The 63,890-nt window shown below is 31.6% G+C and overlaps 2 protein-coding genes across 7 annotated transcripts; both read left to right on the top strand.

Annotated features, from left to right (window-relative positions):
* The first annotated feature begins 17,210 nt into the window (after positions 1 to 17,210).
* On the top strand, positions 17,211 to 32,820 carry LOC148605224 (plasminogen-like). The gene is made up of 4 exons (XM_088547563.1): positions 17,211 to 17,453; positions 26,272 to 26,320; positions 28,786 to 29,019; positions 32,561 to 32,820. The coding sequence occupies exons 1-4, from the start codon at positions 17,451 to 17,453 to the stop codon at positions 32,818 to 32,820; spliced, it is 546 nt and encodes a 181-aa protein (XP_088403689.1). The 5' UTR covers positions 17,211 to 17,450.
* A 1,385-nt stretch (positions 32,821 to 34,205) lies between these two features.
* On the top strand, positions 34,206 to 60,693 carry LOC148605223 (receptor-type tyrosine-protein phosphatase kappa-like). Of its 6 annotated transcripts, XM_088548010.1 has the most exons (24): positions 34,207 to 34,417; positions 36,378 to 36,575; positions 37,470 to 37,667; positions 41,907 to 42,104; positions 42,564 to 42,731; positions 48,122 to 48,322; positions 49,008 to 49,122; positions 49,929 to 50,029; positions 50,616 to 50,830; positions 51,966 to 52,053; positions 52,605 to 52,678; positions 53,200 to 53,236; positions 53,449 to 53,546; positions 53,918 to 54,043; positions 54,417 to 54,565; positions 54,731 to 54,866; positions 55,277 to 55,426; positions 56,246 to 56,345; positions 56,583 to 56,656; positions 57,613 to 57,744; positions 58,286 to 58,408; positions 58,898 to 59,049; positions 59,628 to 59,763; positions 60,324 to 60,693. In XM_088548010.1, exons 1-24 carry the CDS (start codon positions 34,327 to 34,329, stop codon positions 60,396 to 60,398), a joined length of 3,135 nt encoding a protein of 1,044 aa, XP_088404136.1. In that variant the 5' UTR covers positions 34,207 to 34,326; the 3' UTR covers positions 60,399 to 60,693. The 6 variants fall into 6 exon arrangements, with proteins under 6 accessions (XP_088404137.1, XP_088404138.1, XP_088404136.1 ...); XM_088548011.1 differs by lacking the exon at positions 53,918 to 54,043 and having other exon boundaries at positions 34,206 to 34,417; XM_088548012.1 differs by lacking the exon at positions 55,277 to 55,426 and having other exon boundaries at positions 34,206 to 34,417.
* The last annotated feature ends 3,197 nt before the right edge of the window (positions 60,694 to 63,890 follow it).

The raw sequence follows: 63,890 nt of genomic DNA, 5'->3' as shown, positions 1-63,890 counted from the left end.
ATTTTCGGTTCATATAGGATGGACATTTTTATACATATTGTAGTAATTTCGTTAATTAATAATTGTTGATAATCTACACAAGGGTAATATAAGGTCAGATCCTTACGTAGCGGATATACAGCTGTACTCGAAACAAGACGGGGCAAGTTCGCAGAGATAGCTTGGAGCACTGCCATTTTGTATTCCATAAAAATATGTGTAATTGTCTCTTATTTCGCTTTTCAGACATGTTTTTCCCAACCTGTTTTTTTTTTCGTATAAATAACTACATTTCGTAAATATTGGAAGATCTGTTACTTTCCCCAAATGTGTAAGTGTAGATGACACCGCAATTATTCCAGATCTCATCGGCATATTTTAAGATTGGGCTTAAAATACAAGATATAATTTGTCGAGTTTTTTACTTAACCAAAATTCAATTTGAAATTGTGTAGTACACACAAGTGTTTTGATGCACTTAGAGCAAGTTTACAATATGGATGATCATTTTACCATTATCTTGAATTTTACTCCAAGATGCTTATCAGAATCTGTATGTTGTATTTGCACCCCATTAAAAGAGACAGTAAATGACACCTGTAGTTCATTTTTTGAAAAGAGCATGATATCCTTTTTCTCTGGGTTGAATGACACAGCCATTTGGAGGACCGATCATTCAAGTCCCTAAAATCATAATTAATTACATTTTTTATGCTTGAAGACTGAAATTTGAGTAGCCCAAACACGTGTCATCTGCCAACAGTTTACGTAAAGAAGATAGTATATATATAATCCGATATATTTTTATTTAGCCTAGATCACCGAGTGGTTTAGGGCGCAGACGGTGTTGTCATAGATGTCACAGAGGTACGAGTTATTCGAGTCCCACAGAGGGAACGACCAAAAAAATATGATAGAAATTTGACAGTTCTAACATAGTTGAGGTCACAATACAAATCCCTGTAGAACTCCACCTACAGCAGAAAAGGAAGAAGACTACCTTTTGATTTTTACGAGAGAGATGGTTGTTGAACAGAGTTCAATCACTTTCCTTTAACTTTCACTAAATCAACAAAATGTATGTCGAAATACAAGGATTGAAGACCATTAATTGGTTAGAAATTTATGATATAAATAATTATCTAATCGTGGCTTTTTTTGCTAGCGTTGGTCTAGGTAGATGATTTACGTCTCTTGGTGTAGTAAATCATTGGATGGCAATGTGGAAGTTGATTTCGGAGACGATGACGAATGTTATCGATTAAGACACAGATATTGGATTCTGCGTTTTCTTGGTCTAAATCCCCGTAAGCTGAGGACTGCCTTATACCATTGATCGCAATGTACATTTTTTCTCGGACTGTGTTCTGATTAGAAACGTTTACTATATTTTCTCGGTTCCTAATTCTCCTCTAGACTGGACACCTGATCTTTGTTTACGTTTATCTATGCGTAAAATTTAATTTGTGATTAGTCAAATTTAACTCGCATAAACGATACCTTAATGTCATTGGAGTTCGTATCATCTGACCGGAATCCTGACATCTGATTGCTTTTACTTTAAAGCTATCATTAGCGAAATTAACGTTCTCAGAATTTTGTATAACGATTGGTGAGAACTTTTATTTGTAATTTAAATTTTCTAAACTAAAATTAAGGAGCGCTAATGAAATCACATCAATCACGTGCCAAATTTATCTGCCTTTCTTAAAAGTAAGTCTGACAGTGTATATTTCATTGGCGATGTTTAAATGTTAAATGATTATCTGAGAATGATTGTTTGCACTCAACCCTATAACTTGATCTTTCAATATTATCTAAGAATAAATACATATGAGAGTACTTATAAGCGTAGACCTTACCCAAGCGCCGATTATCTCTGCTCACTAATCTGTGTATTGATAGTTTCCTATAAAATACCAAAAGGTATTTATAAAAAAAAATCATAGTGTTGCTTACATGTTGACTTAAATGAATGTCAAAAATGTCGTAGATACGGTATGCATTCTACATGTAATACCCCCCTTTAATTTTAGAAAATAGATATTGTAAAATTGACTATGTTAAACTTATTTCAAAGATGATTTGAAAGGTGTTCAATAGTATTATAATGAAAATATCTAAGTATTTGACCATTAAATAAAAATGTTATATGATCTTAGTGAAATATTCAGGTATAATATTGTCCGTAAAATGATGAAACGTTTTGCAGCATATGCAGCCGTATATATAAAAATGTGGTTTTTTTTTTTTCATTTATTTCTTGTTTGAGATTATTCTTTGTAAATAAGTAATCAAGTGAACCAATATACTGGCGGAAATAAAAAAGAATTTAATTCATGGACAAAAAACAATCATCGCAAATAGACACACGCAACAAAGAAAATAAAAAAAAAATAAAATTATACATACACAGTAACAAAAGTAAATGAGCACATCGGTTTCTAAAATCCTGGAGCATGGACCAGGTCCGCCGATAGGATATGTGTCCTCTGCTTTTTTAGAAACACCCGCCCGGTTGCTCGTAAAAAGTCAAGTCCAAGGTAGACGAAAGAGGAAAGAAACATTATGACACGTTGAACAAATAAGTTTTTATAGGTCAAATGGGTACTGCGTTACGATCTATAAGTATATTTGATGACGATTATAAAACTTCTGTAGTGATTACCTTAATCTGGTAGTAACGTAACCCTGTTCCAGAAGCCTAATTGTAAGTAGTTTTGCGTGATACAAACAGTGTGCATAGTAACAAAGCTCTGTCATACCGTTTGAGTTGTAATAAGACAACTTAATACGCAGGTATTTGGGGTATATGCGATGTCAAAAATCCCCGTTACTAGGATTTATCAAATGATAATACACCATGTCTAAGGCGGAAACTGAGATTACATAATTCCGTCTCTTGGAGCAAATCAGCTATAAAATCAATTTGATATGAGTGAAGGAATATGTCAGCAAGTGCACAATTCGTTCTGATTGAATTGCGACCGTTTGTAAAAAAAAACATGCCCACAAGCATCGTATTCCGATACAATATGTAAACCAACACGGAGTACCCTGATAAAGTGAAGTTCAAGTCAAGTGGAGTACAGCAAAGCAAATCATTTACAATGGAAAACCAATCACATACCAATATATTTCTGGGTTAAACTCTACTTCGGATGACTCGAACTCTTTTTACCTGGTCTCTCTAATTTCGATTCAACGAGGTTTTACTGTATACAAAGAAAAGTAACATTATTGTAACATTTTTATCTCACACCATATATTTTTGGAAGAATTTCGGTGTTATCTACAAAGAAAAATATCTGAAAAGCCTTTACTTCCGTGTTTAACTGTAATGTGTATATAGAGTCTTGTTCGAACCGATTGCCTAAAGAAAAATGCAAACGTATTTCTTCGTACTTTTTTTGTATTGCATGCTGGAGTATTCATAGTAGCTCAAGGTAGGATTTAACTATTTTTTTCTATATAAAACTTCTGTTACTACTACGACAGAACTATTCAACACATAAAATTCCCACATATATGATTATTACAATAGTGTGCTTGATGACGTTTCTACTGATGTCGTTGTGAAGTGATAAAACATAAAAGTGTCTCAAACAATACAAAATATTGCAACTTTATACTCATATAAACCATAAACATGTTCATGCATTTTCAATGCTACCGTAAATAAATTGATTATAAAAAGTGGGGTCATTCATTCATTGTTTTTCATGTGTGTAATAACTGTTCAGCATAAAGTGCGAATAGTGTGGGAATATTGTTGTCAAAATGTATTCTTAAACATTAGTAGATTTTAATTTTTGTTTTGCAAGGATAGTTTTTTCGCATGCCATAGTTAGAAACGACGGCTATATAGAATATACCATCATTAGTAAGTTATACACAATATGTTGTTAAATGCACTATTGTATCAAGCCTTCTTTCAACATTCATATTGAACGCAGGAATTTGCAATTTACATTATCTGCTACCAATTACTACAATATAATATATTTTAACTACGTAGACAGTCGACATTTAACTTTTGAACCAATTTTGCAAAAATTTACAAAAATCTCAACCTGATAATTGATTAAAAAAAATGTTTAGTGAAACTTGTTTGGACCGAACTGCTTTCGGCCTTTAAAATACAATCGATTTCTACAAGTTTTCTCTTTATCAAGGTTCCAAAATGTATTTAATTTTGATGAGAAGGAACATACAACTAAACGGTTTTAATTCGAATTATTCAAGGTTTGGTTTAGAGAGGTTTAACTGTTAACTGTTTTGTTCCATACCTACCGGCACGACGAAATATTTCTTTTATTCCAATATTTAAACATTAGTGAAAATGGATTTTATTTTTTCTAAAAAAAAATTAATAAATAAAATGAAATTTGAAATGATAAAGAAGCCAATATTTATATTAGAACAATCTTTTTGATTAATTAGCTTAATGATATATTGAAGATATTTTAGAAATGCTTGAATTTTGTATTGACAACATATTTGTTCAGTTTGTTGGACGCGTTTTTCAAAAAACAGTCGGCATTTCAATGGGAAAAAATATGCTCCTCTACTTGCTGACCTATTTCTTCACTTTTTTTTAGGCTGACTTTATAGCAATCTTATCCGAAAGAAAGATCATAGTTAAGCTATATTTTCATTGCCCTCTATACAGAAGACGTACTATCATTAAGTTATCCAAGTTTCAGTGATTTGATACATCGTATCTACCCCAATGATTTTCGGATAAAGTATGCTACAGACACTTTGAGGTCAGCCTCATATAATGACCTACATCTAGTGATCGATGGAAAAAGAAAAATAATGACTAAAGTTTACGACAAACGCGATGAATTTTCATTCCGTATCGTCAACTTTCCTTTCATTTGTGGTAACATCCCTTCAGTACCCGCGTATGGAGTTTTTTTTATAACACAACTCATACGTTATGCCATTGCTTGTTGTAAATTCTTAGGCTGTTTGTATCATCGCAATTAGCAACATAACACTGTTCCAAAAGCCTATTTGTTAGAGTTCTAGCGCGATACAAACAGTCTGCGTAGTTTCGGCAAGCTCTGGCATAACATATGAATACATTTACATTTGCATTTTAAACTCGAAAAGCAATAAAAGGAAGACGAACATAGAGGAAAATCGATAAATATATTTACGATATAAACTGTGTTGTTTTAACACCTTTAATGTATTCAGATCATACAACACTTTATACCAAAACTAACCAAAACCTCTGATCCAAATCAGTACCATTTCAATAATCAAGCTTTAAAGTAAAGAAGTCCTGTTGTACGCTGTTAAGATCGCCGTTATCCATGTGGTTTAATCATAGAATTAATATGCCAGGACGTTTTATTGGTTTGTTTACTTACTTTGGCACACAACGGTTTCTAAATATATCGTTCATGCCAAATTTGAGACAACAAAACGAAAACGATAAAAAAAAAAAAGTCCGAAAAGCAATTCATATTCTGCATTTGTTCACTGTTCACTGCTTTATCTGTGTTAAAAAACCAAGACTGCATTGATTCTTATCCAACTAACTGGACAGGGAAGTACAATGGGACAAAGCGTACAACAGTAATTGGTAAAACATGCATGATGTGGCGTGATGTCAGAGATCGTTCTAGCTATGGAACAATGAACTATTGCCGTGCTCCATGGCAAAATGAAGAATCGTCAAAAGGACCTTGGTGCTATGTTAATGCTACCCCACGATGGGAATTTTGTTTTATACCTCTTTGCAGTGAGTATATTACATACTAATTTTTTTATTATTTGTTAAATATTTTTCCCCTCAACTTTATAATGAAAAATGATAATAAAGTAACAATATTTGATATAACTATATATGTGTAAACGTATTTAGGTATATAATCCCTTTATTTTTTGAAGTATGTGTGTATGTATGTATGTGTGTATGTATGTATAGGTGTACATGTATGTAAGCGTGTATGTATTTAACACGGTGTTGTCAAAACTGCTTTGAAAGTTTTTATTTCTAATGAGGCCAAAATATTTGGTTTTTTTTAGAGTTCAAACTTAAATCAAAAAGGCCTCCTTTCCTAGAAATACTTGCTTGTCAAGTGTAAAATACTTGTAATACACATTAAGTTTGTTGCGGGGTTAAACATGTTTGTGAGCGTACAATCCCCTAAGCCGGTACAGAAATGGAAAAGAATACAACAATAAAAATCTAACTATAAAAATAAGTCGATTTTTTATTTAACTTTTGAGATAAATACAGAATACACACACCTTAACAAATAGAAAAATGAAAATTTAATAATACATTCAAATAACATTTTAGACAGTAGGTTTGACAAGAATAAAAAGCCATTTTCAGCATAATTGATTTAGACTATATTCAGTTTTAAATAATACTTCCCGTTTCACTTTCAGTTTCAAAATCTATCAAAATCTACGGAATACCAAACAGTGTAACCAACCAAAGAAACGAAAATTATTTCCAGCCAAATCAGAGTTACATATCCTTCTACATAAAAAAATGGTTATATATGAGAAATAATTTAATCTTTTACACTAAATGTCCTTCGGAATACCACAAAAACTATCACTACAACATCTATGTGTAAATTGTGTTATCTTCTTTAAATTGTACATGCAATGTCTATGCACCACACCCCCCCCCCCCCCAAAAAAAAAAAAAAAAAATAAATAAATAAATAAATAAAAAAAAAAAAAAGCGGCAGACGTACTTTGGTAAGTGGTTGTCACTTTAACCTTAGATTCTTCATTGTAACATGAATAACTTAATATACATGATAGTTCAGTGTCAATTGATTGACCATTATAAAGATAAAAAAGTATATCTTACAATACAAGGATGGCTTTGTGTCATTTTGGGCTTACAACCTTAACACGTATCGGAATACAGGATCGCAAAGCAGAAACGGGTATTTTTAAGTCAGCACTATAAAATACTTCAATCGATAACTGGTAAATGTTTCCTGTCCCTTGGTCTTGGCATTCATTGTGGACATATATGTGGCCTTGTAAAATAACTTTATCCTCCATGGTTGAGTTATTGCATTTTGTACATTTCAACCGTTTTCATCCTTTTTCATAATATGTGGTAGCGCTTACTTGATAAATAACCTCTAGAAATTTAATCAACTGTCTGGGCACATGTTGTAGTTGCTCAACAGTCATATAGGATATTGTCTGTCAGCAGATTTGTTCATATTTCAAGACAAATAATATATATATATTTAGGTAATTTCAAATTTAAGCTATTATGGTCATAACATAGATGTATAAGAGTTATGTTATTTTCAATATATGTGAATTTAGTATTTTTTGCACTTTACATGTTGTTGAATGTTCTTCTTGTTTGTTATTTTAAGGCACGCTAAATAAACTTTACTTTTAGAACAAGTAAAATTTCAGCCAGGCTCGATAATTTTAATAAGAGTTATAGCCGTTTATTCTGGAAATATTATTATTCATGAGTTACTGATTTTAAGGCTTTCGTGTGAATGGGAAACCACACAATGTGATAGCAAGAAAAAGAATAATTTCAACTGATTGTATACTGAAAACATGAAAAATTCTAGAATCCATGAACATGTGTGTTTTTCTTTTTTTTCCAATATCTAATCGATTAAACCGGTGTCTTGCCAGTTTTTCAAATTGTATTTTACTTATTTGTTCAGGAAACCAGAAAGGTGTTTATTTCGCTTAACTTGTATCATTTAATTTAGGGGCAAACTGCAGCCTTCAACTGGGTGTGGTTATCCGGAACCATTCATCAAGACCCCAGGGGTGGACTTGAAGTGTTTTGACTAAATGATAGGGTTATTGTTATTTTTTACATATTTCTATTCATGACTAACACTTTTATTTGTGTAATATCCTATCCAGTTTATATTAAATAATTTACCAATGAAGCAATCTTTGTGAGCAGTATGGAGTTTTCCAGCATTTTTTGTTGGTCTTATCTGCTGGAGTCAAAGATATACAAGATCATTAGGTTGGTCAATTTACCTGATTGCAGCGTTACAGCGTTGCAAGGGTAGACTGAAATAAAACAAATATTATGCGGTAGTCGTGGGTGTCTATTATCACTATTTTGCTTCAAATTTCTTTGAGTTATCAAAGTCGTGATAGGTTTAAATCCAAAGTGAAATAGTAAACCTGAGTTGTTTCAATTGAAGAACAAACGAACGGACGGAACAAATACAGTCCCTGTATGTAATAAATTTCACACTTCCCCAATACCCTATTGCCCCATCCCTCATTTCCCATTGCCCCATACCCCATTCCCCATTACCCAATGCCCCAATGCCCCATTCCCCATTCACCCATCCCCTATTGCTCCATCCCCAATTGTATCGACTTATTTCGAAAAGCAAATCAATAAATGTTTTAAAATTGTGCATGAATTTAATTTCTAAAATGATTCTTAGAAATGGATATGATATTCTTATTAAGTGGGAAACACTTTTTCAAATGAATACATATTTTGTCCCACATCCACTAAATATCATATATATGTATATTATTTGGGTGCAAGCAAATTCAGTATAAATGATGGACTGATATTATTATTTCAAATGTAAAATTTGTCAAAATAAGCATCATATTTGTGGCTGCGACACATTATTTCAGTCCAATTTCTCAAAAATGACATATTTCTGCAGATTGCAAGGGTGTGAACAATTTTAATTTCAATAATGGTCCAAAATTATTGTTTAAAATATTTAATACGGAACTATTAGTATTTGGTTGGTGGTTGCTACACTCACATCTCAGTCAAAAATCTTCAAATGACATATTTTTGCAAAGTGTATGTGAGCGAACACTTTTAATATACCTATTAGTCTAACATTATTGTAAAAAATGTTAATATTGTCTATATCAGTATTATGTTGACGGTTGTAATACATACGTGTCAAACAAAATTCTTAAATACGAGAAATTTTCGCAAAGACAATGAGTGTGCTCACTTGCAATTACCTTTATTGTCGTATAATATTGTTTATAATGTCAAAATTGTCGGAATAAGCATCATTTGAGTGGTTGTGATACATTAATTTCATTCCAATTTCTCAAAAATTACATATTTCTGCAGATTGTAAGGGTGCGAACAATTTTGATTTCAATTATGTTCCAAAAGTTATTTTTTTAAATATAAAAATGTCAATATTATTATCCATTTCGAGATTGTGACAAATGATATATTTCTGCCAATTGAAATGGAATCAACATTTTATTTTTTTAATAGTTTTCTTGTTATTGCTAAATGTGTTTAATTTGTTAATATTAAAATCATGCGCGTGTCTCCGACACAATATTTTTTTAATCCAATTGACATGTTTAAAAATCGTTTGAGCGCGAATATTTTCGCAAACTTTTTAAATTGCTGTCATAGAACTGAAATAGGTACGATGCTTGCGGAAAAAGGCAGAGCAATTATTTTTGATTTACCAATCAGAATTATTCTCTCGCCCCATTCCCAATTGCCCTATTCATATATCCTATCCCAAATGCCCCATTCCCCATTCCCCATTGCCCCATACCCCATATGCCATAAAGGTACTGTATATACGAACAGCAACAAAGTTGTCTGGACATAAAAATAACCAGTCATGACGGGAACCTTGAAGACTATGTCAAATATACATATGTGAGTTTCCAAACACACATATTTATTATTTTAAACAATGCAAACATATGCTCCTGAAAAAGAATCTGGGTATAACTGCTTTGGTCTTTTTCTTCAAGTCAGGACATTATGAAAAAAAAAGTTAATGACATTTCAATGCGAATATGATGTTTGCGAAATTAATTAAACGTGTGTATTTTAGCTTTGTGCTTTATTGTTATCAGCTGTCTATACCATGAAAGGCATGTGAAGTATTCTATAATCACAATTTGATCACTGATGATACTCCATCCTTTCAATGGTCTACATGTAATGTTGAAATACTAAGACAATTGACAAAATATTACAGTATCTACGCCTCTTGAATTTTATGTGTGTGAACAATGACACGAAGGTTTTTGTGTGCGAAGATAAAGTTTCCATACGTTGCATTTTAATATAAGTTGAATACTGTAAGTTTGGAAATTCAATTGAGGTTACATGAACTAAAGTTTTGTACTAACTATAAGATACTATACCCAACATTTCGAACCGAATTCGATGATTGTGAATACAAACATCTATTTTCAATAAGATATTGGTAATAAGCACAAGCAAAGCAATTGCCAAACAATAAAAAAACTACGTTCTATAAATACATTTACCGGTTCATCACATTTTAAAAAATAAATCTAAAATGTTGGGATAGAATTATGAGGATTAAACAGCTATTTTCGGTCGTTAATGCATGTATGAACAGGTTGAAACAGTAAAAGAAAGGGCATCCATGTCACTAGTACGACCTACGCTCGAATCCAGCGCCTGCATTTGGGACTCAAATAGTCACCATGCATGAAGGACCGAAAATAGCTGCTAAATCCTATATTAAATATCCGTTCCTACACTGTGCACATGATACATCATGAATATATTACGAAAATAAACTAAAGGAATGTATAGGATGTGCCCTACTACACAAATATAGGATTGGGAGTGGAAGTAAGATGCCGCTGGCATCTCTGTACCTTATGCTGTTGAGATTTGGCTGGTGGAGGATAAAAAAATTAAAAAAAATAGCCCAGAGAGCCAAATCTCAACGAGGTTACTCAGTACCCAAAACATTGAATAACGCACTCTTCGTGTCACAATAACACCTAATTTGTTGTCGAACAAAACCTGAATATTGTACTTACTGCGCTTTTACTCCTCGACAACATCATTGGTCTAGGCAGATTTTACAAGTGAACTTTCCCGCGATGGAACTTAAAGCCATATTTCATAACGTAACCGCATGCTCAGAAATGCTATTGTGTAAAAATTAGAATCGCGGCCAATGATCAAAAATGGTCAACGTGCACCCACTCCCCCACTTAGACTGAAAATGAACGACAACCGATGAGGCCCCTTTTCATTTTTTTGAGTATTTATAATTTTCTAAGAAAAATGAACATTTCATTGAAATTAAAAAAAAAAAGAAATCAAAAGGCAAAACAACATACATTTGTATGTATACATGCATTTTAAACATGAAGTATAAATGTACATTTTATTGTACATTCAACATGTAACACATCAATTTTCCATTTTTTTTTTTGTTTGGGTTTTGTTTTGTTGTTTTTGTTTTTTTTTTTGTTTTGTTTGTTTGCTTTTCTGGTTTTTATTTTGGAATTCAAAATGTATTGTAACATATTTACTTTAAGAAGGTAACATTCTTTTATTTCTACATGTTCAAGTTTAATTCCATCCATCTTTTTTTCCCACTACAAATGTACATGTGTACATGTAACCATAGGCAAAGGTCAACTAATTAAAAGCAAGTTATTTCTGTGGTTCATACTAATTAAGAATGGGTATATATCATGCACAAATCAAACATAAAAAAAAACTATTCAGAAAAATAAGTAGCAAAATTGAGTCAGAAATCTGCTGGGCAAAAAGAGAAAAATGACGTCAATCTCTTCAAAAAGGGGCCGAAGTGGCTGGTCATTTATACGTGTTTGCAGTACACCTATGGATAGTTTTGGTAACCATTTGAAAGGTTGTTGTTTTAAGTATTTTTTTCTATTAATAAGTCCGTATAACCACAAGGATGCAAATGAGTCAATATTTTAGTGGGGTCCACCCGCCATATTGTCCTTTCCCTCGGAGGTTAAACGTAAAGCAAATTTAAATTACCATTTTCAACTTATGCGGATGGTTTGCAAACGATAAAATAACACAGAAACTTGCATAAATAATCTATCAAAGACACAGTGATATCAACAATTTAAAAACAACAATTGAAAACAGACAAAATCAAGGAATATTCATACGTGCCTTACGTAAACAAACTTCTACCTGACATGCGGTAGTGGCGACATCGTGGTAAAGCGAAGTTGCGTCCCCTGAAACTGTGGAAAATAAAATATACCGAGAAATGCGAGAACGGCGCGCTCGACTTCCCCACTGGTTACTGTACTTTTTACATGAGAAGTAATACGTGCTTAAACTGTAAAACACAATAACTTCTTATGATACAAGACTTTAGACATTTACAATCACTAAGTATTAAATTCACGCAGATGAAATTTCAAAACAATCATTTAACAGAGAACATAAAATTGATGCATTGCTGGTTACCATAGGAATTGTTGGGGTATTTGTATTTCTATTTACGACGCAGTCGGTTTAGTTTCCCTTTTTACCCTTTGACCTTAAGGATGCTCCTCTATGGAAACGCAAGTTCCCTGATCGCAATTCTGTTTCCCGGTTGACCAAATACTGAAAACTTAGTGGCATTCCACAAAAACTGTATCGAAAAATGAAATTGCATGCCATGTGTTATATTCTTGAGACGAAATGTAGAAACTAAGAAAAAAAACAACTTCACTGCGTCGGGTATCTTTTTTAAGACAGTACTTATTGTTATTACAATTCTTGTTTAAGAGAGTCAAAGAAACTTGTTCATGTTGATCTTGATAAAAAAAAATGGATTAAAGCGTGAATCATTAAAGCACGATCGGATTGAAAATATAATGCAACAACGCTAAATTATTGTTATTCATACTTAAATACAATAAATTTAATATATTTAGTCATTCTTTGCGTGTTTTGCTTGGGCCAGCTCTATGTCAATTGTTAGGAGAACTAGATATACGTGCACTGTTCAACGAGAACGGCAGGGCTTTACAAAATTACAAATCAGACTTTGTCAGAAATAACTAACATATTTCTTTAAAATAAATTCTAGAACTGTTCATCGCAGGTTTGTGAGCAGTAAGAACAAATCCAATATCTGGCTTTGCCTTCCACTATTCTTATATAAAATTTAAAGTTGCTGTGTTTATTAAGCAGTCTTAATTTATACTTATGTTATTAGATCTTGTGCAAGCAATATTCATTTTCAACGCTAATTTATTATTTTAAGCTGTACCATATGCCGATATAAACGGCTCTAATATGTTAATGGAACCATCGAACCTGACAGGATGCAGGTATGGTTCAGTGGTAACTTTAAAATATAAGAAAGGACACCATCAGGAACCTCCAGCAAAAGAGTGTACTATACACTCGAGAGAATTGATGTATGGTCATTGGAATGCATGACAACCAAAGTGTATTGGTGAGTTTTTCGTGCATAGTTATTTAACACATCTGCATTGACAAAAACTAATGATTTTTTTTTCTAACTGTTAAATAAAAACACAAGATGTTGAACCCACCTTCATGAAACTTAAGCCATGTGATAACTTTTACTTATCAGTACAATTTAAGAACAACATCGTCCGAGGTATTTTATGTACACCTATTTCTTCATTTCTAACGAGTGAGCCTAAAATAATTGCACTTTTTCGATATCAGTCTAATTGATACATATACATCTACATTCTGCCCAATTCGGTTTGATATCTATTCCTCTATTCCTTGCTTAAATAAGATTTTTTGTCCGAACCTGACAACAAATCGGTTACACTGTTGTCTTATAAGACTGTGGCGTACCCAGATGGGAATCGTAGCACGCTCACATCTGGTATATGGATATTGCCCCGACCATTCCAACCCGGTAGAAGATTTAAATATGTAATATTTCCCGTAAATGTTAAATAAAATACATATTATAATAAAAAAGAAATATAACAATTCGTAGTATGTTTGTAGTTCAGTTTTAATCAGCACAGCTGAAATGGAAGACGGAAGTTTGGCGCAATGTAAAACCTACATTTAACCCAACATTTTGTTTGAATGCCTGTACCAAGTCAGTACTATTGCGGTACAATCTGTTTCGGTGTTGTAATATCTATGTTGCTAGATTTGTTTTTGACTTGACATTATTATGGATCGGATTAGTGTTTGGCAATTTTGCTGTAACCTGTATTTTATGATTGCAAACACGTTAATGTTCAAACATCTAAGTGTAAAGATAACGAGTAGGTAAAACTGAATGCATATAGTTTTGTTACCTTTTGTTGTTGTGATTTCCTTAAACTGGAAAATTTTAAAAAAAAGAGGGGAGTAAGTATTCACTGTTTGTTTTATTATGTTTAAGAGCATTAGCAAACTTCTGATATAGAAAGTAATAATAAGTGCTTAAAACTTCTCAAGTTTCTCATTATAATACAAGATGTGAAAATATAACATTAAAATGCACTTAAAGAAATGTGCATAAAGACATTAAAGAGAACTTTAAATTGATTCACTGCTGGTTATTAAACATGTTACTTTCGGGAATACAAATGTATTTAGATCTTATCTGTTTTGTCTGACTTTTTTCGTCTATAAAATTTACAGCTATTGTGCATTTAGCAGTTTGAATTAACATGTTCCAAGTAAAACAATTCTCCAAGTTTAAGTAAGTTGTATCTTAAATTCTCTTTGTTTTGGTAAAAGACGGTTGTGATTATGTGCTGAACTGGCTGGGCCGTGGCTCATACGTCATTGACCTACTAACATACATCGAGCAATTGTCATGATCAGAGTTTCACAAATCTCCATCTGCGAAATGTGTATTGAAATGATAAATCGCAAATTTGTAGATTGATACTAGTAAATGTAGATTTATATAATCTTCTTTAAATAGTTTTAATCAACTTGTAAAATACTTCTTTTAAACAAACACTCTCTTACCAGGGATGCGTTTATTATTTTCCTTTCAATAATATTCGATGACATGTGAAATTGTTGTACAATGTAATATATAAAATTGATTATTTAATTCATTTTAACCCGTGTTGCCGTACGTGTGGCTTCTAAAATGACTGACCAGTAACTTATGTGCATAACAGATATACAAATTTAAAATTTACTGTCTTTACAGAGATATTTCCCAACTCTAAGCTTCAAACTCATAGACAGCAGGACAACCTTACTAATGGCTGATATTTTTATTACTTTGGTGACAGTATGGAATCTTGATTTTGAATATTACCGAACTTCAACAGTTTTCAACTGAGAATGACAAGAAGTTTGACTTTGTATTAGTGAATAAATATTCCATGGAACTTAAATGCAGGATTCAATTTGGATTTCAAGAACTGTTTGTAAAGTTAACAGAAGGAAGCATTTACTTGCCTTTATTCATGTGTACGTTATACATATACATTGAATTTGGATGTATTAGTGAAATACAGGTAGTTATATGTGTTCAATGGAAAGTGCATTGGAAAGAGATTTTGTTTCAATTGCGTTTAAACTACATTCCAATTACTGGATGTAGGACGGGTACATTGATCAATGTGATTAACATAATTTTTCATTATTGTGCTTACACTATATATTGTTATATATACATAAATAATTCGAAAATAAAATGTGAAAATGTCATATATATTTTGCAGGGAAATCTGTTTACAGTACATGTTTAAAATGTGTTCAGTTCATACGATCATACCTTAAGTTTCCTTCTGCAATCTGAATCTGAACAAAAGTTGACAACGCGGAAAATTTGAAGAAGCATGATCCTTCCTGTTAGACATACATGTGTTAATTATGAACTTTAAAACAGACCTTTAAGTATGTTCATATCCATATTATATAAGAGAAAAACATTTAATTATTGCTTTCACATACATGTACATGTATAAACACTTAGCCCCAGCAGCTTTTTTAAAACAAATATTGATGAAGTGATGTACAAACATATATAAAACTAAATAAAGCTAATTATGTACCCCCTTTAAGTAACTTTTATATACATGTATAATGATATTATTTCATTTGGTACTATGCTGAATTGTATCTATGTGTGTCAGTGTGGGGGTTGGGGGATATGTCAAAATCACTATCAAATTGCATTTTGACTTAATTATTTTATTTTTGTATGCAGCAAAAGCACAACAATGTTGTCTCTTCTTAATTGACAAATTATCATCAACTTCAAATCTCTTTGATGATACCGCTTGTTCCTTATTACACATTCACTTGAGTTCAAACTTTATATGTACACTCATGCAGTGTCTTAAACATATCACATTGACACCAAATGCTAAGCCGCTTCATAATTGTGTTATCTTAAAACGTTCTGTATTCATTTATATTGCCAAGAAATAGTTGGATATGGAATAGTTCCTACGATACCATACGCTAGGGGGAAGGGGGGTAACCATGTTTTGTTCAGCAGAAAAAAAAGAGACATCTTGAACACGGGTTATTGACTTTACTGCAAATTATATAATAAACAACTACAATACTCAATGAATTTTTTTTTTATTTTTGAGTAAGAAACTCAAACTGTAGTATGCTATCGCAACTTAAGGAGGGAGATATGTAGATATCGTGTCCTAGAATTTTTTATGCAATTTTGCATATGGAAAGATCGACTCGAATGCAATCATATGACAGAAAATAAAATGACATTGCATCGGATATAGATAGTATATAGATTTGAAATATACTAGAACAATGATGAAAGAAAACATAGGATATGTAGGGATATTGTTAAAAAACGGCAGGTATTAAATTATTTCTTAGTATTGTGAAATAACGGTGCCTAGAATTTTCTTTAAAAATAGTATATAATTATCATCTTTAATAGCTATCAAAATATGTATAAAAATCACTTGACAACGGGACTCGTTAACCCATCATACTCTCTTAAAGTGGAAATATTTACCTTTTTTATCGGTAACGTCAAAATTTATTTCGGGGACATATCTTTACCTGTTATACGGTTGTAAATGTAACGCTAGGCTTGCTACGACACTTGATTCATGTATAGTACGTGTAGCAAAATTTGCATAGATGTAAGATATAATGTTCTTTTCAAATACATACTACATTTAAAACCCCAAAAAATGTAATTTCGTTTTGTAAATATGCAGAATTGTACACTCGTTCTTTCTTATTTCATTTTTAAAAAAATATGATAGAACATACAATCTGCCTACCCCTATTGTGTACATGTGTCATCTACGCTTTCCGTTGAGTGTATTATACCAGTGATAATTTCCTTTAACCGGTTAAAGTAATTGTGTAACTATTGTAGCACACAACCGCAATCACAAGTGAATATAACCGTGTATTCACGAATATTTCATTTTAATTGTATCGCATAGTGTATGGTCTAATTGGTGAATATTTATTTCCTTATTTAATTATATGTTTTTAAATGATTTTTATACTATTTCTATTTTGTATCAAATCAATCCGAACGAAAGCCCATATGTATCAGATACCGTATTTAAACAGTGTTATCTAGAGTGCGATATTTACTGAAGAATTGAGTGTTATCTACAAAAACAAATATCAGGAGTGCCTGTACTTCCTTGATTAGCTTACAAAATATTTAAGGGGTCATATTTGAACTGACTTGATGAAGTAACAATGCTAGCAACTTTTGTAATTTTTATATTGAATACAGGAATACTCACAGCAGCTCATGGTCAGCTTAGGATACAGTATGCAACTGTTGAACTTATTAGGAGTGAACTAATTAACGGATAATACACTTACAGATATCTGTTTCCAAGTGTTTTGTTAGCCATATATATCATCACTGTAGGGTGAAAAAGATTAAAGCGTCTCACAAAAACACAAAATATGCTTGTTCTGAACTCCAATAACCAACATCTTCAACCACTTTCAAATGTTACTAAAAGAAATACCTTAATTTTAAAAAGTCAGTCATCAATGTAAATAATTAAATTTAGATAAGAGTAAATTGTTTGTAGTTATTTTGTTTTGAAACGAAACTTTACGCGAAGGTATTACGTCAAATTATACGCTCCCGAAAGAAGTGTTCATGGTTGTATTTTCAACTGGGTTCAGTTCGATTCACTTCACGATACATTGTAATCGATATAATGAAAAAGTCTGGAAATTATTTCAAATATTCAAGTTTTAGTTTAAACACTGTATAACACATGATGTTTTCGTTCACAACATGAGGGAATATGACGATTTATTTTTTCTGACACTTAATAAGGACATGCCATAAATGAATATCATTTTTTTCCTTGTAAATTAAACACAATATTGAAAATGGATTGAGAAAAATAATGATATAAATGGACATTTTTTTTTTTTTTTTTTGATAAACCAGAATTACGTTACATCATTGTCACGAGCAAACAAAACCTATGAAATGAATACTTACATTTTCAAGATATTACTTAAAAACGTTGCTGTCATGATTTAATGCAATGTTGTTAATTTGTTTTGACTACGGTTAAGCAAGGTCACGTTCTCAATGTAAATCACGAAATGTGTGTTCTCTGATTGACATGAATTATGCAACGGATCGGGAATCGCAATAGTAAACATTTTAATGTAGACTTGTTTTTTATATGATTTATTTGTCTACGTCAACGTACTTTGTCTAAAAAGATTAGAACTCATCGTGTCTGTTTAACAAAGGTAACTTTTATCCCATTATTTAAATTGAAAAATTGAAGATATGTAATCAATACAATATTATCATCTTTATATTCTTATTTACTTTCTGTCAACCTGTCATTGAAGCTATTACAATATTTGAAGAAAATGAAGAACTGTATTGGTTCAAAGTCAAAAATGGTTAGAAAAATGATGATAGAAAATGAATTAATATACTGACCAACAAAATAAGTAAACCCTTACTTAATCCACAATAATGTTACAATTTGTACAGGAAAATGTTATCAGGGCACCTGGCTTGATACTTCGAAACGTTTCATTAGTCAATACTACTCATCATATTTTTTTCCACAATATTTAATTTTTATAAGACGGATTAAAATCCATTTCTTTGTACTGTGAAAATTTATTATTACACGATATTATTAAAAAAGTGTTTATGAGAAAAGATGCACCTGTGATATGAAATAGAGGAAAATAGTTTGACAAAAATGTAGACTTCCAACCAGTAGTGTCTGATTTTTAAAAGGACAACCTCTTAAGAAATTATTAGAAATTGGATTGAAGAAATTTATGGTACATTATAAACAAACCAATTCCTTTGATATATAAGAATAATGACATATCATTATTTACGAATCACGAACAAACAAAACGTAAATGTTCAGATAGTACTTAAGTAAAAATCAGGCTATGGTTGGTACATCTTAATTCTCAATGTGGTATGTTTTGCCTAAAAATTTTCGATACATATAACAAAAAAAAAACACCAATGAAAAGCAATAAAAATTTATCTTGAAACATCTTTGACGTATGATTTATTTTACTGCTTATACAAGGAAAACGTTTCCTGTCGTTTTCTAATAGTATATTTCAATTATATTTGACCAATCAATATCTTAAAATGACATCTGGAAGTTATCAGTTATAAATACTTGATTAATGCAATAAAATCTCTACGCTTTTTTTTCCATATGCCACATCATTTACACAATGTGTCCGATTCTTAGAAAGAGATGTATTTAAAAGGTCACTTTCTTAATGTTTGAACCAAGTTTGTAACTCATTTTGATAAAGGGTTATCAAGGTCATGTTCTTACTGTAAATAACGAAAAATTACGTGCTTTTATTGATAAGAATAATGCAACTATAAATTTGAAATTTAAATTTGGACTATTTCTTTGTTTGTTATATGATTTATTGCTATCGTCAACGTACTTTTGTATAAATAGACAAGAATACTTCATGTCTGTTTAACAAAGATAACGTTTATCTGCTTCTCCGGGAGCGATTTAATTTATACATCATTTGTTGGTGAATGTATCAAACGCATGATCTATTATTTAATTTTACTTTTTCTACAACCAATCACTACAAAACACTACATAAATAATATCTTTTTTCAACTCTGTAGATAGTGTATATTGATCTGAAAATCGATGACCGGTGATAAGTTAATGTATAGTGAAACATGTCTAAACTGAACCCTGAATTAAAACGTGTTTATACTAAACACTTTTTGAACGGGGTGAATTTGTTTAGACTAGTGTGTTTTGTTCCTTACTTTTTTATCGCGGGGAAAAATAACGATTTGTACTTAAAACGTTACTGCCATCATGTTTAAGCCAAGTTAATATTTTTTTTTTGAATAGGGTTAAACGAGGTCGACTACTTATCATAAATTAAGAAATTTTTGTTTCCTTATTATTGGGATTTATACATGTTATACAACATCATACAAACATCATTTTTTTTTATATATTTGTTTTATTTGTTGTTTTTGTAATTATTTTGCTTTGTTTTGTTTTGTTTTGTTTTGTTTTGTTTGTTTGTTATATGTTATATTTGCCTTCGTCAATCCACTATTATATTGGTGTATCAGAACAAGCCAACTCTGTTTAACAAAGATAACGTTAATCCGTTAACCGTTGAATTAGTATAGCATTGCGATGCTACATAATCAATACTATATATTATATGCCTGTTTACACTCTTTTCAATGAGTCATTAAAGCTTTCACAACATATGGAAGAAAAAGTAAAATGTGTATAAGTTTAAAATCGACAATTGAGACAAAAATAGTTGTGTTCTTATACAATTTCTAGTTTTATATGAAAAGGTCTTTATTTGTGCATAGCCAATAATGGATTTATTTAGCATGGAATAATCAGTACATGTAAGTGTAGCAAAAGTGAAAAGTTCTCGTTTAAAATTGCAAGGATAGTTGTGCAGCACTCAAAGTATATATAATGCTGAATTTATATTCAGGTTTACAACACAGGTGTGTTGTAGTGAAATGTCATGAAATGTCATATTGTAGTCCATGAAAACGAGATTCTTTCAAGCTCCGTTTTCAATTCCAGAATTTTTTTTCCTGATTTGTATTTCAAATCTACAAGCTCATGAAGTAGCGATTTTCAAACATGAACAATTACAATTAAAATATGTCAAAGAGTAATCAAGGGAACCAAGGTTATAGCGGTAATCAAAAGAATGTAACCCAGGGACAAAGACCAGACATGGAAAACAGACATACACAACAAAGAACATAAAGTAATTAAAATCATACATACAAAGTAACAAAAGTAAATGAGCAACTCGGATTCCACTAAAAACTGGGAGCATGGACCAGGTGCACCGGTAGGGTAAGTGTCCTCTGCTTTTCTAGAAACACCCACCGAGTTGCTCATGAAAAGTCACGTCCGGGGTAGACAAACGATGAAAGGCAAACTATGACCCGTTGAATAAATCAGTTTTTATGGTGCTGATGGATACACCATAAGGATTCACGAGTTCATGATGACGACCATAAAACTTCTGTAGTGATGACTTCAATCTTGTAGCAACATAACCCTGTTCCAGAAGCCTATTTGTTAGAGTTCTAGCGCGATACAAAAAGTCTGCATAGTTTCGGCAAGCTCTGGCATAACGTATGAGTTGTGATATGAACAGTCCATACGCAGGAGCCGAAGTGATGTTGCCACAGATGAAAGGAAAGTTGACAATTCTGAATGAAAAGTCATCACGTTTGTCGAAAAGTTTGGTCAATAGTTTTCCTTTTCCATCGATTTCTAAATGTAGGTCAAGATATGAGGCTGACTTCACAGTGTCTGTAATATCCTTTATCTCAAGTTCTTTTGGGTAGATGCGATGTATCAAATCCCCGAAATTAGGATTGTGTAAAGATAACAAGTCATCTATATAGCGGAAACTAACATTGAATGATCTAGCTAAACAATATTCTTTCTTTCTGATCAGATCAGCTTTAAAGTCAGCCTCATAAGAGAGAAAGAACAGGTCAGCTAGTAAAGGGGCACAATGTCAAAATGTGCAATAAGAATGTATCACTTGATCGTTCGTTCAAGACCTGGTAAAACAAAATAAATGTCAAAAGTGGAGAAGGAAGATGACAAATTGTAACTTAAAATTTAAATGGTGGGCCATTGAATATGTGTACATTTTTTTTTTTTTTTTTTTTTTTTTGAAGCTGAAAAATCTTAATTGAAGATAAATATATAGTTGATGGCACAAAACTTGCTTAAATGATATACGTTTCCCTTTATTTCAACGACATTTTTTTTTACTGATAGATACAAAAATTGTAGCTTCCCGCAGCGGTTTTTTTTTCTTCATATTACATGAAGCCTGTTTTGATAGATAAGCATTTACTTGACAAGGAAGGTGCACGAAGCATTATTCTAGAAAATTGAACAAATTGACCACTTCTTTTTATTTTTTTTTTCTGCAAACGATAAATAAAACAAATGATCAAATGGAGATAGATGAACTGATATATTAATTAACAAAGTAAGTAAAAGATTACTTAATCCACAATAATGATACAATTTGCACCGGTAAATTTTACCAGGGGCACCTGGCTTAAGACCCATGTCTGTATACTATAGGTTTTTATTAAAACATTGCATAATGAAAATTTTTTGAGAAAATATCCATTTAGTTTGCACATCATAATTCTCATTATGGTCAGTTTTGGCTAAAAATACATCTAAAAAGAAACAACTGAAAAACAATCTAAATTGATCCTGAAACATCTGAGATGTACGAATTACTTTTCTGCTTACATATGGAAAAAGTGCGGACAAAGTTCCTCTACTAAAAGTTTCAACTAAATTTGACCTATCAGTATCTTAAGAGGGCAACTTAATGTTAGACATAAATACTTGCTTAATGCAATCATATCTCTGCTGTTTTTTTCTTATGTGCCACACCTCGTATACATTTCCGCCGATATTTAGACAGAGAAGTACTTAAATCGTCGCTGTTATATTGTTTAAACCATAATAGTAACGCATTTTGACTAGAATTAAGAGAGGTTACGTTCTTACTGTAAATTACGAAATATGTGATTTCTTGTTGATAAGAATTATACAACGTGTCGACAATTGCATCAATTTAAAATTTAAATTTGGACTGCGTCTTCGTTTGTTATATGATTTATTTGCCTTCGTCAACATGTATGAACATATTATACTTCGAGTTTGTTTAGCAAAGATAATTTAACCACAAATATTTGAATCGGTAAAGCCATTTGATGATATATAATTAATGTCATTTCTTTTTTTTTTTTTTTTTGTTTACACCCTCTCTTCAATGGACCAATAAAGCTATCACATGCTTTTGAAGAAAATGAAGAATGTGTTTAAATTCAAAATAAAAAAAAAATGGTAAAATTATGTTCTTATTGTATAAGTTAAGGTTATACATGACCTTTAATTGTTTAGCATAAAATGTACTATTATTGTGGCAAACATGCACAATTCTCGTTTAAAAAGGGAAATTTTAAGTTATCTCATACTAAATGTATCGTTAATTTTACAACTCTTCAATTAAAAAATAGCTAATCTATCGATTTAAAAAGAAAATGACACATTAATTTCTTACCGTTTCATCAAATACAATTTCTTCCTAGGTAACTCAAAACTGCGAAATGAGATGTAACAACTCCTGTTTAAATTAAAGTTATTTATCTTCATATGTAATCAGTAAAAACCAAAGTGTTTTTTTTTCTCTATGATTAACAAATATGTCATCGTAAGAATTTCCTACAAAATTAAGTAGCACTCCAGCTAAGAATCATGCAAAATGTGATTCATGGGTAAAAAGCCTACATATTTTTATTTTTGATATTTTGTTTTAAAATGTCATGGTAAACAGAACATTTATATTGAACAAATGAAATTGCGATTTATTTACGTTTCTGCAACAAATACGCGCCGATATTTTAAACAAAATAATTAAACCCAACATATCATTGTTTACATCAATTGTATGCTAAAAGGTAACATTTGGATTTATTTGAGGTATTTTTGTCATGGGAAGAGTTTGCAATTTTTCCCTAATTAAATTTGGAAAAGTTCAAATATTTAGAAAGTTACTACACTTTGAAATTCTGGTTTAAACTACGGTATTCTGTACAAAATTACAATAAAGTGTGATATAGAAGAAATTTCAAAATTCTGAAAATTGTTCTTTTGCGATTTATAGTAATTGTAACACTAAAAAGGAAATCTAATCGCCTGAATTTATCAGATATATTAGGCACAACACTGTCAAAATTGATAACGCCTCAAATAATAATAATACAGTGTTGGTGTGCTGTGAATGATATTTTTTTTTATTCTGAGACCCGATTTCCATAAGTAAGGGTAACTTTTTAAATTTTTTTTTCGATTCCCATTCTTAGATTTATTTATGTAACAAATTCAATTATCCATCGAATGATACTACATTTGAAACGTTTTATTTGAATAACAACTTGTAGAGTAGAATTTTTAAGGGAAAATCGAAAATCCAATATTCATTTTTCTTTTTATATATTCTGACTACTGGCTACGAAAATCGTTACAAATCATTAGAAGAATTCTACGTATTTATTGGGATGATACTAAATAGAAAAAAAAAACAAATACTTTATTTTGTACTGAAGCATGCATATTCTAGGGGGATGACATCGGAAAATATGTCAAATTATTAGAGAGTGGTATGGGATATATTTTATTTATTATACTCCAGAATCCCAAGTGCCAGTGCAAATTTCTTGAAACCGCTATACAGCTGAGATATTGGGCTACACGAGGATACCTTTATGTATTTTGTTTCTTTACAAATGCTTTTCCAGTAAGACTAAGACGCTCGAATAAATGAGTCACACAAATTTTGGCTTTTGACCCTGTGGTATACAAATATAGACTTATACTGAACAGGAATCCAAGATTTTTTTTTTTTTTTTTTTTAAGCGAAAATTGATTTTGAAACTAGAGGGGTTATATATCTGATGTGCTTTCCAGTTTGATTATTCTTACTTTTTTAAATTATTTTTTTCTTTTTCTAATGTGAACACTAAAGCTACACTTGTTTCACTACTTATACTTTTTGGAGTTACAACCTTTGATATTGTTTAAACTTTATCACATTCAAAATCAAGTTTTTTGGAATTTGTAAATCATCAATCCTTTCTTTCTTGGCATGTTTAACATTAAAGAGCAATCTTATTTAAACTTTTGCAAGCATAAGACGTGCAGGTTTATGGGTCATTTGAAATTAATGTACTTATGCATGAACTTTATTTCTTTGGGTATGATTTAAAAGAAAACAACTATTTTTTTTTCTCTGTCGTGAGCTTTACTTTTAATATTTCTATTTGGGTAAGAACAATCTTTCAGAATCCATGGTCCTCCTTCGACAATCAAGTTTATTTTTTTTTATCAATAGGCTTGGTATTGCAGCAACATTCAAATTATTGTTCTGGAGGAGAATATTCTAATGGTTTTTGAACAGACAAACCTTCTCTCACTGTAGCTGAAGTTGATTTTAAAATGACTATTATGAGCTCGAAAAAAATACTTTTGTTTCATGTTCAGAGCAATTAGATGGTCTCGCACCAGACAAAAGTACCTTGTTATCTAAAATATGAGTGTATCATGTATATATTACCCCAATTTAAAGACTTTAAAAATTTCAAGACCAATGAAAGTTGTTGATGGAAAAATGGAAAATGTTTTCCAAGGAGCCATATAGCAAATATCGATATTTCACATAAAAACAATTTTTTTTTCAGGGTAATTAGATTGCATCACACTTGTCAAAAGTACTTTAATTTGAGCATATTTACCCCGGTTTTACCAAATTTTAATATTTCTAAACTCTAGGACCAGTGAAAATGTTTTCACAATGTACTATGTACGAAAGAATTGTACACAGAGTATTTTTGGCTTATTTTTTACTACTAAATTGCTCTGAATATGAAAAGAAAGTATTTTTTTTATGTGAAAAATGCCTGTATTTGTTGTATATGAATCACTGAAAACACATTTCAGGGATAATAAATATACCAAATTTCATGACATTATTGGTAAAAAGCACTCTCTTTTGAAATAATTTAGCTGCTTTAACTAATGGAATGCCATCTTATTTGTGTAATACTGCATCGTCGGTATGAAGAATGTCATAAAAAATTTCCATTTCATCATACATTGTACATTGCAAACCATTTTTATTGGTCTTTGAGTATGAAAATATTGAAATTTCATAAAACTGGAATAAAGTATACTCATTTTTTCATTCTCAAAAGACAAACTATCCACTAGGGGAATGATCGATATGACATCATGAACAGCTATATTTTGGGAAACGTTTCCCCAAGCATTCATTTTTTTTTTGCAGTATTTTATTATATATGCGAATAATGCTCGAATGTTTGAAACCAATTAATTCCTACAAGTATTAATTCCTAACAAAAGTATTGTCTTTTCAGTGTAAAAAAAATATTTATTTTGGCATAACGAAATTACAACGGTATTCCGTTCGAATTATCACCATATGAGCTATTTTTATCATCCAATCAGAATACAGAACCGTTGAACGAAGAACGTAGCACAATACACGACGAACGAGGTAGGAAGTAGGCACATGAATCCTCCGCTGCACGATATACGATCCCATGGAAACACGCACACGATACACGCACACGAAGCACGCTAAAATTGGAATATTAAACGTTTCAGGAGGTGTATAATACAATGCAACATTTACTTTCTTAGACAAATAAAATGGTATCACATAAAAGAAATTGGGTAAATTACTTTAAAATACAATATGTTTTTCCAATACTTTTTTTTGAAATTTTGATGTTTTTTTTTTCTCTTGGAATGAAGAAAATGTGTCCCAAAACATCTATAATCAACAAATTTGGACTTTGTTCAGATAAAAACTACTTTCATATCATATTCAGAGCTATAAGATGGTCTCGAACAAGCCAAAAATACTTTGTTATCTTAATTTTGAGAACATGATATGAAATTTCAATATTTCTAACTCCAAGACCAATAAAAATTGGTTTGGCAACGTACCATGTCTAATAAAAACGACATTGTTCATATCAAACATGTATTTTTTTTCTGTTTTTTTTTTTTTGACAAAATAAAATTGTGCTGCATTAGTTAAAATAGCTTAATTGCCCTAAAATATATTATTTATATCAATACGTGATGAATTTTGGTATGTGGACATTTTTCAAAAGAAAATACTATTTTTTTTCATATTTAAAGGTATATAATGGTCTGATAAAAAAAAAAAAACTTTATAATCTTAAAGTTAGGAATTTTATATCAATTTTATGAAATTTCAATATTTTCATTCTCCCAGACAAAAAAAGAGGTTTCGCAACGTACCATTTATAATGAAAATGAACGTCAATTTATATCCAAACATATATATGGACATTTAGAAGTTATCTATACTCAATATGTTTGTTTTTGCATAATAACAAGTAATGTAAATTTACATGAAAGGTGTAAGCAATCAACAAAATACGACGAGCAGACGTGCACTGTACGTAATTTGTTTCGCATGTTAGGATCCGAAATATACCAATATTGACGAGAATATTTCCGAAGGACTCGATCATGTGCGTGTTTCCTGGGAATCATGTACATAGGATTTGGACTGTTACACCTTTTTGGAAGTGTAGGTCAGGCACATGATCTATTAATAAGACAAAATCTTCAACACTATAGAATTTAAATTGTTGCCATCGTAACAATAACAACAGGGACAGTCGCACGAGAGTGCGAGAGTGAATATTTGACTGGCTAAAACTCCCTGTGACTATTTTGTTAAATAAATATGGTAAATATGCAATATCCAATTTTGGAAGTCTGGTGTGGTTGTCTTACGCAAACAAAATAAACTAATCAACAATACTTTGTTAGATTAACTGTTCTATTTAGCTTCACGACATAATGATGTTTGCACATAAAAAAGGCTTTGCAGATATGCACAGTACTAAGAGCTCGTACATTAAGGTTGAGGTCACAATGTCACTGGTTTCTTTACGCTATCATTAAATTTGAGACCGCTGTATAACGATTCCTTACCATACGCCATTCTACAAATCTTCTCAAATGTACTATGTACTGCAAGTTGTCATTCGTTATGAAAGACAATATAGAAATATTATATTTACTGGAAACCAGTGCATTTAATTTTAAAAATCGTGTTTATGTAGAAAGTAACATTAAATCTAATATCATCGTTTTACAAATGTTGCAAGTAAACCTTTTTTCGACAAAATAAACACATTTTTTTTAAACTACTGATTTGTATGTCCTTAAACTTAAAAAGGGGAATATGAAGAATTAACATTGTCGTAAAAAAATCAAGGACATTATCATACTTCTAACAAATCAGCCAACATAGAATAAGTATAAGTACAGACACAAACCCAAACTTTAAAAAAAAGAAAGGAAAGATAAAGAAGGTTTGTTTGTTTGTTTGTTGGGGTTGAACGCCCGAGCAGCAACATTACAGCTATATTCAGGCGAGTTAACGAAGGTAAATAAAATAGAGTAGAAGTAACAAAGTTTACGAAATTAAAAAACTAAAAGTTTAACCATACAACTATGATATTATAAGTACCAACTACATGCAGAAAAAAAAGTATTTTATCCATGCCTAATCTATCTGGTTTTAAACAACCTTTTTTATGTTAAGATGTATCATTTGCTCTATTATCAAACTTTTATAATTTTTTGTCATGCATCAAATAGGAATTATGAATTGAATGCATAGCACACAGAAGCTTTGGCAATGATCAGGTTATATGCACTTATGTATACATTAAATACGTTGTGAATAGAAAATGAACAATTATTTTTAAAAACATATGGAAAATAGTGACGTGGATGTAAAGGATATATTTTAGGGGCAAAAATCCATCAGAATGTAAGACAAAGAGTCAAGGGCATTCAATGAACTGACTTCAATGAAAGTTGAATCTGTATAAAAACGGAATTTCATATGAATCGGAAAGCTATAACTTTTAAACCGGTTTTTACTGTTAACGGCTTCATTTGTTCCAGTACAACACGATTGTATTGAATCATATCCAACCGACTGGAAAGGACACTATCATGGTTTGAGGAATACAACTGTCACTGGTAAAACATGTAAAATGTGGAGTAATACTAGTCAACCTACCTATGGAAAAATGAACTATTGTAGAGCACCGGCTGCAGATCAAGAATCCTCAAGAGGACCTTGGTGCTATGTGAATGAAATCCCTTGGTGGGAATTTTGTTTTGTACCACTTTGCTGTAAGTAAATTCAATGTTTAATTTCGACTTTATGTTAGGAATTTGCATTTGTGCGTATTTGGCTTCCTTTATATTTAGTTAATGTATGTATGTATGTATATGAAGAATAGGGTCTACCGCGGATTTGACCTTTCATTAGCAACTCGGCGGGTGTTTCTAGAAAAGCAAAGGACGCTTACCCTACCGGTACACCTGATCCATACTCCCAGCTTTTAGTGGAGTCCGAGTTGCTCATTTGCTTTTGTTACTTTGTATGTATGATTTGACTATAACGATGACGAACCACATTGTACCATATCAAAATGTGGTATTGTAAAATGCAAAACATGCAACATTCTTATAGCCGACCATTACTTCTCTAGTCCCTTTACAAACAAAACATTCCATACAAGAAGTGACGATAACTTCAGTTGCAAATCAACAAACTTAATATATGGACTAGAATGAAACTTATGTGGTTTAATTTATGTCGGAGAAACGCAAGAACGATTAAAAAAAAGAATGTGCGGTCATCGTTCGGGAATTAACACCCCCAAATCCCCGACAGTTTATCAATACTTTAATCAATAAGATCATTCAATCCTCTCCATGAAAATTCGTATGTTAGAAAAAAATTATCATCCTACATACAGTCCCGTTCTAAGTAAAAACTATCGTAGGGAAAGAGACGAGTACTGGATACGCAGACTAGGTACTGTAATACCTTACGGATGCAATGACAACATCAAAAGTATAGGAAACCTATCAAGCAAAAATAACGATAGCATAAATGTGATGAATTTATTTGACAAAAATCCAAGATGGGAGATGAGTCATGGCAATCGCCACTATATGTCACCTAAGTTACATGATGTCTCCATATATGGTCTCCTTCCTTTCATACAAAAAACTCTTGGACTTCATCACATTAGAACCAAACTTTATTCTATACTTCACTTCCATTACACAACAAGTCTTGACACTCCTGTTTCCGACCACACCTCATCATTATACAGACTTGTTGCCATCATTTTGGAAATTGGTTTCCACAGACTCTTTAAACCAGTTTGTGTGAAAAGTCAAGATGAAGAAAACCGATCATTTCTTTCACTACCGTTTGTCAACAAAGGTATAGATGCAATTAATTTGGCTAACGTCCTCCATCGTAAAAACGTAACCAACAAAATTCCCCCATAGTTCAAAGACAAATCCATACCAATGATTTCATGTTTATATACTTCACCCATTGAATCCAAAATTTTCAATTATAAAAGGCTATAGCAGAATCTCGAGATTGAGGACTTCAAGGCTAAACCGCCTGACTGTTCTTCCAAAACCTCTCCATTCAAATATGATATTTCTGGTCACGTCGTTACGGGAGATTTAACCATTATCGAAAGGTCCCAAGTACCGTGAACCACGCTCAATGAATTGGAATTATAACTTTAAAGTTCTTATGGATGCCGTCGAGAACTATGCAAAAAAATGGATAAAACGAGAAGAAGAAGACATTGATTCTCTGTCAGAGTGGTTAAAGGCCGTGAGGTCTGAAATTTTGAAACGAATGAAAGTTTTAAATAGGTCAATGTGTGCCAAGGCTACATCAGTTTTCAAAGACCCCGATGTAGCAAAAACATTGTCTACTATACATGACAAATATGTTGTCGTACCAGCAGACAAAATCCAAAACAACATTGTTTTTGTATGCAAAACGTGTTATATCCAATGTTTATTATCAGAGGTAGACGTAGAAAATAATAGCAGTGATAAGACCTATACTGCTACCACTCTCTCCAAAGAAGAGATTGTGGAAAACCATAAATCTGTGCCATCCTCTTTTGGTCTCTCTACCAAGGACGATGATTGTGATTTACCGTCTATGTACTGGATTCCTAAACTTCACAAGAATCCATACAAACAGCGTTTCATAGCTGGATCTGCAAAATGTACCTCCAAACCTCTTTCAAAACTTTTAACTTCTACACTCACAACTGTCAAAGAGGGTCTGCAGTCCTACCACAACACTTGTTACTCCCGTAGTGGTATTAATTCAATGTGGATCCTGAAAAATTCGAAAGATCTTTTGAAGACAATCAGTTCAAGAATATTATCTGAATACAATAGCATTAAAACCTATGATTTTTCAACACTGTATACTTCTACTTCTCATACTCAGTTAAAATCCCGACTTAAAACATTATACATCGTTGTTTTTTTTTCAAAAAAGATGGTACACTTAGATACAAATATATAGTTATTGGTAGAGATTCCTCATACTTTGTAGGAAATAGTTCCAAATCACCCTCAAAATATACAGTCGAGGATGTTTACAAAATGCTGAATTTTTAATCGACAACATATTTGTCCATTGTGGTGGACGTGTTTTACAACAAACGGACGGCATTCCAATGGGAACAAATTGTGCTCTTTACTTGCTGACCTATTCCTTCAATCCTATGGAGCGGGCTGACTTTATAGCTGATCTGATCAGAAAGAAAAAAATATCGTTTGGCAAGATCCTTCAATCTCAGTTTCCTCTGTATATATGACGTATTATCTTTAAACAATCATAATTTCGGGGATTGAATACATCGCATCTACACAAAAGAACTTGAGATAAAGGATACTGCAGACACTGTGTAGTCAGCCTCTTATTTTGATCTACACTTAGAAATCGATGGTAGAGGAAAACTTTTGACCAAACTTTACGACAAACATGATGACTTTCATTCAGAATTGACAGAACTTTTCTTTCATCTGTGGCAACATCCCTTCAGCTCCTGCGTATGGAGTGTTCATATCACAACTCATACGTTATGCCAGAGCTTGCCGAAATTACGCAGACTTTTTGTGTCGCGCTAGAACTCTAACAAACAGGCTTCTGGAACAGGGTTATGTTGCTACAAGATATAAATCATCACTATAGAGGTTTTATGGTCGTCGTCATGAACTTGTGGATCGTTATGGTATATCCATCAGCACCATGAACACTGATTTATTCAACTGGTCATAGTTTTCATTTCCTCGTTTGTATACCCCGGACGCTTACCCTATGTATGATTTTAGTTACTTTATGTTCTTCGTTGTGTATGTCTGTTTTCCATGTCTGGTCTTTGTCCCTGGATTACATTCTTTTGATTACCCTTACAACCTTGATTCCCACGATTACTCTTTGACAATATCAAAATCGTTCGCTTGTTGTTTTTTCTTTTTTTTTTTTTTTTTGTTTTTTGTTTTTTGTTTGTTTTTTTTTTGTTTTTTTTGTTTTCTTTAATTAATCATTGTTATTGTTATATTTGCTAAAACAGCGACACAAATCTAATGAAAAACATCCCTTCCAAAAGAAAGAGGAAAACGGTAATTGATATTTAACAAGACAAAAGTATGTACGTAATTTAACTGACTTTTTAGGTTTTTTTTTCAAATTGCAATGTTGAATTATCTTTCCAAGAATATTCTATATAAGGTGCTTCGGTAAATTTATCCAAAAGTATCGATTTAATCAATAAATTAACCTTTAAAAATGTTTTAATGAAGATGTCTTCCATTGTAACATCAATAGATAAAGATTGCAGAAAGAGCACAACGGACAAAAAATACGAAGGAACGTTGAACATTACAAGTTCTGGATACCATTGTCGGGAATGGAGTTTGGAATCCATACCTCCATCAGGCGGAGCTGTTACAAGATACCCAACTGAGACTTTAAACTATTGCAGGGCACCAGATGGTGATGGCGAAACTACACCATGGTGCTACACAACAAATAAAGAAAAACGATGGGAACATTGTAATATTCCTTTATGTGGTGAGTGTTTGTGAACTATTTTATAATGTACAATTAAAATTAACGGTACAAGAAAAAGAAGAACAAACTACAATTTCCAAAATCATGAAGTGGACATATCAAATAGTAGAAATCAATAACAGCTACGGAAAAAGCTAAACTAATACTGAGCAGAAACTGATCTCACACGAAACAGATCCGAAGCTTCACAAGAATAAATGTTACAATAATCTAGCCAATTAATCTATGACAAAACAAGATAGTTAAGGTGCTGTTTTTGAAGTAGCATGACCTCTTTGCCAACTGTGGATTAGATTGTGTGAAATACGTTTATATATCAAAGATTAATCAAGGGAACCAAGGTTATAGCGGTAATCAAAAGAACATAATCCAGGAACAAAGACCTGACATGAAAAACAGACATAAACAACACAGAACATAAAGTAACTAAAAACATACATGCAAAGTAACAGAAGCAAATGAGCATCTCGGACTCCACTAAAAACTGGAAACATGGACCAGGTGTACCGTCGGGTAAGCGTCCTCTGCTTTTCTATAAATACACGCTGAGTTGAAATGTTTTGAATTTGAATGAAATGTTAAAACTATATTTAAGCTCGTTAACTTTAGTCAATAACATCACAGGAGATGTAATTAAGAGTGCAGCAAATTATCAAGAAAATGTTGCATAACAAGACAAGAAAGAGTCGTTCTACATGAGAGTTATTGATGAATAATTTGCTTTAAAATGATATCGTGTTTTTCGAGTCACAAGCCTCTTATATCTCAATATATTTATATGTTTGTTTTCTGTATGAATGTTTTAGTAAAAATGTCAAATTGTTTTCTTTGTAGGTGATATACAATGTAAGTTAAAGTAAACGTGAACACTTTAATTGCATTTCCATTTTAAATAGTTAAGATTTCTGTACTCTATCATTGAAGTTTATTTAAGGTTTTGTTAAAAATAGAATCGTTATATAAATGTTTGGATTTTCATTGCTACAAACTGTTTGACTTCGAAAACTTTAAAATGCTCCTTTTTTAAAAGTGACCCTCTTGGTAAAAAAACTCTTAAGATATGCATATCAAAAGCACATTAAATATGTTTTTATGGCGATGTAAATGTATTATTAAAGTGCAGAACTTCTCAAATCTCTTCGTATATTAGAATGGGGAATTTTCATTTTGGAATGGAAAATTATTAATGGGAATGGGAACAATGGGGAACCGGAATGGTATATGGTGAAAGTGGGAATATTATAGTATTCAAGAGGTGTACAACGAAAGGATATATCAAATTAAATAATCAATTGTGCTTAATGTCTACTATGTATGTCGTTGGAAAGGCATACATTTTTCGTTTTTTTTAATGAAGCATGGCAGTTGTGCCTGGTTTCGAGACTGTTGTATAGATACATCTTATTTTTCAAGCTACCCTATGTCCGGACGTGAATGGTTCTAATTTGTTGATTGAACCATCGATTCTGACTGGTTATAGTTATAATTCAGTAGTAACCTTTAAGTGTAAGAATGGATACATGATTAATGGTCCCTCAGCTATAAATTGTACGGTGGGTACACACACATCGATTAAAGGTCATTGGAATGCATCACAACCACAATGTGAGGGTACGTATTTCAAATATATTAAATAAAACAACTTATTTTTTGAAACTCGTTACTTTTGTATTGTTTCAACACAATGATTTGAGGAATTTAATGAACATTATAATGTTTAAAGTCATAATTTTACACTTTGAACATTTATTCCATTAAAAACTAACAACAACAACTACCGATCAGCTGACAATATGCTATAATCCTAAATTTTTGAATGACCAAATTCTTAGTAGGAATTATTCTTCTATTACCTGATAATAGCCATATATACATGTGTCAGTCAAAGATTAGTCTTTGTATAGTTTTCAAAATATTAATACTCATGGTAGATAGATAAACACATATGTATATATACACATCTCTGGACTGGTCTGGCTATTACAACGTTTGAGTGTAGAAAATATCCAAATCCAATTTGTAAATTTTGCTAGATTACTACAAAAACACACGACAGTATCTTTTTTTTTAGATTTCTCTCAACAATTTAGGGCATTTTCATTTAAGTTTGATTGCATATATATATATATATATATATGTACCCTAGGTTTCAAACGTTTCCAATTTTTGTTCACTCAATTCTTTTGACTATTTATCCGTTTCATTAGAACATTAAAACATACTTACTCTAAGCAGAAACTGATCTCTATATGACAGGGGTAACAGCAATATTTTTTCTGCCTCTAAATAAGTCGATTGTTTACCTTTTAAATGAGATGATTTAAATAATGCTGTATCATTAAATAAAAAAAAACATTTGTTTTGGTGAGGTTATAATCTATGGATATAAATAAGGTATAAGTTATGCTTTGCATGACAAAACGTGAAAACTGGACAGTCTGCTTATGGAATAAGGGTAACGAAAAAAACTACCGAACAATAATCTGATCCGTAATCCGTAATGTTGATTCAAATCAACATCAATTCTAACGAAAAAGATATTACACCACATGCAGGCAAGAAGTTAAAACGACATCCGTCAAACTGGATGTTTTTTTTATAATCTTTCGAATCATAGCCAAGCTGTGTATACCGTGTCATATATGTGAGATGGAAACTTGATATCGAAGAATTAAAGTCCTCTGCAGCCCAACATAGTACCAAAGTATGATCTGATCACTGCCTTCAATTCTTATTTGACAAAATTTCTTGCTCAACTAAGATATTTAAATTTGAAATTGGTATATCTCTATGGGTTCAAGTATGAAACAAATTTGTGAGATTTCAATTTTGTGCATGATAACTAATGTTAAAGACACACTTGTTAATAATTGCATTTTTAACACATAGCATTTTTAAAAAAGTGTTAAAGATATGTGTGATTGCCATGTCTTCAAAGTAAGTTTCATGTCTGAATTAATTTTATACATTACAGCGTGGCTACTTTAAATCCATGAACAATGTGTAGATCACTTTTAATGTGGCTACTTATTAATGTTGCTACGTATTATGAATAAATTCATGTGCATGATGAAATATCGAGTTGAATGTCATAGTGTTTCAAATGATATTACTAAAGTGAGATTAAACGTAAAATGCTAGATTTGTACAATGCAATAAATTTGTTGTGTTTGAATCGCTTATTCTGTAAATCAATAATAAAATTCACTTCGACAAGATTGTCGACTCGGCTGTTGTATAGAATCCAAGTCGACTGAGTTTATTGAAATGGAATCGACTCAAAGGTTACAAATACATCAAATAATCATTAAGTAAACTAACCAGTTCAAGGGTCAACTATCTTTCTAAAACAAAACTTTATCGATAATGTCAGAGAAGTAGTGTAGCAGGGTTATTGTTTTTTTTACAAATGGACTTTATTCTTTTTTTACCTCTCGTCATTCGTACATACAATTTATAGTAGTAGCGTTAAATAAGCTGTTTATGGTATACTGTTATTTAAATCAGTATTTTGCACATTTCATTTCAACAAGAGTCAATAATTGAATCTGTACAAATGTTTATTTTCAAGGTGTCCCATGTCCAAACATAAACGCCTCTGCTCTGTTGATGAGACCATCAACCCTGACAGGATATAGGTATGGCTCAGTGGTAACATTTAAATGTAAGATTGGATACAAGATTCAAGGGCTTCCAGCCATAAATTGCACGGTGCACTCAAGAGAATCGATGATTGGTCATTGGAATGCAACACAACCAAAGTGTTTGGGTATGTTCTTCAGTCCGACCTATTTCACACATATATATATAAGAAACTAATGAATTTATCAATTTTGTCTTCGATTTATCTTTAAATTCGTTTAAAAAAAAAACAGATAATTACTAGATGTTTAACTGATTTTAATGAAGAGTAACCATCAGGATTTGATAAATAGGGGCTTTTGCAGTACAGTCCTAGATTCGAAATAAATCAACCAATACATGTTATACATACCCCTTTTTTAGATTAAAATATAGTATCTACAATACCAAAATTCAGGCTCATGGGCCACACAAGGAAACACTGACACTTTTTGCGGAATTTGTGGGACGACAATCATTTATTTATTTATTTATTTTTCAAATTTTTTTAGTTTACATATTTAAGTTTTTTTAATACTCAATGTAGTGATTGAAATTTATTCAATCGATTTTAATTTTTAACATTTGAAATAAATGTATGAGTAGCCAGACTGTATATTACAAATCCATGAGTCGACTTCAATCCTGAGTATATTTTGTCACCCCTTTTTTGTTTAATTAAAGACATTCAATAAGAGCGAAATGTTTTTTTTTTTTTTTTTTTTTTTTTTTTTTTTGTTTTGTTTTGTTTTGTTTTTTTTTGTTTTTTGTTTTTTTTTTGTTTGGTTTTGTATTGTTTTTTTTGTTTTTTTTTTAAATATATAGACTGGTTTATGTGCAATAGTTACAACCTCTCAAAATAACCTCAGGAAGTTTCCTGCAAAATACTTTTCTACTTATCAGCAAAAATAAAAACACAAAAACTAGCAATTTACAAACGAAGTGTTAATTAAACAGCTTTAGTGATACAGTGACTAAAACAATAACAGGCCTTATTAAATTTCAACGAAATCTTGTAACTTTTATAAGTCTAATTTTCAAGCTGTCCCGTGTCCAGATGTCAACGTCTCTGATCTGTTTATTGAACCATCAACCCTGACAGGATATAATTATAGCTCAGTGTTAACATTTAAATGTAAGACTGGATACAAGATTCAGGGCCCTCCAGTCATAAAGTGTACGGTGCAATCCGAAGAATCGATAATTGGTCATTGGAATGCAACACAACCAAAGTGTGTTGGTAAGTTCTTCAACTAAACATATTTCACACATTTATATAAAACAAATATTTATCTTTTTTTATTATTTTCTTCAATTTAGTAAAGGTATTTTTTTTATTTGAAATATTGAATCTAGTCTCACATAAATTTATCCTGGAAATTTTAATTTGACATTATTAAAAAAAAAAAATCAAAATATGAGAGACGGTACCATTCTGTACGTCGCTCTCTTTCTTTCTTATTCAAGACATTTAATTAGAACAATTTTGTTAACATATTGGGCGAAATGACATTAAAGTACCAGTGCACTTTAAATTCAGACACCACCAATGGATAGGTGAATTATGGTGTAAAAGACCCACTAAACAAATGGTACTTTTTTCAGCCTACACATGCTACACTTTAACGTAACGACAACCATTTCTGCATTCAATTCTGCATTTTTTAGAAAACCATACATTGGTCTCCCACTAAAATCGACCAAATGAAACCAAATCAAAAACAATAACTCTTGCAAAGTGCCAATTTTATGACAAATATATGTAATTTTTATTTCAAAAGCGCAACAACCAAATGAGAGACTGCAACTGGTCATGTGACCTGTATATATTTCTGAACAAAAAATAAAACTAAATTTGGTGAGTTTAAGACGTGCATGAATAACCCTCTGTTTGATTTCAGAAAGACTGCTACTTAAATAGTGTGCAATACCAACGTTAAAAAATCCGTACATTAATGAACACAACGTGGAAGATTCTTTGACTTCTAGATTACAAATGTTTGCCAAATTTTTGCAATACATTCTTAATGTAAGGCTACACCATTCCTGTGTGCAAAAATATCTAATTGAGTGTAATTGTATTTTATTCTAGTTACAAACTTAAGTTTAAATGCAACCCGAAGCAATTTGGTTTAGTTTATTTTGAATGCAACAATTTTTTTTTTGAAATTTGTTAAACTTAAACTTCCCGATGGATGCTCGCTGCTCATGTTTAGGAATTTTTGTCAGATTTTGGGACTCGTCTCGTTTTTTTTTCTTTTTCATAGCATTATGATTGTTTTTGCCCAGTGTCCAGACTTCATAATTTAATTTGACAAACCTTGAAATGTTATTTGATATATTTTGTATGGGATCCTTGTTATTCACTAGGGGTTTCCTATAAAAAAGAAAAACCATACTAATACAAAATAAATGTAAAACTTAGAGAAATCCTTTTCCTGTCAAAATTTCAAATGCTTATATTTAAACAAATGAGCAGACTAAACCATATTGTAAATATTTGTAAAATTACATTGTAAATTAATATGTACAAGTATAAAAAGCGCCCTGGACCATTGGACTTAGTGCAGGCGGTGTTGATATAGATGTCTCAGCGGTACGAGTTCGAGTCCCGCGGAGGGAACGACCAAAAATTTGCTTGGCAAATTTGACAGTTCAAACATCGTTGGGAATTTTTCAGACCCTTCTATAAGTTTACGTTATCTTCCCTGTATCACTGTAAATCAAATCACTTTGTCTTTCACAAGCTTGAAAAAGAAAACACACAACAGAAAACAATCATGTATGTAGTTTTGGAAATACTATTTGAGGAATTATATTACTGCCATACGGCCGGCTCTACCGGTGTGTTGATACAGATCTGACCATTGAAGCTAATTCCATCAGCTGTATGTACGGCCTTTGACTGTATAAAGCCCCGATGCTTCCTTGTGTAATACTTTTCTCTATAGCAGTTGCCATTCAATCTCGCACCAACAATTAAACATCCTCGGATGTGCAGATGGCGACTTGTGTGGGAAATTGAAGTTTGATATTTAACATCCATGTTTCCACATCTCAACCTTTCACCGGGTGGCAGTGCCGGTATCCCCTACATCTTTCCATTTCGACACCATCTTGGAGACCGGTAGCATATGGATAGTCCATGTCCGAAAATAATTAATTCATAGCATCATCGTGGATTGAGCCAAAAATGCCACCTTTGGATTCCTCATAAATATAATTTTCAAGCTCTCCCGTGTCCAGATGTTAACGCCTCCGATCTGATTATTGAACTGTCGATCCTAACAAAATAATTATAGCTCAGTGGTAACATTTAAATATAAAACTGGATACAAGATTCAGGCCGTCCAGCTATAAAGTGTACGGTGCAGATAAGAGAATCGATGATTAGTCATTGGAATGAAACACAGCCTAAGTGTTTGGTTTAATGTCTATAAAAGAAACTTATTGGGTTCATTAGCTTTGTCTTCGATTAATCCTTAAATTCCTTTGAAAAAAAATGATAATTACTACATGTTTAACTGATTTATTTTAAGGTTAACCCTCGTGATTTGAATAACTAGGGGTTTCGCAGTACAATTCCTTGATTCGAAATAATCCTCCAATATTTATTCATACCTCTGACTTTATAGCTGATTTGATCAGAAAGAAAGAATATCGTTTGGCTAGATCCTTCAATCTCAGTTTCCGCTATATAGATGACGTATTATCTTTAAACAATCCTAACTTCGGAGATTTGATACATCGCATCTACCAAAATAACTTCAGATGAAGGATACTACAGACACTGTAAAGTCAGCCTCATATCTTGACATACACTTAGAAATCGATGGAAAAGGAAAACTATTGACCAAACTTTACGACAAACATGATGACTTTTCATTCAAAATTGTCAACTTTCCTTTTCTCTGTGGCAACATTCCTTCGGCTCCTGCATATGGAGTGTTCATATCACAACCCATACGTTATGCCAGAGCTTGCCGAAACTACTTTTTGTATCGCGCTAGAAGTCTAACAAATACAAGTCTAACAAATAGGTTTCTGGAACAGGGTTATGTTGTTAGAAGATTGAAGTCATCACTACAGAAGTGTTATGGTCGTCATCATGAACTCGTGGATCGTTATGATGTATCCATCAGCACCATGAAAACTGATTTATTCAACGGATCATAGTGTACCTTTTCTCGTTTGTCTACCCCAGACTTGACTTTTTATGAGCAACTCGACGGGTGTTTCTAGAAAAGCAGAGGACGCTTACCCTACCGATGCACTTGGTCCATGCTCCCAGTTTTTAGTGGAGTCCGGGTTGCTCATTCATTTATTTTTGTTACTTTGTATGTATGATTTTAGTTACTTTATGTTCTTTGTTGTGTGTGTCTGTTTTCCATGTCTGGTCTTTGTCCCTAGATTACGATTTTTTGATTACCACTATAACCTTGGTTCCCTTGATTACTCTTTTTGCAGTTAAAGTAGAACAATGTTCTGACGTAGACCGAAATGATACATATATGTCTTCAATCCCAACATCAAGGTCCATAGGCCACAGGAGTAAACATTGACACTTTTTTTAGGAATATGTGTGACAATGATTTTAATCTACCTATATATGTCTTTAAAGGAATATTAAGATAAAATTGCCCAAAAGTATCAAATATAAAAAAGCCCAATAAGAAAGCAACAGGAATGCGAATGTTTTGAAATGAATATTTAATGGAAGGATGAAAGGATAAAAGGAAAAGTAATTAACGAGATCGAAGTTGCAATTTAGAATATTTCTTTCTTTTTCTTTAATATAAGTATAATTACGTAATTGTCTTTGAACGCAACAAAGAGGTCCGATATGAAAAAGCTTACGTTTTGACCCATTAGGAGTTAACGAACTACATGTCAAAACTGTAATACTTAAATTTATCGAACGCCGTAACTGTCATATATTAGTGAATGGCAATAGCCTATGTTATTATATTTGTCTGTGTCTATTCGTCAGATCAAATCCTTGACAATTTTGTATTTTTTGTTTGAACTGATTAATGTAAAGTTCAGGTTTCTTTATTTTAACTTTAAATTAGAGCTGGTAGAATGATGTTTTTTACATCGTTACATTTTTACAATATTCCATAGTACGTGAAATATAATATGTACACTGTGGTCCTATTTCAAACACATGTTATGTTGAAATTCTACACGGTCAAGTTCGATCGATAAATGATGACTAAAAAAAGAGTGGTATAAATCTGACACGGAATTTGTTGAATTTTAATATAAACTGTCAACATGATATCAAAGAATTATGAACCGTACTTTTTTTTAATATTCTGCAGATTATATAATTATATTTCTATATATCATGATTTGTTACTGAATTATTTTGTCATCAACTTCAAACATCCCACATCAAAACCACCATTTTTATTTTGAAAAATGTGAAATACAAGCTCCATTAAATTTAAACCTTCATGACAATTTAATTTTCAAGCTATCCAATGTCCAAACATAAACGCCTCTGATCTGTTCATTGAACCATCGACCCTCACAGGATATAACTACAATTCAGTGGTAACATTTAAATGTAAGATGGGATACAAAATCCAAGGCTTTCCAGGCATAAAGTGCACAGTGAAGTCAGCAGAATCGATTTATGGTCATTGGAATGTTACACAACCAAAGTGTGTCGGTAAGTATTTCTAGCAAACTCATTGAGCACACAGTGCCAATTCTATATTCAAATTAATTTATATTCGTTATTTTTTTATTTTATTATTATTATTATTATTATTATTATTATTATTATTATTGCATATTTCATTTTTTTTTCTTTCTAACAGAAACAGTTTTAAATAGAGCGGTATTCTGAAGTCTGTTTAAATACAATGCATAAACAACACTAACATGTTGGTTCGTTTTTCCGTTCAATCCTATACACAATGTGAAAATTTTCTTAGTTCACGGCTTTATATAGATTCATCAAAAAAAGACTTTTTCTTTATAAATACCATTTAAACAATATAACAGAAGATTATTCATATAATATATCAGTTAAAATATTTTTGTTTCTATTTTTCACAAAAAGCTATTGATTATCTGCATTTCCAATATGTACGAGATCTGAAATATTCCTATTTCACTTAAATAGGTATTGAGTGTTCAACCATTACATTAAATCATTCTAATGTATTGCACCATATGAACAAATTCCCAGAAACTATACAAGTAGAATGTGATAGGGGTTACGTATTGAATGGAAACGGTAGTATACAGTGCACAGAATCTGGTAACTGGAGTCATTTACCTACATGTGATGGTGAGTTATATAATAAACCCTTGCATTTGATAAGTATAGTATTTTTTGGGTATCATGAAGTAGCAATTTGGTTCATATTACCATCTAAGATGTGTTGAAATTTGTATGTTTAAAAATTCTTTGAGATTTAGATTTTTTGCAGTCGCGATATCTATACGCACAATAAGCACTCAGCATAGGCATGAACGTCGAACAATTCTATCGGGTGTTTTGTATGCAGAACAAACGAAGACTCAATTCGTGCATTTAGAGTAAAAATTGAACGTAGTCCGAACGTATATGTAATTGCTCGATATATATATTACACACTTAACTTTTGTTGCAATGCAGGTACAAAGTAGCAACACATTTAGTGGTTTAATCTATATAAGAGTACTATGTTATTATTATTTTTTTTTTTTGTTAAATATTATTATGAAAAAGAAAGGAAAGCTTATCTTGAAAAAAATGTATAAGGCAGGACAGGTTACAGGGAAAAAATAAGAAAAGGGGAAAAAAAGATTGTCCTATACAGAACAAATACGGAAAATTTATTCTGGTCCTTTCTGCTGGCCACCTTAAACAAAAATGTTAAATTTGTACGAATGTTATCGGGCTAATGTAAACTTATTATATTTCATAAATATTTCAGATGTTGTAATATGAAATGTATTAATATAATTATATATATTATTGAACTAAAATAGTGTATCATATGTATTTGAATCCCGAAAAGTTCAAAAGTTCTGCTTAAAACCCTAGATTCATGATTATTATCCGAATACAATGAACTTAAAACCTATTATTTTTCAACTCTTCATATTTCTATTCCTTATACTCAGCTAAAATCCCGTCTCAGAAACATTATACATCGTTGTTATTCTAAAAAAAGATGATACAGATAGATACATTTATGTAGTTCTTGGTAGAGATTTGAAAAGCAAATTCCAAATTATCTTTCATATATACCGAAAAGGATGTTTTCAATATGAAAGAATTTGAGATCGACAACGTAATTATTTGTCTAGTGTGATGGACAAATTTTTCAACAAACGGTCGGCCTTCCACTGAAAACAAATTGTGCTCCTGTACTTGCTAACCTATTTCTTAACTCTTATGATGCTTAAATTATGGCTGATCTGATACATCAGAGGGCACATGGGGTAATTGGGAATGAGATAAGGGGCAGTGCTGGATGGGACAATGGGTAATTGGGCGTTGGAAATATTTCTGATTGATCAATCAAAAATAATTGTTTTGCCTTTTTCCGCAACCAATTTACAAATCATAATTATATGACAACAATTAAAAGAGGTCGAAAATTTACGCGCTCATACGATTTATAAACATATGTAATTTTTTTTCATATTTGGATTTAAATAATTTTATGTCGGAGACATTTGCATAATTTTAATATTGACAAATTAAACATTTTGAGCAATAAGAAGAAGACAATTAAAAATTAATATGTCATTTTCGCAACCTCGAAAAGTATAATAATATTGCCATTTTTTTTTTTCTTTTTTAAATAATTTTGGATCATTATTGATATTAAAATTGTTCGTACCCTTACTTTGTCCTCTGCTTTTCTAGAAACACCCGCCGAGTTGCTCATAAAGAGTCAAGTCCGGGGTAGACAAACAAGGAAAGGCAAACTATGACCCGTTGAACAAATCAGTTTTCATGGTGCTGATTGATACATCATAACGATCCACGATTTCATGATGACGACCATAAACACTTCTGTAATGATGACTTCAATCTTGTAGCAACATAACCCTGTTCCAGAAGTCTATTTGTTAGACTTCTAGCGCGATACAAAAAGTCTGCGTAGTTTCGTCAAGCTCTTGCATAACGTATGAGTTGTGATATGAACACTCCATACACAGGAGCCGAAGGGATGTTGCCACAGATGAAAGGAAAGTTGACAATTCTGAATGAAAGGACATCACGTTTGTCGTAAAGTTTAGTCAATAGTTTTCCTTTACCATCAATTTCTAAGTGAAGGTCAAGATATGAGGCTGACTTCACAGTGTCTGTAGTATCCTTTATCTCAAGTTCTTTTGCGTAGATGTGATGTATCAAATCCCCGAAATTAGGATTGTTAAAAGATAATACGTCATCTGTATAGCGGAAACTGAGATTAAAGGATCTAGCCAAACGATATTCTTTCTTTCTGATCAGATCAGATATAAAGTCAGCCTCATAATAGTGAAGAAATAGTTCAGCAAGTAAAGGAGCACAATTTGTTCCCATTGGAATGCCGACCGTTTGTTGAAAAACACGTCCACCACACTGGACAAATATGTTGTCGATAAAAAATTTCAGCATTTGGTAAACATCTTCCTCTGTATATTTGGAAGATAATTTGGAATTATTTCTTACAAAGAATGAGAAATCTCTACAAAGAACTATATATTTGTATCTAGGTGTACAAACAAAGTGTGTCACGGCCACACATATGATGCTTATTTTGACATTTTTAACATTTTACACAATAATATATGACTATAAGGTAACTTCAAGCATTTGAACTCATTCAATTTGCAAACAAATATGTAATTTTAAAGAATTTGACCTGAAATCTATTTATCACAGCCATCACATCAACACAATACTGATATAGACAATATTAACATTTTTGAATATAATTTTTGACTGATAAATATATGAACATTGTTCGCACACATACTCTTTTGAAAAATATGCCATTTAAAGATTTTTTACTGAAATTTGAATGTAATAACCACCTTCCTGATACTAATATTGCCATTTTTAATATCTGAATATATTTTGAACCATTATTGAAATTAAAATTGTTCGCACTCTCACAATCTGCAAAAAAATATTTTTTGAGAAATTAGACTGAAATAAATGTGTCACAGCCATACATATGATGCCAATTTTGACAATTTTGATATTTCAAACAATAATACAAAACCATAAAGGTAATTTTAAGTGTTCGCATTCATTTACTTTGTAAAATATCTCATTTTCAAGAATTTAGTTTGAAATATATGTATTACAACCATCAACATAATATTGAAATAGACAATTTTAACATTTTTTACAATAATTTTAGTCTAATAGGTATATCAGAAGTGTTCGCAAACACACACTTTGCAAAAAAAATGTCATTTTGAAGATTTTTGACTGAGATATGAGCGTCGCAACCATTAACCGGATGCTAATATTGTCATTTCTAAAATTTCAAATAATAATTTTGGCCCATTATTGAAGTCAAAATTGTTCACATTCTTACAATCTGCAGAAATATGTCATTTTCAGAAATTGGACTGAAATAATGTGTCGCAGTCACACATATGATGCTTATTTTGACAATTGTTTACATTTACTATCAGTCCATCATTGAAATTGAATTTGTTTGCACCTATACAGAAATATGTTATTTGTGAAACTGGGACTGAATATGTACACATTTGGAAAAGTGTTTCCTTATTTTAAATTTTAAATAAAACAAGAATATACATTTTTAGAATCATTATAGAAATGAAATTCAAGTACAATTTATATATATATCTATAGTTTTAAAAAAAATGTGGATGATTATTTCTCATGCAGCTCGGAGTGGCGATAATATATGTACACAATGCAAATATCGCGTGATTTCGGTAAATTTCGGACTGCAGCGAGATTCCAAAATCAATATTGATTGCACACACAAACCCTTTTGCATCCTGTTACTATATTTGTCTGTGTCTATTCGTCAGATCAAATCGTTGACAATTTCGTATTTGTTGTTTGAACTGATTAATGTAAAGTTGAGGTTTTTACATCCTTATTCATTAAGTATGATTGATAAAACATTTACTGATTTTCTTTTCGAAACAAGTCGATGCAATGGGGAATGGATCAATAAAGGAATGGGGATATTAAGAATGGAGTATGGGACAATTGGCGATGGAGGAATGGCAGAGTGGGCTAGGGGAATGGGGTATGAGCCAATGGGGAATGGGGCATGCATCAATGGGGGATGGGCAATGGGGCAGTGGGGTATGGGGCAAGTGGGAAGTTCATTTCATACAGTGACTGTATCAGTTTCCGCTATATAAATGACATATTATTGTTAAACAGTCCTAGATTCGGGGATTTGATACATCGCATCTACCCCAAAGAACATTAGATAAAGGATACTGCAGACACTGTGAAGTCAGCCTCATATCTTGACTCACACATAGAGGTCGATGGTAAAGAAAAACTATTGATCAAACTATACGACAAACGCGATGACTTTTAATTCTGTATTGTCAATTTTACTTCCGTTTGTAAAAACATTCCTTCAGCAGCTGCGTATTTTTTCTATATCACAACTCACACGTTATGCCAGAGCTTGCTGTAACTACTCAGACTATTGTATCGCGTCAGACGTCTTACAATCAGGCTTCCGGAACAACTTGAAGTCAACACTGCAAAAGTTTATGGTCGTCATCATGAACTAGCGGATCAGTACGGTGTATCCATCTGCACCATGAAAACTGTCTGTGAAACGTGTCAGAGTTTCTCTTTCCTCTTTCGTCTACACCGGATTTAAATTTGTATGAGCAAATTGGTGGGTGTATCTAGAAAAGCAGAGGACACTTCTCTACCGATGCGTCTGGCCAATGCTCTCAGTTTTTAGTGGAGTCCGCGTTGCTTAATTACGTCTGTTATTTTGTATGTATTATGTCCCTTTTTTGTATGTATGTTGGCATGTCTGGTGTTTGTCCCGTCATTACATTCTCTTGATTTCCTCTAGAATTTTGGTTCGCTTGATTATTCTTTCATATTTCATTTACTTGATATATGAACAAAAATCTTGTTTATACATTAAATCACATGCAATCAAATAAAAAATACAAATATTAAGAAATATATCCTGTTTTAATAACACTGATTCTCTTACTTAAGAAAGTTTTGAAGTATAATTAAGGAACTTAATAGGTAAATGTATAACATTCGTACATTCTTAATTTCAATTAATGTTTGAAATGCATTGTCACAATGCTGAATTTAAATGAAAATCAAAGAAAAGTGGTACTTATCTTCTACGTATTATTTCCAAAAAAAAAAATATAGTTTAATTTTGTAAAAATGAAAAGACATTGTGCTGTAAAAAAACATCTACATGCAAACATACATTGGTCAAATAATTTTTCGACATGCCCGTTAATAAGGGTTATTTTTCATTTCCCTAGAACTTATTTCAACAGATATAAATGTGGCCCCAAAAATTGATTTAGTTGAGTTACCGTGAATTGTTAAATTGTATATGTTCAATAAATGTTTCACTATTTTTTTATAAGATGATTATTTATATTTCAGACTTGTTTGTCTGGCCTAGTTTTCATTTTCTAATTAAAGTGCTCACCGAGAATTTTAAATACAATTATATACTTATTTATTTTTTCAAGCTGTCATATGTCCAGACTTGAACATCTCTGGCCTGTTGATCATTCGTCCATCGAACCTTACAAGATATCAGTTTGATTCCGTGGTATCATTTGACTGTAAGAATGGATACAGGATTCTAGGCTCTTCAGCTATAATGTGTACGGTTGATTTGGAAAATTCGGTTATGGGCCGTTGGAATACAACACAACCAGAATGCGTGGGTAAGCGTTATGCATCCATTTAAATTAAACGAATTCATTCCTCATTCAGATTATTTGAAATCAATGCTTTGTAATCCTTCCATTTCATTATCTTATTCAGTGGCGAAGTTTTTTTTAAATCACATCATCTAACAAAGAATCTAAACGGTTTTATATTTTGTATTGTAGATTGTATATTAATAGAAATATATATGGGAACCGAGTACTTAACGATGGTACGTGCGCCATAATTTTAATACATCTGTGACAGACAGAACTACAACACATTTGTTAATGTATATATGTTATTTGTTTATATGTGTTTAATATAAGTTGCCGTTTTCCATTTGAACTGAAATTTGCTACAATTTACCCTGAATTGTTCGATCAATTTGACGTTCGTCAAGACAGTGATACGTATATAAACCGAACAGATAGTAATTTATTTCGTTTTAAAAAAGTTTATTTTCGGTTTGTTTTGGTTTAAGATACATCAACTCATATTGCGCTTAGTTGTCGGTTTTGTTCGTTTATTTTCGCTCATAAACAACATCTGGTGTGTTTCAGGCGTCGTTCTTGGTAGAAGATATATCAGGGAAGAAAAAAACAAATGCGTCCATCTTTATACGTAAATGCAATATTAGTGATAGAGTTTTTCATCAATAGGTGATCTCTGCTCATGTCCACTATTACATATACTTTGCAGAACTTTCGCATTCTTCTACACAAAGCTCTGGTCCTGGAGCGGTTATAGGAGGGGGTATATCTGCAGCTGTTCTCGTTGTTGTAATAGTAATAATTGTTGTTATCGTCATCAAAAGGTAAGATATTGTAATGTTATCAATGCAATGCGAACCGATTAAATTTATCTATAGAACTCTCTTGCCTTTTGCAAGCAGCATGTGCATTTGCATAAATATGAACGGTTAACGTTTTTCATATTCCAGTATGCGTTCTTCATTATCTGGGAAGGCGATGAACAAAAAAATCTTATTAGTTTAAAATTGAATTAATTTGGACGATTGCATATTGTTCCTCCAAAGTTTGTTCAGATCGAATCGTAACCAACTTAACATTAAACATATTTTGATACACCACGAACATCGACGACGTTGTTGTTGTTTTCATATATCGATGTTTTGTAAAATATTCATAACTAAAAAGTAGGAAAATACAACCATTGACACTAGACAAAAACAAAAACGATATTTCCTTTCTTTTTTGATAAACGTTCTAACGTGAAAAAAAAAAGCATGAACCAAGATAATTAAAAAAAGCAAGTCTAGCGTCAAAAAATTGCGTATTTACGAACAGCTTTTAGCTTTAAACATATCTAATCGCTATTCCATCCATTAACCTTTCATAGTTCGATGTGTTTATTTTTAATTGATGTGTTGTTACATTGGTAACTAAATCAACAATGCCAGGTTCTCAGCAGTCTGTACGGGGGGTTTAAAATCTTTATATCTTCATATTTTGTTTGTTTCTGTTTTCGTTTTTGTTTTTTTTTCAGTGTTTCAATATTCACTATAAATGTGTGTTTTGTTATTATTATTTTTTTTAATATGGGTTCCTTTTCTTTTTGTTAAAAAAATATTCGTTATAAATAATAAGGACTCGTTTTCAGAAGACAACGTGAAAGTAATAGAGAAGAAGAACCAACCAATTACAAAGAACCGAACATGAGCAAAAACGAAAACAGCGAATATTCTGAAATCAGCCTATCAGGTATTTAGTTAAGAATTGCATTGTTTTTTTTTTTTTATTTCAGCATAATAACAAACAAGCTGATATTTTCCGATGTTCGATTTTCAGGAGTTTTAAAAAAAAATTTTGCTCTACGATTCATCTTTAATATTTCGACCGATGAACTTTCGACTTCCGTCATACTTTGGTGCTTTTTTTCGTGTTCCCAGTTGTATGATAATGCATTTGTTCGTTTTACCACATCTGCTCCTATTTCTATGGCAGTCATTCTGAAATCGGCTGAGTATGTCGCCAGTGTGGGTGCTGCCTATAACCAATCGGGTTTTATAAGAAATGATACACAAGCACATAAGAGTCAATCGCAACGGAAAATTTTGCATATAACAAGATGGTATCACATCGTCCATTGTGTGATATCGCCGTTATCTAGCCTTCCTAGAAGAAGGTGAAACGACAAAATCATAGAGAATATTGATATTTAATACAATTAATATATGGTATACTGTGTACTTCGATCGACGAAGCTGTACTTTGTATTTTTATTTCATCGTTAAAAATTATTTTTATGCATACAACCTAAGTTAATTTGCTTAAACATGATATGCAGGTCTTGAATTACTTGAAGACAATCGTGATCCTTCACCAGCAATTAATGTCTCTGGCATAGACAGGACTTACAATAACGAAACAAAGGAAGATGGTGGATATTATGATTTCACTAAAGGTCCACAGATGTCAAAAACAGCTATTCTAGTTAAAGATTTCTATAACTATGTAGAAAATGGTCGGATCAAAGGAGGAAAACTTGAAGACGAGTTTTTGGTACGTTTTAGTTATAAATATTTGTTTTTTTAGACATGAAAACTTTTGAAAGCAAATTGGGTTTTGATGTTCCGTTTCTTTTGGGTGCTTAATATGAGTTTCTGTAAAAGAATGAAGAAGGCTATTTTACCCCGATATTGCCATTTAGTGTATGGACTTTCATTAATTTACTTTTTTGTTTATTCTTTTCGTGTACCAATAATTTATCACCGTGGTAAATTTGTTATAACCCTTCATGATTTGAAGACCATGTTCAGGCTTTTTACATAAAAATTGGTCCAAGCAGGAATACATATGATTTGAATGATATGTACTGCGGGAAGCAGGTTTTCAAACATAAGATACATTTGAATGATTTGTTTATATTTCAGATGATCTGATACACATATCATTTGATTAAACTTTAAAAACCAATTTTAAGTGGGACGAATCAGTGTTTCGTAATTAAATGCAGCTAGAAAATCACTAACTATAGATTATTTTATATTGTTCTTGTTCTTTGAAATATTTTCACAAATGGCCAGTTAGTCAGTATTTAATTTGCAGTCATACGGCCTTTAAACTTTGTGTTAGGAACAAAAAGAGCTAAATATCAGAAGATATTTAGAAAGTAAGGAGCTATAAATCAGAGGAATATAAATCGATGGTTAAAAGCTTTATATCAGTAGAAAATGTATAAAAAGAGCTATACATCAAAATAAAAGATATAGATCGTAAAAAAAAAATCTAATTATCAGAAAAAAGATATATAGGAAAGTAAAGAGCCATATAGCAAACAATGATGATGAACAACATGAAAAATACACCTGCTGAAAACCTGAATGAAAGTTATTGAAATTAAAAATGCAAATCCCGAATATTGGTGACATGTCTTGTGATAAATAAATGCAACTGTTTTCATTGATCAATAATGTTCCTAAATCATGTTTTTTTTTAATGTATTAAAAAAATTATTGAAATATGTTCAATCAACATTTTAAAATAGTATTCCCTATAGCTAAGATCAGTCATAATGTCTTTTGTAGTTTGCGGAGTTTCACACAATAATGACGCTTTTCGTTTCGTTTTGTGTATGTGTTTGGTTTTTGTCTTATTTATGTGTTTGTGTTTTGTTTTAGTTATTGTTATATTACAGAAATTTAAGACTGGTCTACAGTACCCAACAACTGCAGCCATGAAACCTGGAAATAAAATTAAAAATAAGTACAAAAATCTTTTCGCTTGTAAGTATATTTTAATAGTTTCAGATAATTTCCTAACGCATTCACGGTTAACGATATCACAGAAACGTAAACTAAATTCGAAAAAAGAAAAAAAGAATACGAAGCATAAAAAAAATTACAATCAAATAAAACCAGAATCATAGCGGGCATAAACAAATAAAATCAAGAATCACGATGTAGACAATGGAATAACTACATATGGAACATATTGTATGTAGAGATTACAATTGTAGTAAATCAATGAAAGCGATAGCATTGTGTCACGGCTAATAATAGCATTATATCATGAAACATGTTAATGTGGTTTCATTGATATTAACATTACCCAATTTAAAATTATCAAAAACATCAAATACACTGCATTTGGCCACGTATAATATAAAAAAGTATGAAAACAAATCATCTTAAATAAAGTTTTTTTTTTATGAAATCTTAAAAATTGTGTTTACCTTATTTAACTTAATGACCTTTATATATCTTTAATCATACAAATTTTTCACATTTTTATCTAATTGACTTTTTACTATATTTTTGTGTACTTATTGCTACAGACGACGAAACTCGTGTTGTTTTAAAGACAAGTCCACATTTAACGTCCGATTATATCAACTCCTCTTATGTTAATGTAAGTACATATAAGCTAAGACAAGAAAAAAATGGTGCTGTTTTATTAATATTTGGTTATTAGTTACTAAACACAAACAGTTGAAAAAAGCGTCTTAGATCGATGAATGTTTTTTATTATATATCGGCTAGGAATCCGTCCTTACTCTATTGGTTCAAAATTCAATAGAAGAATAGACCAATGATAAGTGTGTACATACACGTTATTTTTCTGCAAACATTACATTTAAGATTGACAGATTTCGCCTTCCAAAGTTCAATACAAATGTATTTGATTCCCGTCGCCTCTTCATTACCCCATAAATTACTTACCTACTCTAAAAACAAACAAAAATACAAAAAAGTACCTCACTCATTAAACGTGTCAGTCAATGAAAAATGTGAAAAATATCTCAATCATTCTTTTTTACATTTACAAGTAAAACATAATTACATTCATCGCTCGGTGGTTTTCATGAACAGTATCTGCTTATAGATATGTGCTTTTTTCTTTAATTAGGTGCCATTTTGTCTTTATTTTAGGGTTATGGACGATTAAAGAAGTATATTGCATCACAGGGTAAGTTGTAAACACAAAATGTTCTAAATGTAGCTTCTGATAAAAATCATGTAAATGAAACTTATTTAAACAATGTCAGTTAAAACTGAATTGAGCACATATTTAGTAGCTTAATTTCTGTAATAATTTCTTGATCTATCATAAAAGGTAGTAAACACTCAAATTATAAATTTGTGGGTAGTATTAACAGACATTTTCAACAAATATTTTAGGTCCGCAGGACAATACTGTCAATGAATTTTGGCAAATGGTTTGGCAGGTTGATTGTGGCAAAATAGTAATGCTGACTAATGTTTTTGAAGAGGCCAAGGTACTGTCTAAATTATGCAAATCAAATTAATTATCATTTTAAGAAAATGTATAAAGGCAATACATTAATCCGAAACATTTTTATGCCAGTTTAAAAATCTTTTGACTTCTGTTTTTTTATACAATCGCAAATGAGTGTAGTTATAAGATACATTGCTAATTAAATATTTTTATATAATTTGATTATTACCAGAAACAATTCATATGTTATGGGATCAATTTGCATGAAAGCCTCAACGTTTAAAAGATTTTAGAACATTTATATGAGATTTGGTAATAATCGAAATTCATGTTTCAAGCATGAAAACAAACCGAGATATAGTCTAAATAAATGGTATATTTTCATTTCGATTACAATTGTGATTCGTTTAGCAAAAATGCAACCACTACTGGCCGGAGACTGGTGGAAAATCAAATGACTTTGACGGAATTGTGATAACATTGTCGAAAGAAGATATATATTCAGATTTCACAATTAGGCATATCAAGATGTTAAAGGTAGTCAAAATAAATCATGATTGTTAAACAGTTGATCAAGATCATTTTTTTTTTCTAATTTCATACGCTTGTATGTGTGAATTCTGTAAACCTATGTATAAAAGTCCATGCTCTATAGGCGTGAGTAGTGTACTAGATCTGGAATTTTTGGAAAACATTTAAACACAATTTGTTCGTCAATGGTTAAGTACCTTTTGAACCTTGTTGCTTTATTTAACCTTGGTACATAGCTTATTGCTGCAATGTATAATCGCATGAATAATAATGTTAATCAAAATCTAAAGAGAAAAACAAAACTTATATAAGTGAGCCTTTTTAAGCGATAATGTTTGATACACTGCTAAATTCAGTACTTCTCTTCTCATGTTATAAGGAAAGAGAAAAGAAGACCATCATACAATTCCATTTCACAGCTTGGCCAGACAAAGATGTACCGAAATATTCATCTTCTCTTGTATATTTTCGACACAAGGTTAATTCGACGGAAAGTTCATCAAAGGGCCCAGTTATCGTCCATTGCAGGTAAAACAGTCTTTTTCATGTTCAAAGTAGTAAAGTAGCAGTATGACGAAGTCAACTGTTTTCTTTTACTTTAAATGAAGTAAACTTTATCGTTATTGTAAAGATCTATCAGAGGTGTATTGATGATTTTAAATATTGAGGTACATGTTTTACTTTATTTTTAAGTGCTGGCATTGGAAGAACGGGAACATATATAGCTCTTGATTACGCTGCAACCGAGGCAACAGAAGTGGGCTATGTTGATGTATTTCGCTGTGTTGAGACTTTAAGGAGACAGAGAGTAAACATGGTGCAGACTGCTGTAAGTTGAATTAACTACATGATCAAGTTTCATTGTTGTTTGACAGAAACAGGCGTGTTGTCCTGATGTGAATCCGGGGTAATAAATCGAACTTTATTGAAGAGGTTTACTAATGCATAAATAAGCAACAGAAATTTTCACACAAAATTGGATCGTTGAATTAATTAAACATAACTTTCGGAAACTAGTATGTTTATGAGTTAAAATTCCTATTTCAAGTAATCGTAATGTGATCAGAGAATTAACAAATTTAGTGGATCTATCAAATTGCACCCTCTGTGTGACGTAAGTATATTTTTGTAAATGATAATAGGTGTGTTAACTAAATTCCAATGAAAATAAAAATGACCGTTCCGCAGTAATTGGCTACGGGCTTTTTTTGTCTTACGAATTCAATTTTGTCATATTAGCGCCAGTACGTATTCCTTCACGATGCTGTCTTAGAAGCCCTGGTGTGTCCTTACACTGGGATCCCTACCAGTGATTTCCCAGAAGTTTACAAGGATCTGATGAAGTTTGATTCTACTAAGAAAAAACATAAGTTACACGTTGAATATGATGTAAGTACTGTAGTGTAATCACCTCGATGGGTGTTTATAGACAAGCAGAGGACATTTACTCTACCGGTGCACCTGATCCATGCTCCCATTTTTCAGTGGAGTCAGAGTTGCTGATTTACTTTTGTTACTTTGCGTGTATTATTTTGGTTATTTTATAATCTTTGCTGTGTGTCTGTTTTCCGTGTCTGGTCTTCGTCCCTGGATAACATTATTTTGATTTTCGCTATAATCTTGGCTCACTTGATTACTCCTTGATATTGAATTGTTCATTTGAAATCGAAATATACACACAGCAAGTACAAGGTGACACTTATTTTTTTGGAAATGTTGATGTTGCTATGATGGAAATGAAGAGTAATTTTAAAAAAAAATCGGCCTGATAAACTCAAGTCAACACAACAAATGCAAAAATCAAGGTTAAGTCCAGAAAATCAGAAACAACAGAAATGACATTGCCTTTGCAGGAGAATTCCTGGTGAGAATAATGGGTTAAAGCTAAGTTTTATAGCGTGCCTAACCTCCAGCCTACATGTTATTACGATTAGTTATTTACAGTATATTCCAATAAAAGAGGTATTGTGCCATTGTCTATAACCGTATAGACAGCGATTATATAACTTTATATGCATGTATTGTTATTTACTCTTTTACCCGTGTTTCTTATACTTTATTGAACCGATGAATGATGTAGCTAAAAGCATTATGAATGTGGTCTCAATGCAAACAAAAAAAAAACAAATAAATAAAAAAAATACTTGCGTACAATATATGATGTGCATTTTATTTCTTATTACCTTTTTCTTTGCTATAATTCTTCAGCTTATTACATCACTGTCGAAGAAACATGACGAAGATGATTTTGAGAAAGGAAAGAACCCCGAAAACAGGAAAAAAAATAGATACAGTAATATAATCCCAGGTAGGAAATAAATATCGTTGACGCTGATGGAATGCTTTCTTTTATTTGTCAATTATCGCCATTTGTTCTTTTCTTGCAAGGTGTATCAAAGTCAATCCTGTTAACCTTGCTTTTCAATAACATGGGCTCGGTTTAAAACCTGTGCTAAATAAAAATTTGCATCTTTGAGATACAATTTATTTCAGTAAATGAAAACAAAGTTTAATTTGAGCTACTTTGATGTATATTCTTTTGTAGTGGAATCAGAAATGCCACGTTTAATATCAACTGTTGAAGGCCACAATGAGTACATCAACGCTGTTTTCCTGCCGGTATGGTGTACTTTAATATATAGAATTTTAACATTAAATTTTACTTTTTTGTATATACATTACAAGTGTTGTAAACCCTATATTGTTTCTTCTATATAGCATAACAATTTCAAAAATTAAACACCTGGATCTATATCACATACCATATATCCATATTGCATACCTAGGAACACACTGGAAGTATATTTAAACTTAAAAAAACATGACATGTGGCCCTTGAATTTGAATAGGAGAATCGGTTTGAAACGATAGACCGACGGTCGAGATTTGATACGACATATCAAACAAAATTTTAGCCTGTAATATTCAGTATATAACGTATTTATATATTAGATTATCTTATTTGGGATAAATATCTTCATGAAGCCCCTAATCAAATGACATTAGGAATTATTCAAATGTGTCACTATATTGAAAATAAATAAGCAGAATCAAGGGTTTCTAAGTTATTGCATATGCATTAATGTAAATAAAAATTATTCGACTATGTATGATTTGGTCGGTTATTCTAATGGTATTTTACCATATTAAATGAATCTGTACGCATTTACATATGAAACTTCACCTTCAATTGAACAAAACAACTGAAAAATTCCAAGTAAGTGACACGAATAATTATCTAACCCCAAAGCTCTTATGATAACCAAAAGGAAATGCACATGGACAAAACAAGAGAAATATTAAGCCAGTGCCTGGGATTCATCAGGTCTATTGAATATGATATCATTGAAATACGTCACCCCACATGATGTAGGTCATCACATCTGTCCATCAGTGTCGCAAATGCCAATGCAAAAACATATCAAAGACGACAATAATCAAATTAATACGATATTTCAACTCTTAACTGAAACAATGGCAAATCGACGGATATGATGTGTTCCATATAGTCGAATTGTTTAGTGTTTCAAAATTTTATACCTCTAAAGCAATTCGTTTTCAATAAAATATTTCAGGGCTACAAAAGCAGCCGAGCGTTTGTTGTGACCCAGATGCCGATGGAAAACACATTGATAGATTTCTGGAGGCTGGTTTATGACTATGAAATTTCAGTTATCGTCATGCTCAATACTGAATATGAACAAAAGGTAAATACCGATGAAGGGTTAATGTATAAATATATATATATATATTTTATTTAGTACCGCTTTCTGGTAGAAGTTTATATTGTTCGTGCTTTAGTTTTTTCTATAACGGCTTGTTTTCCTTTTCTAGTTTTTATCTGTTATCTATACATTTTTTTTGCTGCATTGTGTACGTAAACAACCTTTGTTTCCTGTTTTCTCACTCAGCAAATTGACATATTTGAAGTATCCTATTACTTACACTTCGATATTTGTTACCAATATTTGTATACAGAGACGGCGTCTTCCATGTGGTAACGGCTGTCTACTTAAGTATCTACTATAAACTTCTAGTTAATATTACAAAGAGAAAACTAAACATATTAGGACTGAACCTCCAATGAAGAATTTTTTTTATATGAAGCTATGCGTTTTGATAAAAAATGTATCCGTGTTTGCAGGAAAAAATTGTTTGTACTTGCAAATGAATGTCCAACCGGCCTGTCTTGCATTTTAAGAATGTAATGCTATCGAAAATGAGATTATGTTTTATATTATTTTACAGGATGTGTACTGGCCTAAACAAAAAGATGAAAATTTAAGTTTAGGACCGTTTAAAATCAAACAAAAGAAGCTAGTCCGGAAGAAACATTATGTAGTGATGGAACTTTCTTTATCGTCCAATCATGTAAGCAAAACAGAGAAAATTTTATGCAAAATCTATATAATAAGTTTTCAAAATCTCTATATTTTGGCTCAGTTGGCCCAAAATAAAGTTTGGTGACCTATATTTTGTTTCTTGAAATTTATAGTATGTTCGTTTAGGGTCGTCATCTCTGAAAAATATAAGAATAATTTATCTACTGAAAGTATTATATATGATATACCTTGAATAAACAATTCGGGATATTTTAATTTTTGCAAACTATATATTTACAGAAAGCGATACTCAATATTGCTCTGAAGCATTTCTAGAATTACTGACATTATAAATTGCATCTACAGAATACTTCTGAGAGTAACTGATTGGGAGTAAATTATTTAATATGTGCATAATAGCGTATGGAACACCAACAATAAATGCACACATGTTCAGTATTTAATTGTTCGCATTGCTTGAAAAACTGAACAATAACACACATATCTTATTAATTTAAATTTTGAACACGTTTTCTAGGAACAAAAGAGAGTGACAATTTTCCAGCAAATCTTCTGGACTGACGCGAAAACCATACCGGATAACGTCGAAGATTTTTTCTCTTTTATCACTGGCATAGAAGATGCACGTGGAAGGGAAAGCGGGGACGGTCCTCTTCTCGTCCATTGCCTGTAAGTAAACACAAATCTAATGTATATTTTATACTTTCTTTTGATTTTAAATTAATACAGCATATCTAATTTTCTTATAAAAGGGGGAATGTACATGAAAATATGAAAATAAAGGTTATAAGTTTCAGTATATTTTAGATAAAAATAACAAAAGATATAAAACCAATTTGTTCTACCATGTGCAAAGCAAAGAATGGCCTTTTGCGTTTTAGGGTTGTTGAATTTTGTACAACTGTATTTATCGAAAAGCAATATTTGTTATGGTTCTAACTTTGAGCCAACGAATACACGCGGAGATTTTGTCTCCATATGCTGCAAAATAGAACAAACAAGTGGTTTAAAGTTCAATGCACTCATGTTTCATTGGGCAAGAACCGGTACACAATGCACATCTACGATTGTCAGGAAACGAGATGCATGGGATGACCTGGTTGAGGATACTTTTCCCCAAAACAATTAAAATCTTTAATGACTATTCACATTGTGTATCGCCTTTGTCGACCTAGTCTTTTGTCATCTATAAATAAAGTAGATTTCTTAATAAGTAGTTTGTATTATTACCCTTCTAAATATTTCAGAAATGGGTGTGACAAGAGTGGTCTGTATTGTGTAATGTCAACTGTTATAGAAAAAATGAGGATAGAACAGGATGTTGACATACAACACACCATCAAACAGATGAGGAATAGAAGACCCCAAATTATATCTAACTATGTCAGTGAATAGAAAACTTATACACACGTATTATAATCTTCAGCTAATCGATTGGGAACAACACATTCTTGATTATGCAAAACAATTCATGTGCAGCGAGTACAAACACACGTCCATCAAATCAACCATATTGGTCATTCAAACGTGAAAATAGAGGAATTTAGATAACATCATTTAAATATAATCAAGTAAAGAACACATAAATGCATACTGTTACATGTATAACTATAGCATATTCGAAGTATACATAACCGTATATCATTGCTTCATTAAAAAAATAGAAACTGGGCTAAAGTAATTTCTAGTTCATAACCCAATCCCCTATCAACTTTATTACAATTTTAAAGTATCCTAGCTTATATACGAATGATTTTGAGGCCAAAAGAGTAAACTGAGAACTCATAACTGTTATGCGTAATAAGCAATCATTGGTATCTAAAAGCAAAAACAAACTACAAAAGTATGCGGATGAAGACAAAAAAAAGTACAAAATTATTTGTAATTTTATGTTTAGATCATAAGACGACAAACATGTCTAAATTACATTCTTTCCTCTGTAGGAGCAATACCGTTTCCTGTACGAAGCTGTCATTGAATACTTGAAACAGTTCGAGACATACGCCAACTTCATTTAGCAGTTTGTAATAACAATCAATGAAGTATATAAAGTGTGTATTTAACTTATATTAGCTTATCATTTTATATTTTGACAACTTGCAATTAACATATCAACCAGTAGACTTAATTTGTGTTTTTTAATGTTAGCTTATATCATAATACATTGAAGTTTTATTTCCTGTGTTCACATTCACGCCATATACTTGGGTTTTAATGTATCTGTCCAATCATTGACGCTCATGTAAATACCGATTTGAATATATAATTTTGTTTTAAAGTGTGAGTGTGGTATAAATAAAGGCATAATACATGCTTGTTGTGCTTTATTGATAAAACTAGACCGCATTTGATAGCATATCTGCAAAATTCATCATGACATAACCCATGTGAAAAACACTCATTTATAAAAAAAAAAGTATATACAGTCAAAGTCTTTCTAACAATATGATATGGTATAAGCATATTTTCAACTGCTAAGGATGTTCGCAGATATATCTAAGAATAAAAAGAACTGAAAAGGGTTGTGAAGTCTTTTAAAATTTTTCATGATATAACGAAATAAACACAATGGGTAAGTGTGGTCAGGTTGGTTGGTGTTTGAGATAAAAACATTTTAAATCTTGGCTGGAAAAAGATTTTTCTTCATTTTCCATACAATGCTGCCATTATGAACGTGATATAATATTGTTCTCCAAAACAATTCTGGTATAAATTTTTAACAAATTGATACAAATAAAATGTAAATTCATAGACAATATGTTATTTGGAATGCCTTTTCAATGTCATAATGATCTACGTTGCTTAAGGAATAGACCTCATGTAAATACCGATTTGAATATATAATTTTGTTTTAAAGTGTGAGTGTGGTATAAATAAAGGCATAATACATGCTTGTTGTGCTTTATTGATAAAACTAGACCGCATTTGATAGCATATCTGCAAAATTCATCATGACATAACCCATGTGAAAAACACTCATTTATAAAAAAAAAAGTATATACAGTCAGAGTCTTTCTAACAATATGATATGGTATAAGCATATTTTCAACTGCTAAGGATGTTTGCAGATATATCTAAGAATAAAAAGAACTGAAAAGGGTTGTGAAGTCTTTTAAAATTTTTCATGATATAACGAAATAAACACAATGGGTTAGTGTGGTCAGGTTGGTTGGTGTTTGAGATAAAAACATTTTAAATCTTGGCTGGAAAAAGATTTTTCTTCATTTTCCATACAATGCTGCCATTATGAACGTGATATAATATTGTTCTCCAAAACAATTCTGGTATAAATTTTTAACAAATTGATACAAATAAAATGTAAATTCATAGACAATATGTTATTTGGAATGCCTTTTCAATGTCATAATGATCTACGTTGCTTAAGGAATAGACCTCCGAATGTACGATAGGGTCTATAAATTAAATTTGATGAATTATCAAGTGATTAAATTCATATTATTGTGTTTACCCTAAAAAAATCACTCACAATGCGGTCTCCGTGTTGTCCTCGGAAAATTGTATGAGGTCTGATTTAATGCAGAAATGGCACAAGTAAAGCTTTAAGAATCTCTGCAATGTAGCACTGTCAACCTAGGTTACCAATTGTTGATATAAAGCTAAGTTCTTCTGTTGACATTATTTCCACTTTACACACCTTAATTAGAAAAGCATCTCCACAGCAATCGAACTCTCTTACGTTAACATCAGGAAGAACTTTTTTTTTCGATGACACCTTTGCCCTTGCGTGAAATCGTCACAAAATATCAGGTTAAATCGTTACCTATTGGAAAACATACCTAACTCAATTGACGGGCCAGAGTAATCAAGGTCACCAATGTAATAGCGGTAAATAAATAAATGTAATCAAGGGAAAAAGACCAGGCATGGAAAACAGATATACACAACAAAGAACATAAAGAAACTAAAATCATACATACAAAGTAACAAAAACAAATAAGCAACTCCTAAAAACTGGGAACATGGACAAGGTGCACCGGGAGGATAAGCGTCCTCTGCTTTAGATGGTACATCTAGACACAAATACATGTATATAGTTCTAGATTACCTATACTTTGTAAGTAATATTTCCAAATCATCTTCCAAATATGCAGAGGAAGATGTTTACAAAATGCTGGAATTTTTAATCGACAACATATTTAAAACTGTTGGCATTCCAATGGGAACAAATTGGGCTCCTTTACTTGCTGACCTATTTCGTCACTCTTATGAGGCTGACTTTATAGCTGATTTGATCATGAGAATGTTAACATAATTGTCTGTTTACAAAATGTAGTTCTGCAATAATGATAACAACTTAATGTTAAAATAGGGGGGGAACAAATTCAGTCGGAATCTTTGGAATCAATGTGGAATCGTATAGATATTTTCAGAAGAGCAAAACAAAGCAAATGTTGTAAACCGTATTGAACCATTTTACATTTAATTTGGGTGTCCTTTGTCATGTTGTATGTTCTCACATAAGGTATTGTTACTTGGTTGAAACTTGCAATTCTAAAAAATGCAGTGGTCGCTTATCCTATCGGTCCATCTTGTCCATTTTGTTTATTGTTGTCCCTGTGTACGTTTAAAATTTGGTTATTTCATGTACTGTGTGTGCATGTGTGTGTGTGTTTGTGTTTTCCACGTGTAATTATTATCTTTCAATGACAGTCTCATTATTACGGTTGAAATCATGGTTCCCTTGATTTTCCCCTTGATCTTATGAATATTCCTTGTAGGACAGTTGAAATTTTGGTAAATAAACATTCGCTTTTATATTCCAAAAATACATGAAAATGCTAAGGAAAACAAATTATGGCAGATCGTAATCTCAGAGTTTTTACATGTTTTTTTTTAAATACAATATTTAAATTTGTTATTGGCATTTTTAGGCTGTTTCTATATTTACTGATTTCATAAAAGACGGTAGTTAAGTTTAAAGTAAGGTCAATGTCAATATGTTAGTTTTTTGTATCTACAAAATTTGATCGAAAGACGATTAGAATATAAGCTTGACTCTCACACATGACACCAGGTTTTTTTTTCAGTAAAGATTTGATTATTTTTAATGTTGAAGATAAACCATAAATTAAATTACGTTTTATAGGGGATATTTTGTCTTAAGATGGCATTATTTAGAATGTAAATGCTCGTTCAAATGTCAAGAAGCTTTCTGGAACGCTTGGCATCCTAGCAATCAAAAATGTTTCATTAAAGTGCATGTAAATGTTCATTAGCCATAATTAGGCTTTGGTTTATCTGGGTTATCTGCTTTGTAAGTGTGAACTATAAATAAATCGTAAGAGATGAATGATTTTTCAATCTTTCTAACGCTAGCAGTGACAAGTGACATTCAGTGAATTAGGGGTAAAAGCACAGAGACAGTCGTTTCATCTTAATTTCAATTAACAATAACGTCGGATGTCTTTTTCATTCATGGAACTTTTACATTTCAGGAACCGAAACTGTAAAATGAGAAGTAAAACATAAGTCTTTACCGATTGCATAAT

The sequence above is a fragment of the Perna viridis genome, chromosome 10, assembly GCF_037379345.1.
Source record: "Perna viridis isolate PV_CMFRI_1.1 ecotype Kerala chromosome 10, ASM3737934v1, whole genome shotgun sequence".
In the NCBI taxonomy this organism is placed as follows: Eukaryota; Metazoa; Mollusca; class Bivalvia; order Mytilida; family Mytilidae; genus Perna; species Perna viridis.
The sequence above is the reverse complement of the archived record's forward strand: the minus strand, read 5'-3'. Positions and strand labels throughout refer to the sequence as shown.

What these genes read in the sequence shown, in the direction of transcription:
- LOC148605224 (XM_088547563.1), top strand. An exon ending in CACAATACACGACGAACGAG is followed by an intron (nt 26,321 to 28,785) that starts GTAGGAAGTAGG and finishes CATTTGTTCCAG; the next exon opens with TACAACACGATTGTATTGAA. An exon ending in TTGTTTTGTACCACTTTGCT is followed by an intron (nt 29,020 to 32,560) that starts GTAAGTAAATTC and finishes TAACATCAATAG; the next exon opens with ATAAAGATTGCAGAAAGAGC.
- LOC148605223 (XM_088548010.1), top strand. Translation starts at nt 34,327, where the DNA reads ATGATTAATGGTCCCTCAGCTATAAATTGTACGGTGGGTACACACACA. An exon ending in AACACAACCAAAGTGTGTTG is followed by an intron (nt 37,668 to 41,906) that starts GTAAGTTCTTCA and finishes TTAATTTTCAAG; the next exon opens with CTATCCAATGTCCAAACATA. An exon ending in CCTCTTCTCGTCCATTGCCT is followed by an intron (nt 59,050 to 59,627) that starts GTAAGTAAACAC and finishes TAAATATTTCAG; the next exon opens with AAATGGGTGTGACAAGAGTG.